Source organism: Mustela nivalis (assembly GCF_964662115.1).
Source record: "Mustela nivalis genome assembly, chromosome: 12".
Taxonomy (NCBI): Eukaryota; Metazoa; Chordata; class Mammalia; order Carnivora; family Mustelidae; genus Mustela; species Mustela nivalis.
Genome location: NC_139031.1, coordinates 49,430,959 through 49,503,047, shown reverse-complemented (window position 1 = coordinate 49,503,047; position 72,089 = coordinate 49,430,959). Strand labels below are relative to the sequence as shown.

At 37.8% G+C, this 72,089-nt stretch overlaps 2 pseudogenes across 2 annotated transcripts; both read right to left on the bottom strand.

The window, feature by feature from the left end:
- Nucleotides 1-22,701: 22,701 nt before the first annotated feature.
- Nucleotides 22,702-23,451, bottom strand: LOC309844985 (large ribosomal subunit protein uL4 pseudogene; annotated as a pseudogene). The gene has a single exon. The product of its transcript is annotated as a large ribosomal subunit protein uL4 pseudogene (transcript).
- Nucleotides 23,452-24,062: 611 nt separating this feature from the next.
- On the bottom strand, nt 24,063-63,584 carry LOC309844984 (large ribosomal subunit protein uL4 pseudogene; annotated as a pseudogene). The gene is made up of 3 exons: nt 63,455-63,584; nt 62,390-62,625; nt 24,063-24,592 (listed from the first exon to the last, which is right to left on the bottom strand). The product of its transcript is annotated as a large ribosomal subunit protein uL4 pseudogene (transcript).
- Nucleotides 63,585-72,089: the final 8,505 nt, after the last annotated feature.

Here is a 72,089-nt window from a genome sequence, read left to right as displayed (position 1 = left end):
GAAAGAGAAAAATTTTAAGTATCTCTTCAATGCCACAAAAGCAACAAGAAATTTATATATATATATATATATATATATATATATATATATATATATATATATATATATAAAGGCAATGAAAAGCCAAGCAGATATGTTCACTGCCCTATGGGCAGTTTGAGAATAATGCAGTATATAATAAGCTATAAGAAAAATAATAATGTATGTCACTACAAGAAAGGAAGGCAAGAGAAGAGTGATGAGGTTGAGGAATAGACATTTGAACCATTTTAGAGGAGGAGTAGGGTTTTATTTTTTTGGAATTTGAGAAGGAATTCCAGGCCAAGGAAATTAAGAGTAGATTTGGGAGAAGGCAAGAATCTGGCTGGAATATAGAACATTAATGGGGGGAGCTGAGAAATAGGCTTGGAAAAGTATTTTGGGGACAGATCTTAGAGGGTTCTGAGTTGTTCTAGACTATTATAATATTGTGAGCAGCTGAATCACACAGTTCTATTTACTTTTGAATAAAATAGCTAACCAGAAAGGGTGATTTGAGCAGGGAAATAAAGGGGGTGAGGAAGGAGTCAAGGACAGCACATTTCACTAAAGCAAATGATGTGAAGAAAATGTCCTGTTTTAGATCAAGTTACTGAAAAGAAGAGAATTAGGAGTATAAACTTTTTCTCAAAAGAAATTTGTGGGTGGTGTACCTAGGTGGTTCAGTTGGTTAACTGTTTGCCTTTCGCTCAAATCATGATCCCAGGGTCCTGGGATCAAGCCTCTTATACTTCTCCCTCTCCATCTCCCTCTGTCCCACTTCCCACTTGTGCTCACTTCTCTCCGTCAAATAAATGTTTAAAAAAAAATTTATGGGAAGCCTCTTGTCCATTTTGTAGTGTCAGTGCTATGTCATTTCAGGGTGTATTTAAATGTCAACATTTGTTAAATTCGTTTTAGCGTCTCTCTTTTAACTCAGCAAATGACATACTTTATCATTTCTTTGTTGTTGGTATAATCGTGTCTTCTGCCACTAAAACTACATATGGAAGCAGTTCTGGATTGGCCAGAGTAAGGACTTCTGAAAATTTCCTCCATAAAAGCAACAAGAACATTGGCCGGATATTTTCCAAATCAACTTTTTCAGAACTCTGGGAATTAATCAAGGACTTGGAACAATTTGAAGAACATATTTAAGGAAAAACATCTGAATTTTGGTAAGAATTGCAAGTTTTGTCGTGTTTTAACTTGCCCTATTCCTATCTCTCTGTCCCCAGCTTCACAATCATGTTAGCTGTGAAAACCAGTGGCTTAACAGCCAATGAAAATGGTAGAATGTTTTGAGCTCCTCAAAAAACGCCATTGCCAGAGAACTCACTATTTGACCAGTTTGGCAGCTCTCTGGGAAAGCCCCTTCTACAGGACTTGTCCTTACTTGACCTGACTCAGAATTTGTTCAATGGAAAAACTCTTCTCCTTTCCCAGGGCATTTGTTGAAAAAACTGTGGCAATTGTTTAACATTACAGCTGTCTAAGGTGGCAACACCTGTGAGGGAAAACAGTTTAATAGGAAAATCTGGGAATGATCTTCATAGGCTGCACTGAAAAGCTCTGATGAATTCTAGGGGTTCTAAAAGGCCATGGTCATGTTCAAGGCTCTCCACATGTCCTGCAAAGGTCCTGATCTTTCATCTCTGGTTGACCTTGAGGTTCTGGAAAACAGGATGTGGAGGCTAAGGCAGAGTTGTAAACTACTGGGTTGTTGAAGGTGTAGCTCTAAGATACAGCTTCTCAGCAAAGGTTGGGAGACTTAGTGGTTTCAGGCATTTTAAGGAAATGTCTGTCCAAGTATTAGCTGACCACTAAGCTAAGCTGAACTCAGAAAGAATATAGATTTCATAGAATTATTCCAGGAAAGTCATCAAGTAAACAACATCATCATTGTCAGTGAAACTCAGTAATAAACTGGATTGAGAGGAGAAAGTCTGGTTTCCAAAGTTGGAAATTGTTATATTTAAAATATCCGGTTTTGAGAGAAAACAAAAAAAGATGTGTGAAGAAACTGGAAAGTATGGTGCATATGCAAGAAAAAATAAACAATAAAATCTGTCTAAGAGCAAGCCTGGATGTTGGATTTAGTACACAAAGAGTTTATATCACCTATTCTAAATATGTTCAAAGAACTACAGGATACATATCTAAATAATTGAAGGAAGGGTGCCTGGGTGGCTGAGCTGGTTAAGCAATAGATTATCTGCTCTGCCCTGGCTGCCTCAGCCTTACCAGTGCAGGTCATGTCTAAAGGTCATCATGCTGAGGAAGTTCCTGAACTTCCTTTGGTGTTTGAAGATAAAGATGAAGGCTACAAGAAGACCAAGGCAGGGGAGTTGGGGTGGCTCAATTGGTTGAGCATCTGACTCTTGATTTTGACTCAGGTCATGATCGCAGGGTTGTGTGATCAAAACACATGCCAGGCTCTGTTCTGGGCATGGAGCCTGTTTAACATTCTATCTCTTCCTTTACTCAACCCCTCTCACTCTCTGAAAAAAAAAAATTAATAGAAAGCCTGATAACAATATCAATAAAGACAAATTGTAGGAAATAATTAAAAACTAGGGAGCTGAAAAGTACAATAACTGGAATGAAAAATTAGGCTCAAGAGCAGGTTTGAATTGACAAAAGATCAGTAAATTTAAATATAGGTGAATTGAGATAATCTTGAATGAGGAACAGAAAGAAAAAAGAATGAAGAAAACAAAAAAAATGAAGAGGTTTGTGGAGACACGTTCAAGAATACCAACAGCCTAGTGGGAGTCTAGAAAGAGAGATGAGAAAGGGGTTGAAAGTATATTTGAAGAAATAATGGCTGAGAATTTTCCAAATTTGATGAAAAACACGAATCTGCATATCTAAGAAGTTTAGAAAACTCCAAGTAAGGTAAACTTCAAGAGATCTACAACCAAACATGTCATAATCACACTACTAAAAGAGCTAAAGAGGGAATCTTGAACGTGGCAAGATTGATGACTCATTGAACACGAGGTATCCTCAGTAAGAGTAACAGCTGATTTTTCTTTAGAAATAATAAAGTCTAAAATAAAATAAACGTTAAAATTCAGTTGGATGACATATTCCAAGTGCTGAAAGAAAACCTGCTCAACCAAAAATTTTATATCTAGCAAAAATGGTGATATTAAGACATTGTAACATTAAGACATTCTCAGATACACAAAAAATTGAGGGATTTTATTGCTAGAATAACTGCCCTACATATATATATATATATACACACATACATACACATATATATAATATATGTATATAGTATACTATATACATATATACATATACATATATATACATATACTATGTATATGTATATATATATATATATAGGCTGAAATGAAAGCACACTAGATAGTAACTTCAATTCACACAGAAAAATAAAGATACTGGTAAGGGTAACTGTAGCACCAAGAACCATAAGATACCTGGGAATAAACCTAACCAAAGAGGTAAAGGATCTGTATTTGAGGATCTATAGAACACTCATGAAAGAAATTGAAGAAGACACAAAAAGATGGAAGACCATTCCATGCTCATGGATGAGAAGAATAAACATTGTTAAAATGTCTATACTGCCTAGACCAATCTATACTTTCAATGCCATCCCGATCAAAACTCCACCGGCATTTTTCAAAGAGCTGAAACAAACAATCCTTAAATTTGTATGGAACCAAAAGAGACCCTGAATTGCTAAGGAAATGTTGAAAAAGAAAAAACTGGGGACATCACGTTGCCTGATTTCAAGCTTTACTCCAAAGCTATGATCACCAAGACAACATGGTACTGACACAAAAACAGACACATAGACTAGTAGAAGAGTAGAGAGCCCAGATATGGACCCTCAACTCTATGGTCAACAATAAATGGTGCTGGGAAAATTGGACAGCTATGTATTGAAGAGTGAAACTTGGCCATTCTCTTACACCATACACAAAGATAAACTCAAAATGGATAAGTGACCTCAACATGAGGCAGGAATCTATCAAAATCCTACAGAAGAATATAGGCAGTAACCTCTTCAACACAGGCAGTAACCTCTCCGACACTGACCACAACAACTTCTTTCACATGTCTCCAAAGGCAAAGGAAACAAAAGTGAAAATGAACTTTTGGGACTTCATCAAGATCAAAAACTTCTGCACAGCAAAGGAAACAGTCAACAAAATAAAGAGGCAACCTATAGAATGGGAGAAGATATTCGCAAATGACACTACAGACAAAGGGCTGATATTCAAGATCTATAAAGAACTCCTCAATCTCAACACACACAAAACAGATAATCATGTCAAAAAATGGGCAGAAGACATGAACAGACACTTCTCCAAAGAAGACATATAAATGGCTAACAGACACATGAAAAAATGTTCATCATCCTTAGCCATCAGGGAAATTCAAATCAAAACCACACTGAGATACCTGAGATACCACCTTACACCAGTTAGAATGGCAAAAATTAATAAGACAGTAAACAACATGTGTTGGAGAGGATGTGGAGAAAGGGGAACCCTCTTACACTGTTGGTGGGAATGCAAATTGGTGCAGTCACTTTGGAAAACAGTGTGGAGATTCCTTAAGAAATTTAAAATAGAGCTTTCTTGTGACCCTGCAATGGCACTACTGGTATTTACCCCAAAGATACAGATGTAGTTTAAAAGAAGGGCCATCTGTGCTCCATTGTTTATAGCATCAATGGCCACAGTCACCAAACTGTGGAAAGAACCAAGATGCCCTTCAACAGATGAATAGATAAAGAAGAAATGGCCCATATATACAATGGAGTATTAGGCCTCCTTCAGACAGGTTGAATACCCAACTTTTGTATCAACATGGATGGGACTGGAGGAGATTATGTTGAGTGAAATAAGTCAAGCAGAGTGAGTCAATTATCATATGGTTTCACTTACTTGTGGAGCATAAAGAATAACACAGAGGACACTGGGAAATGGAGAGAAGAAGTAAGTTGGGGGAAATTGGATGGGGAAACAAACCATGAGAGACTGGACTCTGAGAAAAAAATGAGGGTTTTGGAGGGGAGGAGGTGGGAGGTTGGGTGAACCTGATGGTGGGAAGAAAAAAAGGGTAACTATGTAGGTAAATATAGACAACAGTATAAATATATTTTTATTTGTAACTCTTTTGAGTTAAAAGAAAACTGCATGAAGCATTAACTAATCATAAAACTATATTAAGGGGCTTACAGTGTGTAAAGTTACAATTTGTTGACAATTACAGCACAAAAGAGAGGAGAGCAAATGGAAGTATATTGTGGCAAAGTTTTTGTTTGCTCTTGAACATTGAAATTGTTGGTATTGAAATTAAGTGGTATTAACCCAAACCGGAAGGCTTTAAGTAAGATTTTAATTGTAATTACCTTAGGAACCATTAAGAAAATAAAAACTGTGGTAAAGGAGAAACAAGGGAATGGTATATTAGAAATATCTAACACTAAAGAAGACAATAATGAGGATACAGAGAGACAGGAAAGATACAAGATAACTGAAAGCAGAAAGCAAAATGAAAGATGTAAAATGCACCTAAGTTAACACATTAAATAAAAATGTATTAAGCTTTCCAAACAAAAGATAGAAACTAGAAGAGTATAATCAAAAATATTAAATTATGTACTATTTGTAAGAGACACAACTTAGAATCACTACCACAGAGCAGTGTTGACACCTTCAGATCAGCATAAGGAAATGCCTTTCTGTTAACATTGACAAAGCTGGAATTCAGATTGGGAGCACTTTCTGGGAACACTCTTGCCTGGAATGTAGAATCTAACAAGGTGACATCATTCTTGACAATAAAAAGGATCAGTTGGAAAATATTAAAATAGAGAATATGAATGCCTTTTGATACCTTATTTTGTGAGGCAAGAGCTGAGACATGTGTGCCCAGAGAACTCTTCCCAGATCTAGAACAAACTGTTACAGATGAGATTCTTGCAGGGAAGTACAATTCACTCCTCTACTCAGTGCAGCTTCTTAGCATAAAGGAAGATGCCGCAAACAACCATGTCTGAGTTCACAATTCTGTGGGGTCAGAGATTGTCAATCTTGAACTAGAGAGGATTCAAAACTTGTCAGAACACTGCAGTGAACTTAAGGTATTTTTAATTTTCTTAAGTTTTGGAGGAGGCATTGAATCACATGTATATCTCTCTTAATGGTGTGGCTTTTTTTTTTTTTTTTTTAAGTAGGCTCTGTGCCCAGTGTAGACCCCAGTGTGGGGCTTGAGCTCACAATCCTGAGACAAGACCTGAGTTGAGATCAAGAGTTGGACACTTAACCAACTGAGCTACCCAGGCACCCCAGTGGTGTGGCTTTTGATAGAATATAATGGGAATATTAAATTGGAGTTTTTTGTATCCAGCCCTCAGGGTCTCCACTGCTGTAGTAGAGCCTTACAACTCTATCCTCACCATCTGTGAACATCTATGACTTGTGCCATCATATACTTGTTGTAGAACACCCCTCTTATTCCTGCATAAATAGGTTGATAGGTCTTCCATTGCTGTTTCCCTTTGGATTGAAGGGCCCTTGAATATAGATGTAATAATCAAGTTCCAGACTGACAATGTACCTATCTGAGAATACATTTCCCCATGATAAACTTTGCCTTCATCATCTCTGCTGACAAAACCTATCATGAGTAGCTCTCTTTTAGATATACCACTGCATTCTTTAACTTCTCTAGCCAGCTAGTCAAGTGTGATTTTCTGCTTGGCAATTATATGGTTTGCTGCTTACTAATCAGAGGGAATGTGGTTCCTAGGGATGTGAATGCTGGAAATGCAGCCACAAAGTCAAAGAATTCTGTTCAGTTTGTAGATTGGTTTCCAGCTAGTTTCAACAACCATCCAGCCATGATGCCAGGAGGCAATGTGGCTGGAATGCAATGGGCTATCTGCTCACTGAGCAACACCATGGCAGTTGCGGAGGCCTGAGACCTACTGGACCACAATTTACTTAAAAAGGAAGTAAGATGTCAATCAATAATCTAACCTAATCTAATCTTATAGACTGAATAATAAAGTTGAAGGAGGGGTTTAAGAAATTTTAATCTAGTTAAGAAACCCAAAAGAGATGAACAAAGTAAAGCTAAAACAAGAAGAAGGAAGGAAATAATGAAGAAGGAAACAACATGTGTTGGAGGGGATGTGGAGAAAGGGGAACCCTCTTCCACTGTTGGTGGGAATGCAAGTTGGTGCAGCCACTTTGGAGAACAGTGTGGAGATTCCTCAAGAAATTAAAAATAGAACTTCCCTATAACCCTGCAACTGCACTCCTGGGTATTTACCCCAAAGATACAGATGTAGTGAAAAGAAGGGTCATCTGTACCCCAATGTTTATAGCAGCAATGGCCACGGTCGCCAAACTGTGGAAAGAACCAAGATGCCCTTCAATGGACAAATGGATAAGGAAGATGTGGTCCATATACACTATGGAGTATTATGTCTCCATCAGAAAGGATGGATACCCAACTTTTGTAGCAACATGGATGGGACTGGAAAGATGATGCAGAGAGAGTCAATTATCATATGGTTTCACTTATTTGTGGAGCATAACAAATAGCATGGAGGACATGGGGAGATAGAGAGGAGAAGGGAGTTGGAGGAAATTGGAAGGGGAGATGAACCATGAGAGACTATGGACTCTGAAAAACAATCTGAGGGTTTTGAAGGGGCAGGGGGTGGGAGGTCAGGGTACCAGGTGGTGGGTATTATAGAGGGCACGGATTGCATGGAGCACTGGGTGTGGTGCAAAAATAATGAATACTGTTATGCTGAAAATAAATAAGAAATAAATTTAACAAAAAAATCAGAAATGAAAATAACACAACAGGCCTTATAGAATTATAAAGGATTATAAGGGAATATTACTAACAACTATATGCCAACAAATCAGATAACCTAGCCAAAATCGACAAGTTCCTAGAAGGACACAAACCTGTGACACTGACACAAGAAGAAGCAGAAATTCTCAGTAAATCAATAATGAGGAAATAGAATTAGTGATTACAAAGATAGATGCGCCTGGGTGGCTTAGTCAGTTGAGTGTCCAACTCTTGATTTCAGCTCAGGTCATGATCTCAGGGTTGTGAGACTGAGCACTGCTTTGGCTCTGTGCTCAACAGGCATCTGCTTGAGATTCTCTCTCTCCTTCTCCCTCTGCTCTCTCTCTCTCTTACTCTCTCAAAGTGGATGAATGAATCTTAAAAAAAAAAAAAAAAGAATAGAAAGAAAGAAAGAAAAAAGAAAATTCTTACAAAAGAAAGGTCAGGCTAAGTTGACTTTATGGTGAATTGACCAAATGTTTAAAGAAGAGGTTTCAGGTTTTTTCCTTGTAATTGATTTCTAGTATCATTGCATTGTGGTTGGAGAGATGCTTGATACAATTTCAATTTTCTTAAATTTATTGAAGCTTGTTTTGTGATCTAAGGTGATCTATCTTGGAGAATGTTTCATGTGCACTTGAGACAAATATGTACTCTCTTTTTGAATGGAATGTTCTGTATGTATCTGTTAGGTCCATTTTGTCTAATGTGTTCTTAAATACACTGTTTCCTTGCTGATTTTCTGTGTGGGTGATCTATCCATTGATGTAAACGGAGTGTTAAAGTTTTGTACTAGTACTGTATTACCATCAGTTTCTCCCTTTATGTCTGTTAATATTTACTTTTAGGTATTTAGGTTCTTCTTTGTTGGGTACATAGATCTTTACAATTGTTATATTCTCTTACTGGATTGATCCCTTTAACAGTATGTAACACCTTAAGTCTCTTGCTAAAGTCTTTGTTTTAAAGTCTATTTTGGGGGTACCTGGATGGCTCAGTTGGTTAAGTGTCTGACTCTTGATTTTAGCTTGAGTCATGATCTCACTGTCTTGAGAATGAGCCCCACATGGGACTCTGTGCTCAGCATGGAGTCTGCTGGAGAGTCTCTCTCCCTCTCCTTCTGCACCTTCCTGATGCCCCCCTCCCACTCTCTCTCTCTCTCAAAATAAATAAATCTTTTAAAAAAAGTCTATTTTGGGGGCACCTGGGTGGCTCAGTGGGTTAAGCCTCTGCCTTCGGCTCAGGTCATGATCTCAGAGTCTTGGGATCGAGCTCCGCATAGGGCTCTCTGCTCAGTAGGGAGCCTGCTTCCTCCTCTCTCTCTGCCTGCCTCTCTGCCTGCTTGTGATCTCTCTCTGTCAAATAAATAAATAAAAATATTTTTAAAAAAGTCTATTTTGTCTGATAACTATTGCTATCCTGTTTTTATTTTTCTCTCTCCCGTTTGGATGAAATATGCTTTTTCATCCTTTCACTTTCAGTCTGTATGTCCTTAGGTCTGAAGTGAGATTCTTACAGGCAGCATATGGATGGGTCTTATACATTTTTTTTTCTTAAAAGTTTTATTTATTTATTTATTTGACAGAGATCGCAAGTAGGCAGAGAGGCAGGCGAAGAGAGAGGGGAAGCAGGCTCCCCGCTGAGCAGAGAGGGCTTGATCCCAGGACTCCAAGATCATGACCTGAGCTGAAGGCAGAGGCTTAACCCACTGAACCGCTCAGGTGCACTGGGTCTTGTACATTTTTAACTATTCTGCCACCCTGTGTCTTTTGATTAGAGCATTTATATCATTTACACTTAAAGTAATTACAAATGGATATGTTCTTACTGCCATTTTGTTAATTGTTTTCTGGTGGTTTTGTAGGTCTTTTCTGTTCCTTTCTTCTCTTGCTCTCTTCCCCCAGGTTTGATGGCTTTTTTTAACGTTATGGTTGACTTGTTTACCCTTTATTTTTCATTTATATATTGCAGGTTTTGATTTGTGGTTACCATGAAGTTCATATGTAACATCCTAAGTACACAGCAGTCTATATTAAATTGATGGTTGCTTAAATTTGAACACATTCTAAAAGCATTTTTAATTTCCCTTTCACATTTTATGTATGTATTGTCAGAGTTTACATCTTTTTACTTTGTGAATCCATTAGCTAATATTTTAGGTATAACTTATTTAATACTTCTGTCTTTTAACCGTCATATAAGGATTAATCTACTACTACCTTTACCATGTTTGCTTTTACCCATTAGATTTTTTTCTTTCATAATTTTATTCTAGTTAGGCCCTTTTCTTTTTCACCTAAAGAATTCTTTTTAGCCCCAGTAGCTCACTTGTCCATTTGACTTGATGGATAAACATTAGTAGTTTTCCTGCTTCATGGATTAGATATTTGGTTGCCTGCTATACTGCTGAGGTATGAAAGGTCCAGGAGAAATAAAACATGGTCCAAATAAATATCAGATTCTTCTCTGTGCTCTTGGATACAAGGTATTGTAAAGAAAGCTTCAGGGTGCAACCCAATAAAACATCAAAGAAATCTCATTTATTCTGCAGTGTGCCTCACGACATGAGGAAAAATAATGTGACATATGGTACTTAACCTTATATGTTCCAGATTGCAGCATGGGAAGGACTTTAAGCATAATAATGTGGAGAAGGGTCACACTAAAGGAGGGAGATTTTCTGCCTCTGTGTATGCTCCCTAGAAGACAAAGAGCTTAAGAATATTTTCTAAATGAAAACTGTAGTTGTTGAGCTGGATTTTTAATATCTTCAATAAAAAATTGTTTTCCAAGTATGCAAAGATGCAGAAGACCTCCAAAACAAAACATAATGATCATATGTATACTTAACTCTCAACTGAAAAAATAAAAATAAAGTATTATCAGTGTAAGTAAAAAAATAATAATGATTCTCTTTAACATTTTTATAAGGCTAGTTTAGTGGTGATGAATTCCTTTAATACATGTTATTCAGAAAACTCTTTATCTTCCTAATTTGAATGGTAATCTTCCTGGGTAAAGTATTCTTGGTGGTAGGTTTTTTTCCTTTCAGCATTTTGAACATATCAGGCCACTCTCTTCTGGCCTGCACAGTTTCTGCTGAAAAATTATATTATAGGCTTATATGGTTTCCCTTATATGTGAGTAGTTGCTTTTCTTTTGATGCTTTTTACAGTTCTCTCCTTATCTTTAATCTTTGTCATTTTAATTATTATGTGTCTTGATGTGGATCTCTTTGGTCTCATCTTATTTGGGGTTCTTTGTGGTTTCAGGATGTGGATATCTGTTTTTTACCCTCAGATTAAGGAAGTCTTCAGCTATTATTTCTTCAAATAAGTTTTCTTCTCCTTTCTCTTTTCCTTCTGGGATGCCTATAATGTGAATGTTATTATTCTTAATGATGCCACAGATTTCCCTCAACTCATTCTCATGTTTTATTACTTTTTCTTGTTGCTGTTCAGCTTTGTTTCTTTCCGTTATCCCATCTACCACATCACTGATCCATTCTGCATCCTCTACTCTGCTTTTGAGTCCCTCTAGTGTATTTTTTCTTTATAGTTATTGAATTCTTCAGCTCTTACTGGTTCTTTCTTTCTTTCCTTTTTTTTTTAAAGATTTTATTTATTTATTTGACAGAGAGGTAGACAGAGAGAGAGGTAGACAGGTAGACAGAGAGCCAGGCAGATGGAGACAGAGGGGGGAAGCAGGCTCCCTGCTGAGCAAAGAGCCTGATGCAGTGCTTGATTCCAGGACCCTGAGATCATGACCTGAGGCTTAACCCACTGAGCCACTCAGGTGCCCCACACTGATTCTTTTGCCTTTCTTTCTTTCTTTTACTTTTTCTTTCTTTCTCTCAAAAAAAATTTTTTATCTCTTTGTTGACATTCTCATTGAGTTCATCCACTGTTTTCTAAAATCCAGTGAGTATCTTTATGACCACTACTTTGAATTTTTTATCAGGCATATTTCTTATCTCCATTTCATTTAGCTCTTTTACTGTTGATTTTGTCTTGTTCTTTAATTTGGGGCATAGTCCTTTGTCTCCTCATTTTGTCTAACTGTCTGTGTTTGTTGTATGTATTAGAAAGGTCAGCTACATTTCCTGGTCTTGAAAGTAGTGGCTTTGTGTAGAAGAGGTGTTGTGGTACCTTACTGTGCAATTTACCCCAGCTACCAGAATCAAGCAATCCAGGGGTGTCCCCTCTGTGGGCTCTGTGGACCCTCCTGTTGTGTCTAAGCCATGACTTTTTAAAGCCCAGCTGGCTTCAGTGGCCTGCTTTGTCTGTTGTAGGTACACTGAACATGGTTTGTTTCCTGTACTGTTGAATGGCCTGGCTGCTGCAGATTCATTGGTACAGGAGACCAGCAGGTAGCATAGCCATCTATAGTTAGCATTTCTGCCATGGCTGTAGGCCCACAGAAAGAAATGGATTGCTCCCTGCATAGCCAGCTAAGAGGCCTGTCTGCAGGAACAGGGTATATTGATGTGTAGTTATCTCCTCTATCTCCTCAGGGGAGGGGTCACTTTGGAGTGGCACTGGTACTGGCTGAGGCTTCCTGCTGCATGTGGTAGAGTAGGAAGCACTTTGGAGAACTGCTTGCTAAGGTGGGTACATTGGGGTGGGGCCACAGGGGAACAACGGGGCAGGGTATGAGATGCTAAGAGAGATGGAGAGTATTGTCCCTGGCTCCTGCAAATGTCTGGCTATCTAGGCTTGGGGAAAGGAGGAGAAATGGTGCCCTCTAGCACTTTTGCTCCTGCAGAAATATGCAGGTGTTTGCCCCTCTGGCATGCTCTCTGATACTAATAAATTTCCTTTATGTATACTCCAGGTGCTGCTTTTGTGCTGTGTCTTGGACTGAATTATTCAGTACATTGGCTGTTAAATGCAGGGACTTGGTTTCCTATTGCCCTCCAGCTCTCCTGGAGTCAGGCCCACTGATTTTTAAATCTCACAGAGTTAAGCCCTGCTAGTTTTTAAAGCTATATATTATGAGGACTTGTCTTCCCAGTGCAGTTCTCAGTGCTGGGGATACCTCCTATGGGGTCTGATACTCTTGCTTCTCTTTGCTTGTGTTGTCCCTGCCATTTGTGGTTGGTAACTCTGGGGGTTGGTTCCTAATAGCATCTCTGCCTCTCCTACCCTTTTTAGTGTGGCATTTTCTCTGCAACTAGCTATGGAAAGCCTGAAGTGCCAGCCTTCAGGTCATTTCCAGAGTTAATTGCATAAAGGTAGCTGTTACCTTGGTGTGTCTTTTGGACAAGGTAAGCTCAGGATCATACCTATGAACAACTGGGATTTATCTCAAAAACACAAAGCAGTTTTAATGTTTAAAAATTGATCAATATAATATACCGTATTAACAAAATAAAGGCAAAACCTGATGATCATGTTAATAAATACAGAAAAAGCATTTGACAAAATTCAGCAAACTTTCATGATAAAAAAAAAAACAACAACAACACTCTACGAACTAAGAATAGTAAGGAACATCCTCAACTTGATAAACAATATTTATAGATAGCACACAATTTACATTATACTTAATGGTAAAACACTATGGATGCTTTCCAGTAATAAGACAGAGATGTCCACTTCTGCTACTTCTATTCAACATTGGACTATTTTGTTCTAGCCAGGGCAATTAGACAAGAGAAAAGATATAAAAGGCATACAGATTGAAAAAGGAAGATGTAAAACTGTCCCTATTTGCCGATGATATGATCTTGTACATAGATAGTCTTAAAAATGGACTTAGATTTATCTTTTAAAAATCTTGAAAACGAGGGGCGCCTGGGAGGCTCAGTGGGTTAAAGCCTCTGCCTTCAGCTCAGATCATGATCGCAGGATCCTGGGATCAAGCCCCATATCAGGCTCACTGCTCAGTGGGGAGTCTGCTTTCTCCTCTCTGCTTGCCTCTTTGCCTACTTGTGATCTCTGTCAAATAAATAAAGTCTTAAAACAACAACAACAACAAAACAAACCTTGAAAATGATAATTTAAGTCCATTGAAAAACTTTTAGAACTAATAAGTTCAGCATGGTTACAGATACAAGATCTATTACACAAAAATAAATTACATTTTTATACACTAGAAATTTCTATAACTGAAAATGAACCTAAGAAAACAATTCCATTTATAAAACATCAGAAAGAATAAAATAAGGAATAAACATAACAAAAGAATTGTAAGACTTGCACACTAAAACTACAAAACATTGATGAAAGAAAGCAAAGAAGACCAAAATAAAGTCAAAGTAATGATAATGGATTAGAAGACAATATTGGCAAGTTGGTAATACTCCCCAATCATCTAAAGATTTAACACAACCTCTATCAAAATCTGTGCATCTGTTTTTACAGAAATTGACAAGCTGGTCCTAAAATTCGTATGGAAATAAAATGGGCCCAGAATAACCAAAACAAATAAAGAACAATCTAATTTTTTTTTAGAAACACACTCTTAATTTAAAAACATACTGTAAAGCAATAGTAATCAAGATGGTGTGGTGCTGGCATAAGGGTGGACATACAGATCCATGAAATAGGATTGAGAGTTTCTATTACAAATTTCATAATGGTCAGTTGATTTTTGACAAGTGTATCAGGACAATTCAGTAAGAGAAGAAATCTTTTCAACAAATGATCGCCGAGACAACTGGTATATGTAAAAGAATGAAGTGTACTTCTATCTCACATTACATGCAAAAATGAACTAAAAATGGTTCACAGACTGAATGTAAAGCTATAAAACTTTAAAACTATAAAATTCTTGGAAGAAAACATAGGTGTAAATCTCTGACTATGGGTTAGACAAAGTTTTCTGAAATAGGATGTCCAAAGCACAAATTAGAGAAGAAAAATTAGATATATTGGAATTTATTAAATTACAAATTTTTGTGCTTCAAAGGACACTATTCAGAAATAGGAGAAGTAGTTTCAATTCCTATATTTGCTAGAGGACTTGTATTTAGTATAAAGAACTCTTATAACTCAATAATAAAAAAACAAACCAATTTAAAAATGGGCAAAGGACCTGAATAGACATTTCTCCAAAGAAGTTATGAAAATGGCCAATAAGCAAATGAGAAAATAGTCAATATCATTAGTTATTAGAGAAATGGAAATCAAACTACAATGAGATACTACTTCATACCCACAGGATGGCTGGAATTGAAGTCAAATGATAACTGTTGGGGAGGACTGGTAGGAACTGGTAATGCTGGTGGAAATGTATAATGGCACAGCTGCTTTGAGAAACAGTTTGACAATTCCTCTAAATGTTACACATGAAGTTACTTTATACCTGGCAAAATAACTCTAGCTAATTACCTAATAGTCATGAAAAGTTATGTTCACACAAAAACCTCATACATGAACATTCATGGCAGCATATTTATAAAAGCCAAAAAGTGGAAACAACCAAAGTTTCCATCTACTGATGAAAAGATAAACATAATGTTATATAGGAGGAGTCAAGATGGCGGAGAAGTAGCAGGCTGAGACTACTTCAGCTAGCCGGAGATCAGCTAGATAGCTTATCTAAAGATTGCAAACACCTGCAAATCCATCGGCAGATCGAAGAGAAGAAGAACAGCAATTCTGGAAAGAGAAAAACAACCAGTTTCTGAAAGGTAGGACTGGTGGAGAAGTGAATCCAAAGCAACAGGGAGATAGACCCCGGGGGGAGGGGCCGGCTCCCGGCAAGCAGCAGAGCAACCGCGCACAAAATCAGGACTTTTAAAAGTCTGTTCCACTGAGGGACATCGCTCCAGAGGCTAAACCGGAGTGAAGCCCACGCGGGGTCAGCGTGGCCTCAGGTCCCGCAGGGTCACAGAAGGATCGGGGATGTCTGAGTGTCGCAGAGCTTGCGGGTATTGGAACGGGAAAGCCGGCTACAGAGACAGAGCTGACAGTAAGCTCACAGCTTGGTGTAACCTTGAACCGGTCGCAGGCTCAGTGAGCTCGGAGCGCAGCCGGAGGTCAGGCAGATGGGAGTAACTGGCGCTGTTCTCTGAGGGCGCACTGAGGAGTGGGGCCCTAGGCTCTTGGCTCCTCTGGGCCGGAGACCAGGAGGCCGCCATTTGTATTCCCATCCTCTGGAACTCTACGGAAAGCGCTCAGGGAACAAAAGCTCCTGAAAGCAAACCCGAGTGGAATACTCACCCCGGCCCCGGGTAAGGGCAGTGTAACTCCGCCTGGGGCAGACACTTGAGAATCACTACAACAGGCCCCTCCCCCAGAAGATCAACAAGGAATCCAGCCGAGACCAAGTTCACCTACCAAAGAGTGCGGTTTCAATACCAAGGAGAGCAGCAGAATTCCAGAGGAGGAGAAAGCCAAGCACGGAACTCATGGCTTTTTCCCTGTGATTTTTTTTTAGTCTTGCAGTTAATAATTTTTTTTTTCATTTTTTGTTTTTTTTCTCGCCTTCTGGTAAATTTTTTTAACTTTTATCTTTTTCTATTTTAACGTTTTTTAACCAGTTTATCTAATATATATATATATTTTCTTTTTTATATTTTTCTTATTTTTTTTAAATTCTTTTCTTTTTTTTCTTTTTTCTTTTTCTTCCTTTCTTCCTTTTTGAACCTCTTTTTATCCCCTTTCTCCCCCCTCACGATTTGGGATCTCTTCAAATTTGGTTAAAGCATATTTTCCTGGGGTTGTTGCCACCCTTTTAGTATTTTACTTGCTCCTTCATATACTCTTATCTGGACAAAATGACAAGAAGGAAAAATTCACCACAAAAAAAAAGAACAAGAGGCAGTACCGAAGGCTAGGAACCTAATCAATACAGACATTGGTAATATGTCAGATCTAGAGTTCAGAATGACAATTCTCAAGGTTCTAGCCAGACTCGAAAAAGGCATGGAAGATATTAGAGAAACCCTCTCGAGAGATATAAAAGCCCTTTCTGGAGAAATAAAAGAACTAAAATCTAACCAAGTTGAAATCAAAAAAGCTATTAATGAGGTGCAATCAAAAATGGAGGCTCTCACTGCTAGGATAAATGAGGCAGAAGAAAGAATTAGTGATATAGAAGACCAAATGACAGAGAATAAAGAAGCTGAGCAAAAGAGGGACAAACAGCTACTGGACCACGAGGGGAGAATTTGAGAGATAAGTGACACCATAAGACGAAACAACATTAGAATAATTGGGATTCCAGAAGAAGAAGAAAGAGAGAGGGGAGCAGAAGGTATACTGGAGAGAATCATTGGGGAGAATTTCCCCAATATGGCAAAGGGAACGAGCATCAAAATTCAGGAGGTTCAGAGAACGCCCCTCAAAATCAATAAGAATAGGCCCACACCCCGTCACCTAATAGTAAAATTTACAAGTCTCGGTGACAAAGAGAAAATCCTGAAAGCAGCCCGGGAAAAGAAGTCTGTAACATACAATGGTAAAAATATTAGATTGGCAGCTGACTTATCCACAGAGACCTGGCAGGCCAGAAAGAGCTGGCATGATATTTTCAGAGCACTAAACGAGAAAAACATGCAGCCAAGAATACTATATCCAGCTAGGCTATCATTGAAAATAGAAGGAGATATTAAAAGCTTCCAGGACAAACAAAAACTGAAAGAATTTGCAAACACCAAACCAGCTCTACAGGAAATATTGAAAGGGGTCCTCTAAGCAAAGAGAGAGCCTACAAGTGGTAGATCAGAAAGGAACAGAGACCATATACAGTAACAGTCACCTTACAGGCAATACAATGGCACTAAATTCATATCTCTCAATAGTTACCCTGAATGTTAATGGGCTAAATGCCCCTGTCAAAAGACACAGGGTATCAGAATGGATAAAAAACCAAAACCCATCTATATGTTGCCTCCAAGAAACTCATTTTAAGCCCGAAGACACTTCCAGATTTAAAGTGAGGGGGTGGAAAAGAATTTACCATGCTAATGGACATCAGAAGAAAGCAGGAGTGGAAATCCTTATATCAGATCAATTAGATTTTAAGCCAAAGCCTATAATAAGAGATGAGGAAAGACACTATATCATAACCAAAGGGTCTGTCCAACAAGAAGATCTAACAATTTTAAATATCTATGCCCCCAATGTGGGAGAAGCCAACTATATAAACCAATTAATAACAAAATCAAAGAAACACATCAACAATAATACAATAATAGTAGGGGACTTTAACACTCCCCTCACTGAAATGGACAGATCATCCAACCAAAAGATCAGCAAGGAAATAAAGGCCTTAAACGACACACTGGACCAGATGGACATCACAGATATATTCAGAATATTTTATCCCAAAGCAACAGAATACACATTCTTCTCTAGTGCACATGGAACATTCTCCAGAATAGATCACATCCTCGGTCCTAAATCAGGACTCAACCGGTATCAAAAGATTCGGATCATTCCCTGCATATTTTCAGACCACAATGCTCTAAAGCTAGAACTCAATCACAAAAGGAAGTTTGAAAAGAACCCAAATACATGGAGACTAAACAGCATCCTTCTAAAGAATGAATGGGTCAACTGGGAAATTAAAGAAGAATTGAAAAAAATCATGGAAACAAATGATAATGAAAATACAAAGATTCAAAATCTGTGGGACACAACAAAGGTAGTCCTGAGAGGAAAATATATAGCAGTACAAGCCTTTCTCAAGAAACAAGAAAGGTCTCAGGTACACAACATAACCCTACACCTAAAGGAGCTGGAGAAAGAACAAGAAAGAAACCCTAAGCCCAGCAGGAGAAGAGAAATCATAAAGATCAGAGCAGAAATCAATGAAATAGAAACCAAAAAAAACAATAGAACAAATCAACGAAAATAGGAGCTGGTCCTTTGAAAGAATTAATAAAATTGATAAACCCCTGGCCCGACTTATCAAAGAGAAAAGAGAAAGGACCCAAATAAATAAAATCATGAACAAAAGAGGAGAGATCACAACTAACACCAAAGAAATACAAACTATTATAAGAACATACTATGAGCAACTCTACGCCAATAAATTTGATAATCTGGAAGAAATGGATGCATTCCTAGAAACATATAAACTACCCCAACTGAACCAGGAAGAAATAGAAAGCCTGAACAGACCCATAACCAGGAAGGAGATTGAAACAGTCATTAAAAATCTCCAAACAAACAAAAGCCCAGGGCCAGACGGCTTCCCGGGGGAATTCTACCAAACATTTAAAGAAGAACTAATTCCTATTCTCCTGAAACTGTTCCAAAAAATAGAAATGGAAGGAAAACTTCCAAACTCATTTTATGAGGCCAGCATCACTTTGATCCCAAAACCAGACAAGGATCCCATCAAAAAAGAGAGCTATAGACCGGTATCCTTAATGAACACAGATGCGAAAATCCTCACCAAAATACTAGCCAATAGGATTCAACAGTACATTAAAAGGATTATTCACCACGACCAAGTGGGATTTATTCCAGGGCTGCAAGGTTGGTTCAACATCCGCAAATCAGTCAATGTGATACAACACATCAATAAAAGAAAGAACAAGAACCATATGATACTCTCAATAGATGCTGAAAAAGCATTTGACAAAGTACAGCATCCCTTCCTGATCAAAACTCTTCAAAGTGTAGGGATAGAGGGCACATACCTCAATATCATCAAAGCCATCTATGAAAAACCCACCGCAAATATCATTCTCAATGGAGAAAAACTGAAAACTTTACCGCTAAGGTCAGGAACACGGCAGGGATGTCCATTATCACCACTGCTATTCAACATAGTACTAGAGGTCCTAGCCTCAGCAATCAGACAACAAAAGGAAATTAAAGGCATCCAAATCGGCAAAGAAGAAGTCAAATTATCACTCTTCGCAGATGATATGATACTATATGTGGATAACCCAAGACTCCACTCCAAAACTGCTAGAACTTATACAGGAATTCAGTAAAGTGTCAGGATATAAAATCAATGCACAGAAATCAGTTGCATTTCTCTACACCAACAGCAAAACAGAAGAAAGAGAAATTAAGGAGTCCATCCCATTTACTATTGCACCCAAAAGCATAAGATACCTAGGAATAAACCTAACCAAAGAGACACAGAATCTATACTCAGAAAACTATAAAGTACTCATGAAAGAAATTGAAGAAGACACAAAGAAATGGAAAAATGTTCCATGCTCCTGGATTGGAAGAATAAATATTGTGAAAATGTCTATGCTACCTAAAGCAATCTACACATTTAATGCAATTCCTATCAAAGTACCATCCATCTTTTTCAAAGAAATGGAACAAATAATTCTAAAATTTATATGGAACCAGAAAAGACCTCGAATAGCCAAAGGGATATTGAAAAAGAAAGCCAACGTTGGTGGCATCACAATTCCGGACTTCAAGCTCTATTACAAAGCTGTCATCATCAAGACAGCATGGTACTGGCACAAAAACAGACACATAGATCAATGGAACAGAATAGAGAGCCCAGAAATAGATCCTCAACTCTACAGTCAACTAATCTTCGACAAAGCAGGAAAGAATGTCCAATGGAAAAAAGACAGCCTCTTCAATATATGGTGCTGGGAAAATTGGACAGCCACATGCAGAAAAATGAAATTGGACCATTTCCTTACACCACACACAAAAATAGACTCAAAATGGATGAAGGACCTCAATGTGCGAAAGGAATCCATCAAAATCCTTGAGGAGAACACAGGCAGCAACCTCTTCGACCTCAGCCGCAGCAACATCTTCCTAGGAACAACGCCAAAGGCAAGGGAAGCAAGGGAAAAAATGAACTATTGGGATTTCATCAAGCTCAAAAGCTTTTGCACAGCAAAGGAAACAGTTAACAAAATCAAAAGTCAACTGACAGAATGGGAGAAGATATTTGCAAACGACATATCAGACAAAGGACTAGTGTCCAGAATCTATAAAGAACTTAGCAAACTCAACACCCAAAGAACAAATAATCCAATCAAGAAATGGGCAGAGGACATGAACAGACATTTCTGCAAAGAAGACATCCAGATGGCCAACAGACACATGAAAAAGTGCTCCATATCACTCGGCATCAGGGAAATACAAATCAAAACCACAATGAGATATCACCTTACACCAGTCAGAATGGCTAAAATCAACAAGTCAGGAAATGACAGATGCTGGCGAGGATGCGAAGAAAGGGGAACCCTCCTACACTGTTGGTGGGAATGCAAGCTGGTGCAGCCACTCTGGAAAACAGCATGGAGGTTCCTCAAAATGTTGAAAATAGAACTGCCCTATGACCCAGCAATTGCAGTACTAGGTATTTACCCTAAAGATACAAACGTAGTGATCCAAAGGGGCACGTGCACCCGAATGTTTATAGCAGCAATGTCCACAATAGCCAAACTATGGAAAGAACCTAGATGTCCATCAACAGATGAATGGATCAAGAAGATGTGGTATATATACACAATGGAATACTATGCAGCCATCAAAAGAAATGAAATCTTGCCATTTGCGACAACATGGATGGAACTAGAGCGTATCATGCTTAGCGAAATAAGTCAAGCAGAGAAAGACAACTATCATATGATCTCCCTGATATGAGGAAGTGGTGATGCAACATGGGGGCTTAAGTTGGTAGGAGAAGAATAAATGAAACAAGATGGGATTGGGAGGGAGCCAAACCATAAGTGACTCTTAATCTCACAAAACAAACTGAGGGTTGCTGGGGGGAGGGGGTTTGGGAGAAGGGGGTGGGATTATGGACATTGGGGAGGGTATGTGCTTTGGTGAGTGCTGTGAAGTGTGTAAACCTGGTGATTCACAGACCTGTACCCCTGGGGATAAAAATATATGTTTATAAAAAATAAAAAATTAACAAACAAACAAACAAACAAAAAAACCATAATGTTATATATCCATATGATGGAATGTTACTTGGCAACAAAAAGGAATGAAATACTAAAACATGCCACATTATGGATGAACCCTAAAACATTTCACTAAGTGTAATGTCGGAAGTCAGTCACAAAACACTATATACGATATGATTTCATTTATCTGAACATTTCATATCTGGGTATTATGGAATGTCCAGAATAGATAAATTTATCATGACAGAAAGTAGTTTAGAGATTGCCTGGGGATGGTGAGTAGTAGGGACAGGATGTGATTTCTGATGGGTGTGGGTGTCCTTTTTGGTGTGATGGTAGTGTTCTCTAATTAGATAGTGGTGATGGTTTCACAACTCAATATATGAAAACCACTGAATTATTCACTTTTAAGTTTTAATTCAACTTAAAATTCAACTCGATTTGGAGAAGTTAAATTTTGTGTTGTGTGAATTATACCTCAAAAAACTATCCTATAAGAAAACAGATGATTGTATGTGATTCATGCAGACTGTATTTGAGTGTCTCCTGATTGTCAGGCATCTTAATAGACCCATGTGCGTGACTCACCTAAAATCTTTCTCCTGGTTTGTAATTTCCATCGTAAATCTGCGTGAGAATCATCTGGTTATCTTTTTTAAAAAATGAAAGTTTCCCAGTATCCATACCCAGATATTCTGTTTCAGTGTATCAGAGATGGACTCAAGAATCTATGTTTATAACAAGTTCCCTTAAGTATTTCTGATGGATCTGAGGACTACATTTAAAAACAGTGTTCTGGAAGAAAGAAGTCTCAGTTTTACCAGACACATTTTAATTTATTTCCTTCTCATTTTCTTATATGGAATTTTAGTTTCTGAATTGAATGTGTATAGATTAAAATAAAAACATTAAAAAAATTTTTTTTTCATGTTTCTCACTGCCTTTGATCAGGTCTTTATTCAAAATTAGCTGCCCATAATGATTTGACATTTATGGAGTAAGCAAATTAAAGTTTATGCAGCAGGCTTCTTTTCTTCTTTGGTGGTTTCTTTTTTCTTTTCTTCTGTAGGCTTCTTCTCAGCTGCTGGTTTCTTGGTAGCTGCAGCCTTTTTTCCCACCAAATGTTTCTTCTGCTTCTGGACATGAACAGCCTTCTTTCCTTTCTTTGCTCCCACGGCTTCTTACCTGGATCCCCCTTCTCATCTGATTCAGCTTGTTATCTGTCTGAAACTTAGGATTCTTGGCCAGGTGAATATGGTGTTCTAGTGCATGGTCTTTGCACGTGGGTTTAGCGTCAACATGATTGTCAGGTTTTTCAGTGGATTCTTCTTTAGGACTCTACGATGACTCTTCTTGAATGGTGCTCAGAGGGCTTTTTGGATCTCTGGGCTTTTCAAAGTTCTGCTAACGTCTGCAATAAGCATCTTGTGCATGGGAAGGTTGTAGTTACTCTTGAGGGAGGCAGCCTTATGCCCAGTGCCATACAGATGTCTAACTTGAGGAAAGCTCTTTTAGCCCAAACTCAGAAAATTTCTGCATGCCCACCAGGAGCAAGCTCCAAAATGTCTGGCTTGCTTTTATTAAGTGGATTAATTCCAGGGATGTTTCTGAAGGCCTTGTTGATACCATTGCCTTCATTATAGACAAAGCACAGTCTCCTTTGCTGAGTATGAAGACGTTCTCATTTTGCCCTTGTCAGCTCTCATTTGCAGAGAGGCATAGAACTTTTTGATATTATTCCAGGCTTTAAGTTCTCCTCTTCTCTCCCCTTCCCCTTCCCTTCCCTTCTTCCTTTCTCTCTCTTTCCTTCTTTCTTCCTCCCTTCCTCCTTCCCTCCCTCCCTTCCTTCCCTCCCTACCCCCTTCCCTTCCACCCTTCCTCCATTCTTCCCTTTCTCCCTCCCTCCCTTCCTTCCTTGTAGTTTAACAAAAGCTTATTTCTCATTCCTATAAAGTCCATCACAGGACTGTGGGATTCTAAAGAACAGCTGCTCTCCTGTAGGGGGCTCAGCATTCCAAACTGAGTTTCTGATCTCTTTTTCTATATGGGCTTCCATGACCAAGGCAGGAAAAACATCGAAGTCTTGCACCAACAAACAAAGGCTTCAGCCCAGCAGGTTTTTAATTTCTTAAGAAGCAAAACAGCCTCCTTGGTCTTCTTCTTCTTTGTCTTTTTTTTTTTTTTTGAGACTTATTTATTTTAGAGAGAGAAAAAGAATGAGCATGAGCACACATGTGTGGAGAGCAGAAGGGACAGAGGAATAGGGAGAGAGAGAGAATCTTAAGCAGACTCCCTGCTGAGTGTGGAGCCCAACATGAGGCCCCATCCCACAATCCTGAGATCATGACTTGAGCTGAAATCAAGAGTCGGATGCTCAACTGAGACACCCAGACATCCCTTCCTTAGTCTTCTTGTAGCCTTCAACTTTATCTTCAACCATCAAAGGAAGTTCAGGAACTTCCTCAGTATGATGACCTTTAGATACAACTTATGCTGGTAAGGCTGAGGCAGCCAGACCAGAGCAGATGATCTATTGCCTGTGTTGTGTTCACTCTGCGGCGCTAATGGCTCCAGGTTTTGGTTGGTGCAAATGTGCAGCCGCCACAACACGTATTTCCCAAAACACCCTGACCAGAACACTGAATCCTATTGCCTTGAACTCTAGGAATTCAAGCCATGGTTCTGCCAGTAAAGACTCAGCCCTGGTTTGATGACTGGCTAATTCCCTGACATCATAGGGCTATATGTTGTTTGGCACAAGTTGGGGAACAAAGTTCACAATATCAGGTCATACGGGAGCCCCTAACCCAGCAGGCAAAGTAACATATTTGCCAGATGACTCCCCATTTTTGAGTATATTGATATCAATAGACGAGCATATGGGGCAGAGAGGAGAGGACCATGCTGCTTTCAGTCCTGTGGCTCCTTTAGGGAAAAAAAGAAAACAAAAATGTTTTAGGATATCTATTACATTTATGAAGAAGTAGTTTATTTCTTAGTTCTGAGTGGATTGAAGAAATAGCAAACAAAGAGACTGACAGATTAGAATATATAAAAATAAACACAATGAAAATGGTAAAGGACAGTAGCTGATGAGAAAAACTTGCCTGAGTTTAGGATATAGTGGGTTAATAGTTATAACACACAAAGTAATTATTCAAGTTTATAAGAAAATTATTAAGATTACAGTAGATGAATACAGAAATATGTGAAAAATTTTTAAAAATAAAAGTGCAAATTAACCTCTGGATTATATTTTTATGCTTAGTAAAGCAGCAAAATATTGAAATGGCTCGGTCCCAGGGTTGTGGTTAAATTGGTGTTGGTTTTAATTTATGAAAGCAGTGTGAAGTTGGTATAAAGTAGTTTGATGATGTCTCATGAGCCATAAAAAATGATTATCTCCTTTGATCCCAGTGGTATCAGTCTTAAAAAATTTGTCTTTGAAACATGTTTTAACAGAAACAAAAATAAGCATTTGTAGATATTAAATTGGAAGTTGAATAAATGTGGAACAAGTGACTCCTTTAATAATTCATTGTCAATATCATAGACTGTTACACAAGCATGAATTATGAAGACATACATTATGCTCATTTACACAAGGAAACGCTACCTAAAAATGTGTTTGTGCTATAAATGACAGTGATGGAACATTTTAAAAATCCTTAAATTTTTTCAACATTTTTTTATGAAAATTTCCCAACACACAGCAAAGATCAGAGAATTTTCTAATGAATATCCATATAATATCACTTAAATTCTCCCACTAACATATTGTTATACTTTGCCATAATATTTTAAAATTTATTTTCCGTGAAAAATTTAAAACTTCCTTCAATTATCAAGAATGATAGTTTCTTGAGATGCTTATTTTTGATTAACAGAGGCATAGCATAACTTCTAAATTTCCATGAAAAGGTTTAGAATAGTTTTCTGTAAGTTTGTGTATGGCCACCAGGTGTAGCTCTGGACTCACAACATCCTGGAAAAAGCATCTGCAAGAAAGGGTTTTATGGAAAGTAACTTCCAAATGCAAACAGACTTATCAGGTAAGGGTACAGTAAATCTCTTTTTCATTAAGATCTAAAATAATTTAGATTATATATTTATTTTATTGTTCAGAAAGTCTTTGCCACAATTTCTTTTGCCTGGAACCTGACTTTCTGACTCCTCGGCGTCTAGATCAAAAAGTTTTGGGTTATGCTGCAAGTATGTTTATATTATCACCTTTTAAAAATGATTATTTAAGAAGGTTAAAATTAGTTATGGAAATGGAAATGTTCTTTTTTTTTTGTGCAATGAAAACTTATCACAACTCTAATTTTTCTTTCATGTGATTTATGTTTTTATCTCTTCAAATATAAACTCCATGAAGTTTGGTACTATACCTAGCACAGTGACAGGGATTCACTGAATATTTTTTAAATAAATATACGTAAAGAATGATCAAAACATTTTTCTGAAGGCTGTTTTATAGGAATTAGTATATCTATTTTTTAAGAAGCGTGATTATTCCATTTTTAATTTCTTTTCATAAAGGATAAAAAGATTAGCTTTAAATATTCTTCATAGTTTAAAAGTGGCTCCTAGATAAAAATATTTTCCTGTTTTTAATGGAAAAAGGAATATTGTTATTTTTATTTTTTTTTTTATTTTTTTTTTTAAATTTTATTTATTTATTTGACAGAGAGAGATTACAGTAGACAGAGAGGCAGGCAGAGAGAGAGAGAGGGAAGCAGGCTCCCTGCTGAGCAGAGAGCCCGATGCAGGACTCGATCCCAGGACCCTGAGATCATGACCTGAGCTGAAGGCAGCGGCTTAACCCACTGAGCCACCCAGGTGCCCCGAATATTGTTATTTTTAAAAGATAGTAGAGCCTGTGTTGAAATCCACTTTAACTAAAAATACCCTGCTTTTTCTTCCACTTAAAGGAATCCTCAATTTCTCTCTATGTTAGAATCATCAACTATCAATTTGTTTCTACATACTAGAGAATAAAATCATTGAGGCAAGAATCTAATAGTATAGTCAAATAAATTAAACTATCTACTGGAATAACCAGGGGGAGGGATATTTCAATTTAAAGTCTTTTTTTTTTTTTTTTAAGGAGAGAATATTTTATAAGCTGTCTACAAAATACAGTTCTTTTTTTTTTTCATAAAGGGAAGCTATTCAGAATAAAAGGTGTTGGGAGAATTTTAGTGTAAGTAGAGATGTCTTTCTCAAAGAATTTAATGTCATAATTTAGAATTTTTGACAGTAAGGTGGAAAGATTCATGGAGAATAAACATTACACTTGTTTTTGGAAGGACTTTTGTTTTACAGAAAGAAGGGATATTTCAAAGAGTCATTTTATATTCATATAGCCTAAAGGGCTGGAACTTTGAAGACTTTTACTGTTCTTCATTTCCTTGAAAGGTAAGTAATGTCTATATTGCATACCTGTCTTGCATACCTTCTTTCCCTTCTTTGTCTTCTCTCTACGTTTTCCTCTCTTTTCTCCTCACACTTTTTTTTTTTTTTTTTTAAACCATTACTAGTTTGTTTAGAGAAAGATTAGTTACTGCCCAGGGAAATTTTACAACAGATATTCGGGTAATATAAAATATTTCTTGAACAACTTTATACTAAGGTACAGACTTAGATCATTATCATCATGTTTTTGTAACTGTCTAAAAATATTATACAGATTAATATTTTTTAAAAGATTTTATTTATTTGAGAGAAAGAGAGTGAGAGAGAGCATGAGAGGGGAGAAGGTTAGAGGGAGAAGCAGACTCCCCATGGAACTGGGAGCCCGATGCGGGACTTGATCCTGGAACTCTGGCATCATGACCTGAGCTGAAGGCAGTTGCTTAACCAACTGAGCCACCCAGGTGCTCTGGATTAATATTTTAACATTTATTTGCTTTTACTTGAACATCATTATTCATTCTTCTCTAACATCAGCTCCACTTATGATAATCAGCTGATAACTACAAATTACAATTGCTATGACAAAATGTATATGAAAAATGTCAGTATAATTTTGATCATCACTATTGTACTTGTCTGAATCATGGGTTGCATCATCTTCTGCAATCTGATTTATGATTCAGTAGCTTTTATTTCTACTATATCTTTTCAGTCCCCACATAAGCTTCAGTCATAGCAGATAATTATGTGATTACAATTTGCCATAGTTGGAAAACCTGGATAATTTCTTTTGGACATTTTGTCATAGCAATTGTAAACTTATAGTTATTAGGGGTTGTTAAAAGCTCTTCTTGAGTCTCCTGGGCCTTGATTTGCCTTCAGCTCAAATAGTCCATATGCCAAAGCAGCACATTCTGGGATGGCCTGCCTGAACCCCATCAATATAATTAAGTAAACCTTCAGGCTCTGATATAACAATTGATTTTAAAATAGCCTTTAGTTGTTGGTTTGATCTGCTGCTTTCAAATTTTACCTCCTTTTGCATTGAAAATTTGTACAGTTTGGAAATGTTATTTTGTTTCATAATGAAAGCCTGTGTGTGATCAATTACCACAGTGTATAAGGTGGGGTGGGTGGTAGGCATTATGTCTACATTATCTCATTTAATCCTCACAATGAGAGTATAAATAATACTCTTTTACAGAGGAGGAAGGAAAGTGAGGCATAAAATGCTAGGTTCTTGGCAAAGATCACATTTATCATTGTTGAACTTATGCATGGGGCACCAAGATAGATGCTGAAGACACTAAGAGGTACGACTCTTTATTCTAGAAAGTCTTCAGAATGGTTGTTGAGACAAGGCATTATCTGCGAAAAAAAGAAAAGAGATAAGAATTGTTTTTTTAAGTACCATTAACTTAACAGTAGTATCTCCTAGGAGAAGTGAATCAGTCTTGGGGTCAGCAAAGCTGCCTGAGACTCTATTCTAGAGACCAAAATGAAGGCATCTCCACTAATTTTGCATGAGTCTGTTTACTGCCTTTACATTATTTTTTTAAAAAACTATTTTATTTATTTATTTGACAGACAGAGATCACAAGTAGGCAGAGAGGCAGGCAGAGCAGGGGAAGCAGGCTCCCTGCCAAGCAGAGAGCCCAATGCAGGGCTTGATCCAGGACCCTGAGATCATGACCTGAGCTGAAGGCAGAGTCTTTACCCGCTGAGCCACCCAGGTGCCCCTACTGCCCTTACAGTCTTGAGAGTTAAAATTGATTTCCCCTTATTTTCTTGAAATAGAAGGATAACTTCTTTGTGGGAAATAAAATGTTTTTATGTAATAAGCTGTATGCTAGTTCACTACTTTGGTAAACTAGAAGCTTGTTAGTTTCAGGTGCAGAGATTTTCTTGAAGGATTCACTATACATGTAAAGAAATTTTTAATTTCTGTGCAAGTTTAATTTTTAGTCAAATTACTTTATTGTAGGAGATACATTCCCTTTGATGAAAACAGTTTGTAACTGAAGTTCATTTTTCAGGCTAAAGCCATTGCCAGGGACCATCTATGTAGAACAAATAAATAAGGTAATATGGAATACAAAACTGTCAGTTCTGGTTTGAGTAAGAGATTAAAGTGAGTTTGTTAACTGTCTCACCAGACATTGGGGGAAATGTCTCTCAATTTTAGGGAAATCTGGCACAGGCTAAATAGCTTTTGCTTTCATTCTTTATTATCAGTGTTTGAGAGAAAGGAAACAGAAGGATCACATGTAGACAGACTAGAAAGAAGGGTTACCTACCTCAGTGCTCCAAAACTTTTTGTGTTCTTTATACACTTTTGAAGAGTAGAAATTAGAGTAGTCCATTTGAGGGATTTAGAAGATGACTGTCTTTTTTTTTTTCTTAAAAAAATGTAGGAAATAGAAAATGCATTTCATAGTTATTGAATTCTTCACTGTTACTGTTTAATGCTGTTGACTCTTTTGACTACGTTCTCCTGCATACACAGAGGTATTCAGTTCTTAATGTTCTACTAAATCAGGAAGATTTTTGGGGGGACTGGCCAGATGCTCCATCATGTGTCTTACTTATTTATTGATTGATTGATTGGGCTTGTGCAAAAACTGTATTAAATTAATTAATTTAATTAACATATAATGTATTACTTGTTTCAGAGGTAAAGGTCAGTGATTCATCAGTCTTACACAATTCATCATGTGTCTTATAACTAATTTATGGCAAGTTGTATCTTCTCTGTATCTAATCTTTCACGTAGCCTATAATATAAGTCTAAGACACATGTATCAGTGTATATCTTTATATTCTTATTTGTAACAAAAATAAAATCTGTATGTATGAAGGGTTTGTGGTACAAGGTAAGCCTACATAGCAAAGGGTGAGAGACCGACTGGGGCTGGGATAGAAAAGACAACTTGCCTCTAGGAATAAAAAATTGGGAACTTCGAAGATTATGGCAGTCTAGAAGTTGAGAATCAACTCCTAGGTAGAAAACTTTTGACAGTTTTAGGATTCTGGTTGAATTGACAAAGGAAAATTTGATAATTTATGTATTGCTTTTTAAAAATTAGTGAGAGGTATTAAACTATACCTTAGATTTTTTGTGCTTCTTAAAGTTATGTTTTTTCATAATGTTTATTTTTTATTATGAAATGTAGAATAGAAATAAGAAGAAATAGAAAGGGCACCTGGGTAGCTCAGTCAGTTAAGTGTCTGACTCTTGATTTCTCTGTGGGTCATGATCTTAGGGTCTTGGGATCAAGCCCTGCATTGGGCTCTAGGCATGGAGCCTGCTTGAGATTCTCCCTCCCCGTGTTTGAGTGCTCTCTATCTCTCAAAAATAAAAATAAGTGGAAATATAACACCACATTTCAACCACTTAAAAATAATTTTTAAAATTTTAGTGTTTTCCATTCTATTTTTTTTCTGCAGAGGTTAAAAAAATGTGTTATTTTAATGTTACACATAGAATCATAACTTTTTCATATTAATATAGTTTGCATAAACCTTTAAAAGTGGCTTTAGAAAGTATTCTTTTTAAGTAAATATATCATAGGTCACTTAATTTCATGATTTTTTTTCAGTTCATTCTGGGAGGTAGGAGGAGATAGGGTTAAATTAGGTGAACTTTAATTAGAAGGTAGAACAGAAGTCTAATTCTAAAATATTAAGTTAATGATTAAAATTACCCAAGTTAGAAGAAACTTAAAGATCAAGGTCCAGCACAGATTAATAAAAACGATAATGCTATCTTCTGGCTCCATGGCCAATTGTTCAGTAGATCATGGCATTCTTTTCCATGAAACCGGGCTCTCTTGCCATCACAGACTAGAGATTTAAGATACTTATTTTCTAGGTGAAAGCCAAAGATCTGAAGTTACAGACTGTAACAACCAGGTCTAATTTGTCACAGAGAAAATACAAAAGATCCAGGAACAAGGAGTAAAAAAAGAGACAAGTAGCATCAGAAATCAGAACATAGGAATTTGAACTGCGGGTAAAAGTAATTTTCTTAATGATGGTCTTGTACTTATTTGCTACATGTATTTTTCCTAAACGTATTCAAGAAGTCTGCATTATGGTACAATGTTAAAGGGAAAATAATAAGGTTGTGTGTTAGAATAATAGTAATTTTTTTTCTTTTTCTTGTTTCTAAATTTTCTATAGTGTGATTATATTTACTGTTATAATTAAAGTAACTTAAAAGGTATTCAAATAATTTAAAGACTATCAATTATCATAATGAATTCTAACCAAAAATTTCTTTGTAGATAATATGTGTTTCATATATATCTGAATTAGCGCTGGACTTGGGCCAAACTGCTCCATTACTATGTATGCTTTTGATGCCAGTTTGAATGTGTATTTTCCTCCCACACCATCAAACAGTTCTCTGACACCAGCGGAAGTGTCATACAATTCAACTTATTTCTGATACTGTCTTTCTAGAGATGGTGTCAGATTCCACAGGTTAATGGCTCAGTTCTACAAACTGCCCCTACTTCAGATGCCAATCATAAGGCCAGGTTGTTACCTTGCTTCTGACCAGTGGACTATATATTAGAGGTCCTCAAGTTCCCTTTCTTAGGTTTGATTGATTTGTTCAGGAACTCAGGAAACTAGTTTCCTTAATAGATCACCAGTTCACTGTAAAAGGATATAACTGAGGAAGAGCCATAGGAAAGAGATGCGTGGGATGAGGTGTGTGGGAAAGTATGTGGTCATGGAGCTTCCACGCTCTGTCTAAATATACCACTCTCCTCAAATCTCCACATGTTCACCAACCCAGAAGCTCTCCATACCCAGTCCCTAGGTATGATTGATAAATTATTGGCCATTGACTATCAATTCAACCTCCAGTTCCTCTTCCCTCCTGGGAGGTCAGGGTGGGTGGGATTGAAGGTTCTAACTATGGTTCACCTGGCTTTTTAAAATTCACCATGTTAACATAAACTCTGGTGTGTTTGAAAGAGTTTTGTTAGGATATCAAATCCCTGTTATGGTTCTTATTACTTCAGAGAATTCAAGGATTTTAGGAACTCTGTGACAGAAACAGGGACAAAGACCAAATGTATGTAATTCTTATTGTAAATGACAATATTTCACTATGCAAGTCACCTTTTTCTATCTGGGTTTCTACTTTCTCTTCAGTAAAATTGAGATAAAATGGTATCTACCTCTTGAGCCTATTGAAGAGATTATGATAATGTCTTTGAAAGTGCTTGGTAATGTGCTTCACAGATGTAAGCTATTGTGGAAGTTTTAGGATGATATAAAGCTAAAGCAAGTTCTTTCAAGTTTTGAAAAATGTTTAAAAATAAAAAGTAAAAGTTAAATAAATGTTATAATCAAGGAAGACAGACTTTTTCTCATCCCCCACCAGTTTTTTGTTTTGTTTTAAGGGATTTTGTTTATTTATTTGAGACAGAGAGAACGAGGGGGGGCGGTAGGGACAGAGGGAAAGGGAGTTATTCCTAGCCTGGGTCTCCTGAAGCATGATGGCTCCTGGGGGCATGTCATTCAAGGTGGTACTTAGGTAGGGCATAGGCAGTGTTAAAAAATTTGCAGTGAAAAAATTTTTTTTGCATTGAGCCTAAGGCCCTAGCCTGCAGGCTAGAGTGAGCATATCCTCAGGAGAACTCATGGGCAGAGCACACTGCTAACAGGTTAGATAGATAGTGTCTGCGCAGCACTGCCTCCTGTAGGTGGTTCTGTGTTTATGCTGAAGGGCAGGAGAGGAAAATGGTGTCTGCCAGCTTCTTTGTTCTCAGACAAGTCCCCCCACACCCTCTGAAATGCTTATAAAAAGATATTCCTCTTGTTTGCCCAGGTTATGCAAACTGTCAGTTCTACATTGCCTCTCTGTGGGCTCTTGTCTCTGTAAGGATGGGGACTGAGCTATTCCTCATCCTCCTTGCTTGTCTGCTGTTGAGTCAGCAGACTTTAAAGCCCCAGGCTCTGAGGAGTCCTGCTAATTATACAAACTCATGGAATTCATCCCCTCTGGTTTTCAAGAACAGACAATGTGGTTTTTTTTTTTAAATCCCTGTGTGGGTTCCCTGGTGCTTTTCCCTATTTGTACCTGCAGTCCTATCTTTCCTATGGGTAGCTCCCAACCATTGTTTCTACCCTTCATAACTTTTTCCAGTGTGGCTTCTTCTCTACGTTTAGTTGTGGTTTGTTCTGATAGTCTTCCAGTGGCTTTCCAGTTTATTGAGTTGGATGGGAGTGATATCTAGTTCTAAAAATGGATTGGAGTGAGTTTAGGGTCTTCCTATTCCACCATCTTTCTGGCACCCCCCAGGTGTATCTACTCTGGGTCCTTTGATTAGGGCATTTAGACCATTTATATTTAAAGTAAATATTGATTGTAACGTACTTTTGTTACTGGTTTTATGATTGTTTTGTAGGTCTTCTCTGTTCCTTCTTTTGTACTTTTTCCTGGTGATTGATGGCTCTCTGTGTGTGTTATGCTTGGGTTTCTTTCTCTTTATTTCTTATGTATCTTTTGTAGGTTTTTGGTTTGTGGTTACCATGAGGTTCATATATAGCATCTTGAGTATATAGCACTCTATATTAAGTTGATGGTCACTCAAGTTTGAACACATTTTAAAATAATTTCTCTTTCACTCCCCTCTCTGCATTTTATATGTATATTGTCATATTTTATACTTTTTATTTATAATTTTCTTACTTCTAATTATGGCCTTTCTTTTCTACTTAAAGAAGTCCCTTTAACATTTCTTATAAGGCTGGTTTAGTGGTGTAGAATTCCTTTAAGTTGTTTGTCTGGAAACTATCTCTCTTTCAGATCTGGGTACAATATTCTTGGTTGTAGGTTATTTTCCCTTTCAGTTCTTTGAGTATGTAATATCATGCCCTTTTTACCTGCAAAGTTTCTGTTGAAAAAAATCAGGTTATAGCCTGTGGGACTTCCTTTATATGTAACTACTCGCTTCTTTTTGGCTGCTTTTAAATTTCTTTTTATCTTTAATTTTTACCATTGTAACTATTATGTATCTTTATTTAGATCTCCTTGTGTTCATCTTCTTTGGGTCTCTTTGTGCTTTTCTGGACCAGGATGTCTGTTTCCTTCTCCAGGTTAGGGAAATTTTCAGCTATTCTTTCTTTCCTTTCTTTTCTTTTTCTTTCTTTCTTTCTTTCTTTCTTTCTTTCTTTCTTTCTTTCTTTCTTTCTTTCTCATTCCTTCCATCCTGCCTTCCTTCCTCTCTTTCTCTTCCTTCCTTCCTTCCTTCCTTTTCTTTCCTTCTTTCAAAGCTTTAATTTAGAATAGTTTTAGATTTACAGAGAAGTTATAAATATACTATAGAGGATTTCTAAATACCCTATTCCCAGTTTCTCCTATTATTAACATCTTATGTTACTATGGTACGTATATCACAACTAATGAACTAATATTGATACAGTATTTTTGTTTTATAAGATTTATTTATTTGTTTTAGAGACAGAGCTCAAGTGGAGGGAGGAGCAGAGGGAGAGGGAATCTTAAGCCGACTCTGCAAAAAACAGATCCCGATGGATCCCACGACTCTGAGATCATGACCAGAATGGAAATCAGGTAAGAATCTTAATCAACTGAGCCATGCAGGTGCCCTTTTTCATAACTTTTAACTGTGCATTAAATATTAAAAATTGTGCTACATGGAGGAATAGTCTAGTCTAGTTATTCTCAATCTTTAAAAAAAAGATTTTTTTCAATATAATTGACATACAATGTTACATTAGTTTTGGGTGTATAACATATTGATTCAGTATCTCTATAAATAAAGCTATGCTCACCACAAGTGTATCAGCTATTATTTTTTTCAAATAATTTTTCTGACCCTTTTACTCTCTCTTTTTCCAGAGCCCCTATAATGTGTTATTATGCTTGATGTTGTCCTAAAGGTCTGTTAACTTTTCCTCATTTTTTTTTTTTTTTTTTTTTTTTAAAGATTTTATTTATTTATTTGACAGAGAGAGAAATCACAAGTAGGCAGAGAGTCAGGCAGAGAGAGAGAGAGAAGCAGGCTCCCGCTGAGCAAAGAGCCCGATGCGGGGCTCGATCCCAGGACACCGAGATCATGACCTGAGCCGAAGGCAGCGGCTTAATCCACTGAGCCACCCAGGCGCCCCATCCTCATTTTTTTTTTAATCCTTTTTCTTTTTGTTGTTTAACTTGGGTGCTTTCTAGTACCTTGTCTTCTAGGTTGCTGATCTGTTCTTCTGCATCCTTTAATTTGCTGTTGATTCCCCCCAGTGTACTTTTTATTTCATTTATTGTATTCTTCAATTTTGATTGGTTCTTTTAATATTTCCTTTGTTGAAATTCTCCACTCTTCTCTAAAGTCTGGTGGGGGGCTTTATGAACAATACTTTGAACTCTTTACAGTAAGATCGCATATCCTCATTTTGTTTAGTCCTCCCCCTCCCCGCCCAGGTTTTGTCTTATTCTTTCATTTGGAGCATATTCCTCTGTCCCTTCCTTTGGTTTGACTTTCTGTGCTTGTTTCTATGAATTAGGTGAAACAGTTGCCTTTCCCTTCTCTTGAAGGAGTGGTCTCTTGAAGCTCCCTCTCTTAAAGGAGTGGTCTTATATAGGAATGTCCCCATATAGACTTTGTGTACCTGGTGGCTCTGGCTGGCTAGCCGGAGCTGGGGTAGGTGTGGGCTGAGGTACTCTGTGGAGGTGATATCTTGGTGGGATGGGTGGAACTCAAGTGGGTCAGCTGGGGGTGTTGTGGAATACTTTTGCACCTGGGCTGCCTTGATGAGATTGACTTTACTGTAATGGGGGTTTCCTGGTACACACATCAAGTATATATACACATATACTTGATGAGATTGACTTTACTGTAGTGGGGGTTTCCTGGTATACACCATTTTGGGTCACCCTTGGTGGACAGCTAAAGCTGGGGTGGGCATTAGTAGGTGAGGGACACCTTTGAGGGACTGCTGGACCTAATGTGGAATAGGAATCTGGGGGTCACTGAGGTGGCAGGCCAACTGGAGCGCAGTGACCATGTTCTTATCTGTACTATTAAAGTGGAAGGGGAATGTAAACCATGGTGTTGCCAGCAGCTATGACTGACCCTGAAGACAAGTCCAACATTTCCCCACCATTTGGTGAATGCTCTAGGGTAAGTAGATGGGTTTCTTTTACTTAAAGTCTAGGTACCCTATAAATGGTTTTTAATGTTGTGCCCTAGGTCAGGTGAATCTGTGTTTGGGCTCTCAGTGTGATCCTTTCCTACTGCAGTGCCTAGTATTTCTGGGACAGTTCTTGATGTTACCATGTCTGTCTCTCCTGATGTGTACTCATTGTCCTATGGAGGATGTTCACTCAGCCCTCAATTCTTCTTCAGGAGGAATTATTGTATATGTAGGTGTAGCTTTAGTACATCCATGAAAGGGGCTAATTTCAGGGGTCTTCCTATGCCACCACTTGGTCCAGGCTCTTCATTGAAATTTTTAGTAGGTCTTTATGTATTAGAGAAATTTTCCCTTTGTTTATGATAGTTGGTAATGTTTTATAGTAAGTACAACAAAAAGGCTGTTTTGTTTTGTGCCCTCAAAGTTACTCACACATCCCAGGACTTGGGTATCTCTTACAATCTATGTTGTTCTTCTCCCCACCCTACCCAAGTATTGATTCAACATCTCTCAGATGTTGCAGCAACAGGTAAGATTATTTCCTCATTGTAGGTAAATGTATTGTGACCACAGCATTATACAAACCTGATGTTCAATTTGCATTGAATTGAGAGGGGAAGGCAGGGAGTGATCTTAATTCATCACATCCTTACACTCTCCACCAATCTGTGCTGTAATACTACTTAGAATTGCAAAATGGATATCGGTGCAGTAGGAAATAGCCATTGGACTTTCAGACCATCAGTCTTTTCTAGACTCTAGCTTTTAGAGGGAGTAGAAGTATTTCATAATTGATTTCTGATAGTGATAACTTCGCAAACATTGAGGGTGAAAGCCAACTCATAGTGCCAAAGCCTATTTTATGAATATTCTTTCTTTAGAATTCTTGTCACCCTTGAACCATTCTTTTTAAAATGTTATCTTTTTTCTTCTATTCTTCTCTCTGTCTTGTCTTCCCTTCCCTTCTCCTCCCTTCCTTTTCCTTCCCTTTCCTTTCTCTCTCTTCTCCCTTTTTCTTCTTCTGTATCTGCCTATCTCTATCTCTAATGAAGACTAGGGAGAAATGATAAAATTCAAACAGAGTATTTGTTATGGAAGAAAAATTTACACATTTTAAAGACTGTGTTAAAAGGCAACAACATATGGAATATTTTGTTTCTTGACCCTTTGAAAATTACTTCACTCAAGAGGTTTCAGTAGCCTTGTTATGACAAACTGAAATACGAAACTACACTTAAAATATAAAGAGTATGGAGAAAAAGATAATTTGTCATATAGTAGAAAAGTCTAACTGCTTCTTTTAAACACCTTTACTTTTTATTGTTTTTACTTTTACTATTTTTTATTTTTAATATTTAATTATGAAAAATATCAATCATGGAATAAAGTTGCATTTTATAGAAAACAGCAATATACCCAACTCTAAATTTTGTAATTGTCATGTTACCATACTTGCTTTATCTATCCATCCATTTTGTTTTTCGATATATTTCAAAGTAATTGTTTAAAAATACTTTTGCTTTGAATTCATGGGAGTGACTAGAGAATTTGTAGTCTATAATGTTAAATATCTTCTTTTTATTTCTTCACATTTACTCCCTACCTTTTTGCTCTTTACTCTGTGTCATGGAAGTTAACCACATCAGTGGGCTTCCTTAGCCTCTGGTTTTTGGTTAGGTACAGATTATGGAAAGTGAGCGTTGGTGGTATAGTGATGAGCATAGCTGCCTTCCAGATTATGGAAAGTGCTGGTAGGAATCAGAGGAAGGGTAGAATATAAGGTTGGGTTATTTAATCTTCCAGTCTCCCTCCATTCATGATTGCTGGTAAGTACCTATATTCTTCAGCCTGAAGGCCTTGATTGTTGATTGTTTTTCTTTTTTTAAAGTTTTTTTTTAATTAATTATTTTTATTAACATATAATGTATTATTTGCCCCAGGGGTATGGGTCTGTGAATCGTTAAGCTTACACATTTCATAGCACTCATGGTATCACATATCCTCCCCAATGTCCATAACCCAATCACCCTCTCCATAACCCCCTTCCCCCAGCAACCCTCAGTTTGTTTTGTGAGATTAGGAATCTCTTATGGTTTGTCTCCCTCCCGATCCCATCTTGTTTCATTTTTTCCTTCCCTACCCCCCAAATCCCCACCCTGCCTCTCATTCCTCATATTGGAGAGATGGTATGATAATTCTCTGATTGACTTATTTCACTCAGCATAATACCCTCTAATTCCATCCACATCATTGCAAATGGCAAGATTTCATTTCTTTTGATCACTGCATATTATTCCATTGTGTGTGTGTGTATATATATATATATATATATATATATATATATATATATATATCACATCTTCTTTAACCATTCATCTGTTGATGGACATCTAGGCTCTTTCCATAGTTTGGTTATTGTGAACTTTGTTGCTATGAACATTTGGGTGCATGTGCCCCTTCAGATTCCCTACATTTGTATCTTTAGTGTAAATACCCAGTAGTGCAATTGCTGGGTCATATGTAGCTCTATTTTCAACTTTTTAAGAACCTCCATGCTGTTTTCCAAAGTGGCTGCACCAGATTGCATTCCCACTAGGAGTGTAGGAGGGTTCCCCTTTCTCCGCATCCTCCCCACCATCTGTCGTTTCCTGACTTGTTTATTTCAGCCATTCTGACTGGCGTGAAGTGGTATCTCTTTGTGGTTTTGATTTGTATTTTTCTGATACCAAGTGATGTGGAACAATTTTCATGTGTCTGTTGGCCATCTGGATGCCTTGTCTTCTTTGCAAAAATGTCTGTTCATGTCCTCTGCCCATTCCTTTATTGGATTATTTGTTCTTTGGGTGTTGAATTTGATAAGTTCTTTATAGATTTTGGATACTAGCCCTTTATCTGATATGTCATTTGTGAATATCTTCTCCCATTCTGTCAGTTGTCTTTTGGTTTTGTTAACTGTTTCCTTTGCTGTGCAAAAGCATTTGATCTTGATGAAGTCCCAATAGTTCATTTTTGCCCTTGCTTCTCTTGCCTTTAGTGATGTTTCTAGGAAGAAATTGTTGCTGCTGAGGTCGAAGAGGTTGCTGCCTGTGTTCTCCTCAAGGATTTTGATGGATTCCTTTCTCATATTGAGGTCTTTCATCCATTTTGAATCTGTTTTTGTGTGTGGTGTAAGGAAATGGTCCAGTTTCATTCTTCTGCATGTGGCTGTCCAATTTTCCCAACACCATTTGTTGAAGAGGCTGACTTTTTTCCATTGGACATTCTTTCCTGTTTTGTTGAAGATTAGTTGACCATAGAGTTGAGGGTCTGTTTCTGGGCTCTTTATTCTCTTCCATTGATGTATGTGTCTGTTTTTGAGCCAGTACCACACTGTCTTAATGATGACAGCTTTATAATAGAGCTTGAAGTCTGGAATTGTGATGCCATCAACTTTAGCTTTCTTTTTCAACATTCTTCTGGTTATTCAAGGTCTTTTCTGGTTCCATATAAATTTTAGGATTATTTGTTCCATCTCTTTGAAAAAAATGGATGGTATTTTGATAGAGATTGCATTAAATGTGTAGATTGCTTTAGGTAGCATAGACATTTTCACAATATTTGTTCTTCTAATCCATGAGCATTTTTCCATTTTTTTGTGTCTTCCTCAATTTATTTCATGAGTAATTTATAGTTTTCTGAGTATAGATTCTTTGCTTCTTTGGTTAGGTTTATTCCTAGTATCTTATGGTTTGGGGTGCAATTGTAAGTAAAATGGACTCCTTAATTTCTCTTTCCTCTGCCTTGTTCTTTGTGCGTAGAAATGTAACAATTTCTGTGCATTGATTTTTATATCCTGACACTTTACTGAATTCCTGTACAAGTTCTAGCAGATTTGGAGTGGAGTCTTTTGGGTTTTCCATATAAAGTATCATATCAGCTGCAGAGAGTGAGAGTTTGACTTCTTCTTTGCTGATTCGGATGCCTTTAATTACTTTTTGTTGTCTGATTGCTGAGGCTAGGACTTCTAGTACTATGTTGGATAGCAGTAATGATAGTGGACATCTCTGCCATGTTCCTGACCTTAGGGGAAAAGCTCTCAGTTTTTCCCCATTGAGAATGATATCCACTGTGGGTTTTTCATAGATGGCTTTGATTATATTGAGGTATGTACCCTCTATTCCAACACTTTGAAGAGTTTTGATCAAGAAAGGAAGCTGTACTTTGCCGAATGCTTTTTCAGCCACTATTGAGAGTATCATATGGTTCTTGTTCTTTCTTTTATTAATGTATTATATCATATTGATTGATTTGTGGATATTGAACCAATCTTGCAACCAGGATTAAACCCCACTTGGTCATGGTGAATAATCCTTTTAATGTGCTGTTGGATTCTATTGGCTAGTGTTTTGGTGAGAATTTTTGCATCTGTGTTCCTCAAGGATATTGATTTTTAATTCCCCATTTTGATGGGGTCTTTGGTTTTGGGATCAAGGTAATGTTGGCTTCATAAAATGAAATTTTCCTCCCATTTCTATTTTTTGGAGCAGTTTCAGGAGAATAGGTATTAATTCTTCTTTAAATGTTTGGTAGAATTTCTTTGGGAAGCCATCTGGCCCTGGGCTCTTGGGAAATTTTTGATGACCACTTTAATCTCCTTACTAGTCATAGGTCTGTTGAGGTTTTCTATTTCTTCCTGGTTCAGTTGTGGCAGTTTATACGTCTCTAGGAATGCATCCATTTCTTCCAGATTGTCAAATTTGCTGGCATATTATTGCTCATAATATGTTCTTTTGACTGTTTATATTTCTTTGGTGTTGGTTGTAATCTCTCCTCTTTCATTCATGATTTTATTAATTTGGGTTTTTTCTCTTTTCTTTTTGATAAGTCTGGCCAGGGGTTTATCAGTCTTATTAATTCTTTCAAAGAATGAACTCCTACTTTCGTTGATCTGTTCTACTATTCTTTTGGTTTCTATTTCATTGATTTCTGCTCTAATCTTTGTTATTTCTCTTCTCCTGCTGGGTTTAGGCTTTCTTTGCTGTTCTTTCTCCAGCTGCTTTAGGTGTAGGGTTATGTCGTATATTTGAGACCTTTCTTGTGTCTTGAGAAAGGTTTGTCTCAGTGTACACATTTCTCTCAGGACTGCCTTTGCTGTGTCCCACAGATTTTAAATACTTGTGTTTCCATTTTCATTTGTTTCCATGAATTTTTTAAAATTCTTTTTTCATTTCCTGGTTGACCCATTCATTCTTTAGTAGGAAGCTCTTTACTCTCCATGTATTTGAGTTCTTTCCACCTTTCCTCTTGTGATTGAGTTCTAGCTTCAGAGCATTGTGGTCTGAAAATATGCATGGAATGATCCCAATCTTTTGGTACCTGTTGAAACCTGATTTGTGACCCAGAATTTGATCTATTCTGGAGAATGTTCCATGTGTACTAGAGAAGAATGTGCTTTAGGATGGAATGTTCTAATTATATCTGTGATGTCCATCTGGTCCAGCTTGTCATTTAAGCCCTTTATTTCCTTGTTGATCTCTTGCTTGGATGATCTGTCCATTTCGGGGGAGGTGTTAAAGTCCCCTACTATTATTGTATTATTGTTGATGTATTTCTTTGATTTTGTTATTAATTGGTTTATATAGTTGGCTGCTCCCATGTTAGGAGCATAGATATTTAAAATTGCTAAATCTTCTTGTTGAACAAAGTCTTTAAATATGATATAGTGTCCTTCCTCATCTCTTATTATAGACTTTGACTTAAAATCTAATTGATTTGATATAAGGATTGCCACCCTAGCTTTTTTTTTTATGTCCATTAGCATGGTACATTGTTTTCCACCCCCTCACTTTAAATCTGGAGGTGTCTTTGGGTCTAAAATGAGTTTCTTGTAGGCAGCATATTGATTTTTTTTTCTTTTTTATCCATTCTGATACCCTGTGTCTTTTGATTGGGACATTTAGACCATTAACATTCAGGGTAACTATTGAGAGATATGAATTTAGTGCTATTATATTGCCTGTAAGATGATTGTTACTGTATATTGTCTCTATTCCTTTCTCTACTACTTTTATTGTCTCTATTCCTTTCTCTACTACTTTTAGTCCCTCTCTTTGCTGAGAGAACCCCTTTCAATATTTCTGGTAGAGCTGGTTTGGTGTTTGCAAATTCTTTTAATTTTTATTTGTCCTGGAAACTTTTTATCTCTTCTATTTTCAATGCTAGCCTAGCTGAAGATAGTATTCTTGGCTGCATATTTTTCTCATTTAGTGCTCTGAATACATCATGGCAGTCTTTTTTTTGCCGGCTAGGTTTCTGTGGATAAGGTAATCTCATATTCCGACCATTGTATGTTACAGACTTCTTGTTCCAACGTGCTTTCAGGATTTTCCTTTGTCACTAAGAGTTGTAAGTTTTACTATTAGATGATGTAGTGTGGACATATTTTTATTGATTTTGAGGGGGGTTCTCTGCACCTGGGTTTTGATGCTTGTTCCCTTTGCCATATTAGGGAAATTCTCTACTATAATTTGCTCCAGTATACCTTCTGCCCCTTTCTCTCTTTCTTCTTCTGGAATCCCAATTATTCTAGTATTGTTTTGTCTTATGGTATCACTTATCTCTTGAATTCTCCCCTCATGGTCTAGTCATTGTTTGTCTCTCTTTTGCTCAGCTTCTTTATTCTCTGTCATTCGGTCTTCTTTATCACTAATTCTCTCTTCTGCCTCATTTATCCTTGCAGAAAGAGCCTCCATTTTTTATTGCACCTCATTGATAGCTCTTTTGATTTCAGTGTGGTTAGATTTTTGTTCTTTTATTTCTCCAGAAGGGGTTTTTCTAGTCTCTTGCATGCCTTGACAATCGTCATTCTGAACTCTAGTTCTGACATATTACCAATGTTCATATTGATTAGGTCGGTAACTGTTGGTACTGCCTCTTGTTCTTTTTTTTTTTTTTTTTTTTTGTGGCGAGTTTTTCTGCATTGTCATTTTATCCAGATAAGAATATATGAACAAGAGGGATGCCTGGGTGGCTCAGTTGGTTGGACGACTGCCTTTGGCTCAGGTCATGATTCTGGAGTCCCGGGATCGAGTCCCACATCGGGCTCCCAGCTCCACGGAGAGTCTGCTTCTCCCTCTGACCTTCTCCTCGCTCATGCTCTCTCTCACTGTCTCTCTCTCAAATAAATAAATAAAATCTTAAAAAAAAAAAACAGAATATATGAACAAGAGAATAAAATACCAAAAGGGTGGCAAAGACCCCAGAAAAATGTGTGCTAACCAAATCAGAAGAGACCCAAAACCGAGGGGAGAAGATAAATAAAAATAAAAAATAAAAAATATATATATATATATTAGACTGATGAATAGAACAGAGCCACCCACTTTATTTTGAGTGTATTCTGGTCTTTTTGAAGATACTACCTCCCAAAATTTTAAAGAAGGACATACTTATATATATACACACAAAAATAAGGGTAAACATGATAAAGGGATGGAATATGACTGTAAAGATGAAAATTTAAAAAGATTCTAAAAAAGGAATTGATAAGATAAGTAGGTTGGAAAAAGAAAAAAAAAAAAAAGAGGAGCGAATGTGCTTAGGGTTGAGACTAGAACAAAGCCCTGTGCTAGATTTAGGATATATTTTGATCTATTAGAAGAAGTTGTATTCCAAAATTTTAAAGAAAAAAATCCTATATGTTTACAAAAAATAAGTTTAAATAAAATGAAGATGTAAAATACGACTATAACAATGAAGGTTTAAAAAGATTTTTTTTTTAAAGAAAGGTATTGTTAAGATAAACTAGTTAAAAAACATTAAAAGAGGAAAGAGAAAAAGTTAGAAAAAATAGAATAAGGAAAAAATAAAATTAAAAAAGTTTTAACTTTGCAAGACCAAAGGATCTATGGGGAATAAGCCCTGAATCCTATGCGTTGGTTTCCCCTAGTTCTGGAGTTCCCGCAGTTCTCATTGATTGGTGATCTTGATCTTGGCTGGATGTTCTTGCTGACCTTCTGGGGGAGGGGCCTGTTGCAGTGAGTCTCTAATGTCTTTGCCTGAGGTGGAATTGTGCTACCTTTGCCAAGGACCAGGCTAAGTAATCTGCTCGGGTTCACTATTGGGAGCTTTTGTTTCCTGAATGCTTTCCCTACCACTTTGGAGGACAGGAATGAAATGGCAGCCTCCCAATCTCTGGCCCAGAGGAGCTGAGAGTTTGGGGTCCCACTCCTTAGTGCACTCTCAGAGAAAAGCAGTCAGTCACTTCTGTCTCATTGGTATCTAGCCATGCTCTGTGCTCACTCGGCCTATGACCAAGCATTTCTATCTCTGGTGCACAGCCCTGTTTGGAGTCTCCAAACCCAGCAGATTCCTGTAGCATGTTCCAGCACCACTTCTCCTGGAGGAGGAAGGAGGGGTTCTTTCTGGGTCTGCCACTTGTGGGGTCCCTGCTTGAAGAGCAGTGGTCTGACTGTGACTTGGATCATGGTTTAAGGTAACCCCAATCTGAAACCTCACTCCTTTGCTCTGTGTCTGTAGTCGGCTTTTCTACTCTGATACATGGAACCTCTGCCATACTCAGATATCCCCGGTCTTTCTGTGACTCCGTGGGATCCAAGACCACACTGTCCCCGTGAGGACTTCACCCCTGTTTAGCCTCTGGAATGATGTCCCCCAGAGGTGCAGACTTCTAAAAGTCTGATTTTGTGCTCTGCTGCTCCAGCACTTGCTGGGAGCTGGCCCTTCCCCACAAGGTCTATCTTCTCATTGCTTCAGATTCACTTCTCTGCATGTCCTACCTTTCAGAAAGTGGTTGATTTTCTGTTCCTAGAGTTGCTGCTCTTCTTCTCTTCAATCTCCTTTTGAGTTTGTAGGTGTTTGGAATGGTTTGATAACTATCTAGCTGAACTTCTGGGACCTGATGTCATTTCAGTCTGCTTCTCCTCCACCATCTTGGCTGACCCTTGACTATTGATTTGACTTCTTAATTAGTTCTTTAATTAAACTCTCTTCAAATTATCCTAATTCTAGTGTTTCATCTGTTTCCTGCTGGGACCGTGACAAAGGGCCTTACTTTGGGTTGGGTCATCCAGAATGCCTCTACAAAGTAGATTGTATTTTATATAGGTCTCTAAGAATAGGGTTAAGGTGGATAGAAGTGGGAAGTGTTTGGAAGAATGGAATGATAGGAACAATATTATAGTATGGAGAAGTGGTGAAAACCACTTTGATTAAAGTAAAAGGTTTGTGAAGGAAGATTATTAATTGGAATCAGATTATGCATGACCTTGAATATGAGGCTAGGAAGCTGTTCTTTACTCTGTAATCTTTGAGGTACCATATAAGAAGAGTAGCAACATGGTCAAATAAAGTATTTTCTGATCTTTAACCTGGTCTTGAGTAGATTGGAATGGAGACATTCTAGAGGTAGGGAAAAGACTCTAGAGGGAGCAGTTGAGACTTGAGGTGATTAAGATCTAAATTATGATGATATAATGGAAATGAAAGGAAAGGAACCCATTCCAAAGCACAGAATGAGAGATCCTGGTGCCTGATTGTTGGAGAGGGAAGAATCAAAGACGGCTCACTTAGGAAAACAGTGATACTGTGGAGAGAAACAGTAAGATAATGTAAAAAAAAAAAAAGTAAGATAATGAGGAAATGATTTTAAGGGGGCCATAGTCTCACCTTTAGGCCAGCTAAACATGTATTGTTTGAACAATGGAATGGAATGGAATAGAAATGACTAGCAGGCAGAGAGAAAGGCTGAACTTGAGTATGGATAGAGAAATGAGAGCTGAAGAGCTGGTCCTGGGGGTCATCTACTTAGAAAAGGGAGGCAGAGAGAGAAACATTATTTATTGCATGCTTACCATGTTCTAGACTCTAATCTATTAACTTACTCAGTAAAGTATATTTTACTGTCCCATTATATAGATGAGGAGATGGGGTCTCAGAGAAGTTAAATAAATTTGCTCTGGAGCTAATTAGCAGATCTTGGGCTTAAACTGAGGTCCAAATCTTCCACATCCAATATCTCTTTATCAGAGATAGAATTAAAGCTATGAGCATAGATAAAAGCTCTCAAAGACAGTGTAGAGCAAGAAGATTAGTAGATTAACAACAACCGATGGAGGGTTAGCCAGGACTCTTTTGGTTGCAAACTAACAAACCAAATTGAAGTAGTTTGAACAACTAAGTAGATTTTATTGGATTATTAAACAACTGTGGGGAGGGCAAGAGGTCACAGAGAGATTAAGGGAGAGAATGATAGGAAAGAACACTGGTTTACTGATTAGGATGTTGTTTTCATCTTTTGAGATTTGATGAACTCTCACTAGCAAAAAGGTTACATGCCAAACCTTAAAACTTCAGATGCAGTTGGGGTTTCATAGTCTCCAACTCAACTCTAGGTTTAAGGGCACACTTTATGTAGAGCTGAAGGAACAGAATGAGATTTCATAAGAATAAGGGCATACAGTGTGCTGGATAATTTTATGTCAACTTCACTAGGCCATGGTATCCAGATCTCTGATCAAACATTATTCTAAGAGATTTCTGTGAAGGTATTTTAAGATAAGATTGACATATAATCAGTAGACTTTAAAGAATGCAGATTACTCTCTGCAATATTGGTGGGCCTCACCTACTTAAGGTCTTAATTAAAAAAACAAAAACAAAAACAAAACACTGACCATCCTCAGAAGAAGGAGAATTCTGTTAGCCAATTGCCTTCAAACTCAAACTGCAGCATCAACTTCTTCCCTGAGTCACCAACCTGCCAGACTACCTTACAGATTTTGGATTTGCCAACCTCCATAATCATGTGAGCCAGTTCCTTAAAATCTCTCTCTCCTGTATGTGTACACACACACACACACACACACACACACACACACGTGTATATATGTAAATATTTATTATTTCTATATCTCTGAAAAACAATGACTGATATAGAAAGTGTATGGGGAAACATGAGGATATCATTTGTAGGTTGGTCTTTTGAGAAGTTTAATAGTGAAAGGAAAGAGAAAAACAGACTTATCACAAAAGGGGAAATGTTATTTTTAGGAGTATGCTAAGGAAGAGAGAGATAAATACACTACAGAATCTGATTAACTTTGGCATACACTTGTACTGATATGAGGGTAAGTGCTGGGTTTGTTGAATAAGAGGCTGAGGAATCTCAATGTTAAAGGATCTTATCAACAGAGGAGGATGTGTGATCACTAGAGATGTCTATAAAGATGAAAGGATGAGCAAACCATTACCTTAGGAAGTTTGGAAGTGGGCCAGATAGTAGGTCTGGGGAGTCATGGTGATGGCATGTATTACTTGGGGTCTAGATCTGGCTACCATACCACAGACCAAAATCACAATGATTTAAACAGGACAAAAGTTTGTTCTCTCTTACATAACAGTCTCAACGTAAATAGCTTAGGGGTGGCATGGCAGTTACGCGGTGTTAGAGACTCAACTCTTGCTGCTTAGCCATCCCTAGGTTAATATTGTTCATTAGCACATTCAAAGATGGTTCACTACCCCATGTCCATGTCCGAGGACGAAGGAGAAAAATAAAGGGAAGAGTATAACCTTTCCTTTTAAGATGATGTTTCAGAAGTTGTACAATTAACTACCATTCACTGGGCCATACCTAGATACAAGGGAAACTGAGATTGTGTTCTTTTCTTAGTAATTGTGCCCAGCTAAAACTGAGTAATCTATTAATAAAGTAGGAAAGAGTGGATGCAGGAGGATAACTGACAGTATTTCCCATGAGGTGGCAAACAGTAGCAGCAGTGATTTGATGAGGATGATATACAAAAATGACTTTTGTACAAAGAAATCAGATATTTGTGACAACTACATGACTCCAAAATGGTGTGAAGAATGAGCATGCGACCAACTCCCTTCTCTCACCCTTTCTAACATTAAGTTAGATAACATGGAACCTCCATAGATAATGGAAGTGAGAAATGATAGTATCTTCATGGATAACCAGGAAGGAAGTAGGAAAGATAGTCAGATGAATACTTATGAATGAATACCAATAAGACATAAATCCCATTCTTCTCCCAAAAAAGTTTCCAAAGGGAATTTAAAAATTTGTGGTCATAATTTTAAGAGTGGTCATGAGAAAGTGACATAAATTATGTAAATCATAAAATGTAAGTCATGGCACACATATCAGAATGGATACAATAAAAGAGACAATCACAAGTGTTCGCAGAGACAGTAGACAGAGAAACTGGAACCTTCATACATTGATGGTAGGTATGTTAAATGATGCAGCTGCCTTGGAAAATAGTTTGGCAGTTTCTAAAAAGCTTCAAGAGAGTTATCATATAACCCAAAAGAGGTATATACCCCAAAGAGATAAAAACCCATATCCATATAAAAACTTGTACAGTATGTTCATGCTAACATTATTCATAATAGCTAAAAAGTAGAACAACCAAATGTCCATCAACTTATTAATGGGTAAATAATATGTGGTATATCTGTATAATGAAATATAATTTGGTAATTTGTTTTAAAAAAGAAATAAATTATTGATACATGCTACAATATAGACTAAACTTAAAAACATACTAAGTGAAAGAAACCAGGTACAAAAGACCACATATTGCATGATTCCATCAATGTTAACTATCTGGAATAGATGAATTCATAGAGACAGAAAGTAGATTAGTGGTTGCCAGGGATGGAGTTGTGAGAAAATGGGGGGTGACAGATGATCCATATGGAGTTTTTTTTTGGAATGATGAGATTGTTCTAAAATGGCTGTGGTGATGGTTGCACAGGTCTGTGAATATGTTAAAAACTATTGAATTATATACTTTAAATGGGCAAACTTTATGGTATATATAAATTTTGTATCAATATAGATGTTAAAAGTAACTCATGGTTCAGCTATTTGTAAATATTTTCATTAAGATAAAAACTAAAGGAGAAGAAGATACTGTGAGCACAGGTTACCAGTGAACCAAGGTACTCTTGGTATAAGGATTGTTATAAAAAATAATTTTAGGGGTGCCTGGGTGGCTCAGAGGGTTGAGCCTCTGCCTTCAGCTCAGGTCATGGTCTCAGGGTCCTGGGATCGAGCCCGTTTGCATGGGGCTTTCTGCTCAGCAAGAGTCCAAGAATCCTGCTTCCTCTTCTCTCTCTGTCTGCCTCTCTGCCTACTTGTGATCTCTCTCTGTGTGTTAAATAAATAAAAATCTTAAAAAAAAAGATAATAATTTTTAAAAAGGTAAAATCATGGTTCTCATACAGATTTAAAAATGAACATATGTTAAAGATTTTATTTAAGTCATTCATTAAAGGAAACAGGGAGATGTTATAAGCATTTCAAAAGAGGATTAAGAGGGCACCTGGGTGGCTAAGTTGGTTAAGTATCTGCTTTTGGCTCAGGTCATGATTCTAGGGTCCTGGGATTGAATCCCAAACTGGGTTCCCCGGTCAGTAGGGAGTTTCCTTCTTCCTTTCCTCTCTGCCTGTCCCTCCTGCTCCTTTTCCCTGCCTCTCTCTCTCTCTCAAATAATAAATAAAAAAATCTTAAAAAAAAAAGAGAATTAAATTTATACAGAGTTGTAAAACAAAGATAATGACTAGGGCTAGAATCAGATAACCTGGCAGAGTTTTCTGTATGTAGAAAGTGTTCAAGGACGAAAGGCTAGAATCATATGACATAGAGGGATATCTTTGAGACTGCATAGTTCTCTTTTGAAACACATTTTTTTTCTCACCAAATGTTTGCCTCAAGTAGGCTACAAAGTGGACAGAAGCTTAGAGTAGAATGAGGGTGAGAAGGAGTGAAAGTGGAAAGGATAAAAGCATTCAACAGTTTGTGCCCAGAGAAGTAGGCCTGACAGGAATGATGGGGACATATACTAGAGATAAGAGAAAGGTAAATTTATTGAGACAGGAGGCAGTAGCTAGAGGAGTAGAAGGACACATGAAAGGGAAGGGAAGGGTCAGCTAGGTGAAGGAAAGAACTTAAATAGATGGATTTTGACATATGACTTGATCAGATGGATGTTGCCACAGAGATAGTCTAGGCTTGGTCCCTGCTTTAGTTTTTAAAAGTCTAAAAAATTAATAAATTAATTATAAATTAATTTATTAATTAATTTAGAGAGAGAGAGCATGTATGAGTGGTTGGGAGAGTGGAAGAAAGGGCAGTGGGGAGAGGGAGGGCAGGAGGAGAGAGAAAGAGGATCTTAAGCAGACTGCACACCTAGCCTGGAGCTGGATGCAAGATTCCATCTCATGACCCTGAGAGCATGACCTGAGCCAAAATCAAGAGTCGTACACTTTACTCATGTAAACCTGGGTTCAACCCAGGCTCCCCTAGATTCCTGCTTGTAAAATGCAAGACTCAGTCATTGCTCAAGAAGTGCTTTAAAAACAATGACCAATTTTTCAAGTGACCAATTTGCCCATTAAGTAGTTTGCTGACATCAATTTGCCAGATGATTAGTTTGCTAGGTAATCAATTTACCAATTTGTTTCAGTTTTGCTGTAACATTGGCAAATTGCTCATTCAGTGAATTGATTTTCAGTGACTTGATCTACTTCCAGATTCTGATTCCATAGGCAAACCAGTTTGCCGAAGTTGAGCTACCTTTTGTAAGCCACACTCTACATTCATTAATTAATTCGTTCATTCACTGGCAATTTCTTAAGTACCTACTATGTGTCTGGCATTATTTGAGAGAATTTTCTGCCGAGAGCTGTGGAAGAAAATGCTTTCATCCACTGTATATAATATATAATTGACAAAGATATCTTAATTTCATAAAAATGTTTTTATCAAATATCAGAAAATTATAAGGTTGTACCTAAAATAGAAGTCTAAATGGACAATATTAAGACATGGGAAACTGGTTAAAAACCCAACAAAAATTTAGGAAGTGTTTTCTCTAATCTGCATTGTGCTAAGTAGGACTTTACGAGGGTAACAAATGAATTACAGGAAGAACCCTAGGAAAGAATATGTTGGGTTTTTAAAATTCATGTGTAGTTTGCTTGACACAGGTCTCCCTTTCATGGCATAGAAATCATGTTATGAACAGGGATTAAGTTCTTGGGTTGGCTCATAGCCCTTTAATCCTCAGTGTAGCAGTGAGCATGGCAAAAGAGGCAGTGTGTGTGATATAGTATTAAAAATAAGGACTTTGGAATCTGTTAAGACCTGAATTTGAGTAATTGGGTAACCCTGGGCAAATTACTTAAATTCTTAGAATCTCATCTGTAACATGAGAATGATAATGTCTACCCAAAGTGATTGGTGATTAAGTGAGATAATGTAATACAAAAGTCTTTCTCCAGGTAGTCTTTATCTTTTCATATGTATATAAACACATTCCCTTCCCTTTTTTTCTTTTTCTTAAAAAGAACAGAATAACCATAATTTGGTATTCTAGTGATTGGTTCCTTGACTACTTATGTTATGGTGCCCTCAGGAACAGTTTACTTATATAGTGTATTTCTTCTACATTAAATGGTCTGAGATTGTTCTTTATGTTTTTATCATTTAGATGCCTGACATTCACTGTAAAGCATCATTTCAGGCTGTTATTAGTGTCTAGTTCTAACTTTGTAAGGTACTACTCTTAATATTCTGGGGAGAGAACCCAGAGGACTTTATTCATTAGTATTGCTTGTAAGCCAAACAAAGGGCCAAAACACAATCTCCGGGGATTTACAGGTTTATCATGAAGAATACATGTTTTTTGTTATTTCTGTAGAAACTCCTTTACCTGTAGTTTTACCCAAGTTACAGATCAAGAACAAAGCTACACTCCAGAGCCAAAACATATCATCTCTGTTTTTCTTCAACAGAGATATGATGGCAACAGTGATTGTGCAGTCACTACATGACTTATCAGTCTTCAGCATGTTTGCATCTAGTTTTGAGATTGTACATGAATATTATTAGTCTCATGTTTCTCAAGTGCAAAACAGAAAGAATTTTGACAGTGGTAGTTTAAACAGGCATGTGATTAGGATGGAAATGAAAGCAAAGAAGAAAAATAATGGAATGGCAAGAAAGTGGGCACATGGGAAGAATTCTTTAATAGGATTAATTCTGAAGGCCCATGAACAAATTCTACAAATGTTATACCATGCAATGGAATAAATTAGGTGAGTGTTGCATGTATAAAATGACTTAACAGGAAGGTATTCACTGCAACTTTGTTTATAATGGAAAAAGCCTGCAAACAACCCAATTGTACAACACAAAAGGAGTGGGTAAATAATTATTATATATCCATGCAATGGAAAACTATGAGAATCTGAAAAAATGAGAATACTATTTATGTACTGATATTGAATGGCTTCAGATTAAGTTAAAATCAAGATGCAGAAGAGCATTTATAGATACTATCATTTCTGTAAGGAAAAGTAAAAAATATACTATTTTAAAAAATATAATATTTTAAATATACTATTTTAATATATTTAGTGTAGACTATCACTTTAAGAATATTTATGATATTACATCTGATACCACAGAAATACAAAGGATTATAAGATACTACTGTGAACAACTATATGCCAAGAAACTGAATAACCTAGTAGAAATGGAAACATTTTTAGAAATATACAATCTACTAAGATTGAATCAGAAAGAATGGAAAATCTGAATAGATCAATTGCTGGTAAAGAGCTTGATTCAGGAAAAAAAAAAGAAAAAAAGAAAAAAAAAAAACACAGCAAAGAAAAGCCTGGGACCAGGGGCACCTTGTTGGCTCAATTAGTACAGCATGTGACTCTTTTTTTTTTTTTTAAATATTTAATTTATTTATTTGACAGACAGTGTGAGAGGGAACACAAGCAGAGGGAGTGGAGGGGGGAAGCAGGCTTCCCGCCGAGCAGGGAGCCCGATGCGGGGGCTCGATCCCAGGACTCTAGGATCACAACCCGAGCCAAAGGCAGATGCCCAACTACTGAGCCACCCAGGCGCCCCAGTACAGCATGTGACTCTTGGTCTTGGGGTTGTAAATTTGAGCCCCACATTGGGTGGAGAGATTATTTAAAATATAAAATCTTAAAAAAAAAAAAAAGGGTGGGGGGAAAAAAGAGAAAAACCTGGGACCAGATGGCTCCACAGGTGAATTTTACCAAACATTTAGGAGACTCAATAACCAGTCCTTCCCAAATTCTTCCAAAAAAAATCAAAGAGGAGGGAACACTCCCCAATTTTTTTTTTTTAATTTTTGTTTATTTGACAGAGTGTGTGCATGAGAGAGAGAGCGAGCGAGCAAGCAGAAGGAGATGCAGAGAGAGGGAGAAGCAGGCTCCCCAAAGAGCAGATAGCCTGATCCTAGGACCCTGGGATCATGACTTGAGCTGAAGGCAGACACTTAACCGACTGAGCCACGCAAGTCTCCCCCATCCCCAAATCTCCTTTTATGAGATCAGCATTACACTGATATCAAAGCCAGACTAAAGACACTACAAGAAAAGAAAACCGTAGGCCAATATCCTGATGCAAAGATTCTCGAAACAAAACAAACAAATTGAGTTCAGTAGCACATTAAAAGGATCATTCACTAGGATTAAGTGCGATTTATCCCTGGAATGAAAAGAAACTTCAACATATGCAAATCAATAAATGTGATATATCACATTAATAGAGTAAAAGAAAAACAATGTGATCAGACACAGGACAAGCAGTTGACAAAATTCAATATCTGCTCATGATAAAATTAGGTATTAGAAGGAACATATCTCAACATAATAAAGAGAAATGAGAAGCCCATAGCTAACATCATACTCAATGGTGAAAGTCTAAAAACTTTTCTTCTAACAACAGGAACAAGACAAGGGTATCCATTCTCATCACTCCTATTCAATATAGTACTGGAACTCCTAACCAGATCCACCAGGCAAGAAAAAGGAATAAAAAGGAGCAGAACTGGAAAGTAAGAGTATATTGTTTTTATTTGCAGATGATGTGATATCTATAGAAAATCTTACAGGCTTTATCAAAAACTGTTAGTTCTAATCAATGAATTCAGTAAAGTTGCAGGATACACAAGTAACATACAGAAGTCAGTTTTGTTCCTATACAATAACAATGAATTATCTGAAAAAGAAGATGATCACATTTAAAATAAAATATCATCAAAAAATACTTCGGAATAAATTTCACCAAGGAGATGAAAGCCCTCTACACTGAAAACTATAAAATATTGATGAAAGAAATTGAAGAAGAAACAAATAAATGGAAAGATATTCTATGTTCATGAATTGGAAGAATTAATATTATTAAAATGTCCATACTACCCCAACCTACCTATAAATTAAGATTCCAAATGGTAATTTTTACAAAAGTAGAAAAACAATCCTAAAATCTATAGGAACCACAGAAGACCCCATACAGACCAGCAAGGCTGAGGTGGGCGGGGATGGAAAGAAACTAAGCCAGAGGCATTATATTTCCTGATTTCAAACTATATCATAAATCTGTAATAATCAAAACAGTATGGTACCAGTACAAAAACAGACACATAGACCAATGAAATAAAATCAAGAGCCCATATGTAAACTTAATGCATATATGTTCAACTAATATTTGACAAGGGAGCCAAGAGTATTCAATGGAAAAAGACAATCTCTTTAATAAATGGTACTGGGAAATTTAGATATTCATATGTAAAAGAATGAAACCAGACTCTTATTTTACAGTTCTCACAAAAATTAAGTCAAAATAAATTAAAAAATTAACTGCAAGACCTGAAAACATAACATTCCAAAAGAAAACATGAGACAAACTCCTTGACATGCATATTGGCAATGGTTTTTTTTGGTTATGACACCTGAAGGGCAAGCAACAAAAGCAAAAGCAAACAAGTGGAGCTATATCACTCTGAAAAGCTCCAGAGCAAAAGAAATAGTAAGATGAAAATGCACCCTTCAGAACAGGAGAAAATCTTTGCAAATCATTATCTGATAAGGGGTTAATATACAAAATGTATAAAGAACTCATACCACTCATTAGCTAAAAGACCAAATAATCCAAAGTTTCGAGGAGGAAGTAAAATGGATCTTGAGGGGGTGAATAGGAATTATCCAGAAGGATGAGGAGAGTATGAAATGAGGAAAAACTGCATTTCTGGGGAGTAGAGAATATGATATAAAATATATTTTGTTTGTCTAGGATATGTTTTGGAGAGTGGTATAGTATACATGGTCAGGGGTAAGAATGAAAAAGTAGATTGGAGCTTTGTGATGAGACTCATACACTTGGGAGTTTGGAGTTTATCCTCCTGCTTTATGTCTGTTCTGATTTCCCCTCATGATGTTGAAAACTATGAGAGTGGGTTTTTAATGGATGGTTCAAAAGCCAGTGGAGGTGTTTCAGGGAAAGGGAGAGTTAGTGTTGTCTGTTGGAAAGATCACATTGGCAGTGGGATAGAGGGTACACTGTGAACAAATGCAGCAGATGAGGTAAGGAATGGTAGGAGAATTAGAAAAGGGTGAGGGAGTTCCTAGGATATGTAGGGTGTCTTAGTCTGCTTAGGTCACTGTCACAAAATACCGTAGACTGGGTGGCTCAAACCGAAATTTATTTTCTCACAGTTTTGGAGACCAGCAGTCCATGATCAAGATTCTTGCCAATGGGGTTTCGTGTCTACTTTCATGTCCACTTTCTGGTTTGCAGATGGCTGTGTTGTCACTGTGTGTTCATCTGACATCATTTTTGTGCACCGTTAGTTGGGAGAACTCTCTGGTATCTCTTCTTCTTCTTCTTCTTCTTTTGTTTTTTAAATTTATTTATTTATTAGAAAGAGAGAATGAGAGCATGTAAGTGAGCAGGGGAGGGTCAGAGGGAGAGGGAGAATCTCAGACTCTCAGAATCTCGGACTCTGCCTGAGCACAGATCCAATGAAGGGCTCCATTTTACTACACTTAGATCAAGACCTGAGCCAAAATCAAGAGTTGGTTGCTTAACCAACTGAATCACCCAGGCATATCTCTTCTTATGAGATACCAATCCTTTTGGATCAGGGCTCCACCTTTATGGCTTCATTTATTCTTAATTACATCTGTAAAGTTCATATCTGCAAATACAATTACATTAGGATTGGTACTTCAACATAGGAATTTTGGGGGAACACAATTCAGTCCATAGACTAGACTTTTTTTTTTTTTTTTTTTTTTTAAATCCCTCAGTGCCTATGATGGTACCTGTTCTTCCTGTTCAGAGTGTAGAGGAACAAACACAAGTTTAGCAATCTACCAGAACTGGGTGTTTATCACTTACCAACTGAGTGACTTTAAGTTACTGATTTATTTAAATTCTCTCAGTTCTTTTACCTGTAAAGTGAAGATAATACTACATTTCACAAGGTTGTGAGAATTTTTTTAGACAGTGTATGTGGAGACTTTTGGTGCTTGTTCAGATGGGTGCCATGAAAGGGTATTTTTGCATATTGGTATATAGTTAGCCTGCTGATTTATAATCTCTTTTTCTGTCATTGATTTCATGGTTTCCCCTTGTAACTGCAGCCACTATCTACCAGCAAAAAGGGAATAACTGTAGGATTCAGTGCAAAAGAGTAAATCTGCTTTTTTCCCTATGTGATTTCACAGAAGACACTACTTTGAACTGGGAGCTGGGCTGCCTATATGCACATGAGTATGGCTTATGTGAACTTTGTCTCTTCAAATATTTAATCTTCAACTGTTCATTATTTTGTGGTCACCATTCTTGCTAACCTAGTTCTCTAATATTTATGAGATGTTTTAAGTAAACATTAGAACATAATACAGTGCAATGCACTGCTAATAGAAAACAGCAGGGGGAAAGAGAGAAGTCCTTTTAACTTTTATTACCAATCTACCTCTATTAAAATTCCCAAATGAGATTAAGGTTATCTGGGAGAAGCACAGAGAGGAAACTGAGCTAGCAACATGAACATTCTATACAGAAGGTCTTCAACTGGGGCTTTCTGTTCTTTGAGAAGTCTGTGGGTACATCTTTTTTTGACTGCAGTCATACATTTGCAAAATTCAAGATAGAAAACACAGTGCATGTAAATAAGAGCAGCTTATCAGCCCCAGTCTTTTTAAAAACTGAGGAGTTATATGGTTTTAGTGGTTTGTTGTTTATAAATATACTAGACTTGAATGTAAGCATTTACTAACTCTTAAGGAGCATTTTTTTATGTTAGTGGAACTAGGTATTTTTTCAAGTACAGAGTACCCTCTGAAAGAGGCTCAATTTGGTTTCTTTTCTTTCTTTCTTTCTTTCTTTCTTTCTTTCTTTCTTTCTTTCTTTCTTTCTTTCTTTCTTTCTTTCTTTCTTTCTTTCTCTTTTCACTAACTAAGGTGAGTGCAGATTGCCTCAAGTAAGACTCTGGGTGCTTTAATCACAAACCTGGCATCGCATGTAGGGGAGGGGAAATGGAGGACAATTGCTTCCCAGGTGGATGATGTGGTCTTGAATGAAAACAAGTACTGTTTTCATTTGTGTGTTTCTGTTCAATCTGTGTCAGAGTTTGGTAAGGAGAGGCCACAATAGGGACCCTCAAATTAAAAAGTAATGTTTAAGGTGGCTACTTCTATGAGAATCTTAGCATAGCAGAACAGGAGAGGGACCTGAGGATCACTCAGTCTAGCTCCTTCCCTGTTAGGAGCAAGGAGGTGAAGTGACCTGATCAAAGCCCATTATAATTTGTTATAGAGCCAGTGTTAGGATCTTAAAAAAATTTTTTTTTTATTTTTTATTAACATATAATGTATTATTAGCCCCAGGGGTACACGTCTATGAATCTCCAGGTTTACACACTTCACAGCACTCACCATGGCACATACCCTCCCCAATGTTCATAACCCAATCATCCTCTCCCAGATCCACTACTCTTGAAGGATTTTTCCCTGAAATATGTCTTGCCGCTAGGAATCAATCCTATCCTTTCCTTTAATTTCCTCTTCTTTCCTTTTTTTTTCTTTTCTTTTCTTTTTCCTTCCCTTCCCTTTTCTTTCTCTCCCCTTCCCTCCCTTACCCTCCCCTCCCCTCCTTCTCCCCCTCTCCTCTCTTCTTTTCTTTTTTCTTTTCCTTCCATACCCTCTCCTTTCTTTCTCTTACTTAAAACAATCTAAATATTTAGAATGTATCTCCTGAAAACTTTTTGTTTGCCCTCTATTGGGTAAATTATAAAAGACTGTTGCTATTATGGATGGAATATTTGTGTCCTCCTATCCCCAGTCCATACACGGAAAGCCTAACCCCCAGTGTGATAGTATTTGGAGGTGGGGCCTTTGGGAAGTAATTAGGTTTAGATGAAGTCATGAAAATGAGCCACTCCAGGATGGGATTAGTGTCCTTATGAGAAGAAAAATAATTCTTTTTCTTTCTCTTCTGCCTTGTGAGGACAGAGCTAGAGGTAGCCATTTGAAGACCAGGATGAGATCCCTTACTGGTAAACTGAATTGAGGGACATCTTGATCTTGGACTAAGATCTTCCAGAACTGTGAGAAATCCCTGTTGTTTAAGTCACTCAGTTTAAGGTATTTTTGTTATGGCAGCCTGAACAGACTAAGGCAGTAGCCAATCAACTACTGGCGTATTAGGAATAAGCACTATAATTAAAAAAAAAAAGATTTTATTATTCACTTGAGAGTGAGAGCAAGCAAGTGAGAGAGTACGTGCAAAGAGGAAGAGGGATAAGCAGATTCCCCACTGAGCAGAGAGCCTGAGGTGGGGCATAAGCCCAGGACCCCAAAATCATGATCTGAGCCAAAAGCAGACATTTAACAGACTGAGCCACCCAGGTGTTCCATAAACACTATAATTTTTAAAAGTAAAAATAAATAAATAAATAAAACTGTCCTGACCTTTCCTTTTTAAAAAAATAACTTTTATGTTTTATGAAGGGTTGAATTCAACCAATCATTAATTCATTCATTCATTCAGTAATTTCTTTTGAATACTTGTACACCAAGATTGGAGTGAAGAATACTTGGCTGGGACTCTAGAGTCTAATGGAAGAGGCATGTCTGTAAATATACAAGTACTCCTGCAGGGCAGGGCTCACATCTGTTTTGCTCACCATTTTATCCATATCGTCTAGTGAGGACAGAGGGCATTATTTTTAAATGGCTTCAGAGACAAGGTGATATTTAATTGGCTTTAATCACTCAAGTAGCCTTGTCTGGAAGTAAAAATATAGAAAGAATCTGAATATGAATTTTCATCTGATTTCAAGTTCTTTATTTGACATTGATTTTATTTATTTACTTATTTTAGAGAAAGAGTGGGGTGGGGAAGGGCAGAGAGAGAGGGAGGGAGAATCTCGAGCAGACTCCCTGCTGATCATGGAGTCAAAAGTGGGGCTTGATGTCATGACCCTGAGATTATAACCTAGTGGAAACCAAGAGTTGGACGCCTAACTGACTGTGCTACACAGGTGCCCCTTGACATTGATTTTACCTGTTTACTGTGTGTCATACCCAATGGCCATATAGTAAGCTGCATTTTCAACTGAAGTCCAAGGACCAAAAAATGGAACTGAAAACTGAGCTCTTTACTCTGAAAGTCAAAAGAAGCCACTGATACTTTGATCAGAAAGAATAGAGAATAAATTAAAAAACACACACACAAAACTTTTCCATTTATCTTTATTTCATTCATTTACATTTATTGCCTCATTTAATACAACTCTGAAAAGGAGATATTGTTATTTCCATTTTAGAGATGAGAAAAATGAGACTTAGAATGATAGAATAATTTGTCCAAATTTGCATATCTATTAAATGGTAGAACCAGGATTTAAATCCAGTTGTTTCAGACTCCCAAGTCCAGCAGCCTCCAAGTCCAGCAGCCTCTGCTTCCTACTACATCTCCTTACCAGTGGGGTTTGATGCAATCCTTATGCAGTCAGTAAATCCCTGTCATCTTACTATCTGCCATGTTTCCAAACTCTTAAAATCTGGGCTTTAATCAGCTCAGTGGAAACTCAAGAAATGTTATATTCAAATTTCCCTTAACTCACTGGAAATCCATTTGGGATGAAGCTTACATTGTATGTTTGTCAATGTGACTCATCTGAGTAAAGGAGAGGAAGTTGGGGAATGGGTGATAGGAGAAAGAGGGGAAGAGAGAAAGAGAGCAAATATTTGTTAGGGAATGACTGGAAGGAGAATGAAATTTTCAGGGAGGCACCACTGGTTTTAGATGGGAAATGGCTGGGAAATAAGGGCCAATAACAAACAATGGGTATTGCAAAGCTGAATAGAGTTTAGTATTATATTTAATGATGAAAGTTTTGAGGTTAGTGTTGCATATGAAGATACTTTCAGTTTAATCTCATGGAGCTCTGAACACCATGGCAGACCTGTTGGAAGGGGCCTGGCCGGAGAAAGGATTTACTGGGTTGGATTAGAAGTTCTAAGAATTTCCTTATTTTTTCCTCTGCCACATTCCTTCATAAACAACCAGAAGATCAATTTCTGTCCATTAATAATGATTATGTGTTCTCTATTTGTGGACTTTTATAAGGGCACATTTGACTGTGTTGTATTCTAAAAATTACTCATCACGGTAGAATTTAGGCTTTATGATAGGCTAGTCCAAGTCAACACAGCTACAACCTTAAAATCATATTACATGCACAACTCCCATTATGTTGTGGGCAAAGATGGTCCTACCTGTGTTTTGGGATAACTGGTTCTGGGGAAAATGGTGGGTTGCAGTGAGGTTTTTTTGTGCTGTCACCTACCTATGGTCCATTCTCTGTGAGAGGTAGGAAAGTGAAATAGATAAAAGCATACAGGAAAAGAGACAAGAATACAACTGCATGTCCCCTGAGAAGCAGTCATTAGTACAGGGAGAGTCACTTAGAGTGTAAGTAAGGAGTGAGAAATGCAGGCCACATGCAGGACTTGGGCAGAGAGACAGCACACAAAAGATTTCTATTCACTCTAGTTCATAGGCGGATCTGACAGCCCAGGCTCATTTTCTCAGGGCCTTGACTGTTGAGAAGGATATATTTCACTTTCTATGTCAGAAGCATTCCTAGAAATATGAGAACGTTCCTTTGTAACTGTCATCAGCGGGGAGATGAGAAGCTACAACCTGTAGAGGACCTCCTTTCAGTGTCAGGAGAGCTCTGCAACTGTGGCATGACTTTCTTCTCCATCCACATCATAAACACCTGAATGAGAAAAATTGTAATCTTTTTTTTTCCCTAGCTCATTTTGACAGGCTCTTCAGGGTTTGGGTGGAGAACACTTATATTTTGCTGAGGTTACAGGAATAGTGATTAATTATACCTCAGGGCACTGCATCTGTTTTTACCAGCAATACTACACCCCTGATGTCTTGTATATATTTCCTGTCTGTGCACACATGCGTGTGGGTGTGTGTGTGCATGTATGCATGTATAACTTTCTCTCAACTTGCTTCCTGGAATGTTGCTGACACCTCTTATCTGAATTTCTCAGTCTGACTCGTGACTCTTCCTTTTGACAGACACTAGGTTGAGGTTTTCTTTAATTGGCAGTTCTTTATCAGTAGACAGAATATTAGAAATGAACTGGGAGATAGGCTATCCCTGTTACACTGTTAGTTCAGATAATCTTATCTGCATCCAGCCCCTGGTATTCACTGCTTCCAAGAAGCATAAATTGATCTTGCTGCCTTTTTACCCCCCACCGTAAATAAAATCCTTTCCCTCTGTGATCACCAGCTCCTGGAAAATGGCAACTATGACTGAATCCAACAGCCTTTGATGTTGCAACCACAGGAGAAAAGGAATTGATGAGGTCTGCTTGGGCTACTGATTTTTTTCTTCTTCAACTTCTAATAGGTCTAAGTGAGTATTTGGTAAAACCACATGGATTTTGAAAAGGACCTTAGAGGAATAGAGTGGGAGCCAAAGAGGCATTGAAAATGTCCAATTTAGCTTCCCTGTTGATTGGGTCTTTAGCTTAAGATACCTTCTTGCAGCCACCTGAGTTTGCAGGAGGACTCTGTCACAAAGCTCTGCCTCAGTCTCTTGGCAAATCCACCCTGGGAAATGCTCCTTGACGCAGCAGCAGTGGAAGTGCTGCCCCTTTTCATCCTCAGGACACAAGACAGCAGAAGGCAGAGATTTGACAAGGGGAGGGTGTTCTTACATTTCTCTCCTGGCTTGTTGACTTCTGGCACACCCCTTTGGCCTGGACATAGATTCTAGCTCTGCAAGCAATGCTGGTCTCACTCTGGGCCTGGCAGTGTTTGGGGAGTGTCGTGTTGCCAGCTGCAGCTTTGCATTCAAACTCAGAGGAGCGGAGAGCATCGATGCAGGTGGATGTTCTTTGTCTACATCTGATTATGGAGATGGATACCTTGCAGGCCTTTCTCTTGAGCACAACTGAATTGTGAACACCAGAGCTCTGTTCACCAGGGGCTGCTTAGTTGAGCTGTTTGCACTGAAGACTTGAGAGCTTTGCTTCTCTGTAATTTCCCAGGCTCCATTTGTAGCCCGATGCCTCCTGATTTTAGATCAGTATTTTCAGGGCCTTTAAAATTTCGAAGGAGATTGAGATTGGACTGTATGAACTTTTTCTCTAAGGTACCTCACTCCATGCGTGTCTCCATGTTTCTGGCTGCTCGTTATTCTTTCTCTTTACTATGTGTCTCTCCCTCCCTCCCTATCTTCTGATTTGAGTTTCTCTATTATCTTCTTCATATTAAGAGGAAAAGTTTTTATTTTGTAACATGTAAAAGTGGAAAGAAATATTTTAAAAAATGCATAATTCCATCCTCAAATAATGACCATGTCCATCCTGAATCTTTTTGCTAGCTAGTCTAGATATTAAATTCATAAAAATATGCATGTCAAATACCTGCAAGCAAAGACAACTTTATAACCAAGGGAGATAGTGAGTGCAGTGGATAATGTAGATCGATCTGTGTATGAAACATAACCTCTTTGAGCCTCAATGATTTCATGAGTAAAGTAGGAATGATAAAATGTGGGTTTGGGGAGTATTAAATGTTATAGTAAAAATCATAGGACAAATGCTCAACAAATGGTTTAATGTTAACATAATTTAAAAAGTAAGAAAGTGTTTTGGAACTGTTGAATGAACTGCGTTGGAGATATGGAGGGCTGGAGTGAGGGAGAGAACGGAGGAAGAAGCCAGTTGGGCAGAGGAGTTCTCAGATCATATCTGGATTCCACTCAGATGGAGGCTCACTTTGCTGCTGCACAGATCCTAAGTGGATCCTTGAAGGCTGCTTCCTTTGGGAAATCTCCCCTGCCAGTTCTTCCCGTGCGTAGCAAGGAATCCTTTCCCCGCCTCTGCAGCACATTGTAGCTTTATTCATCGATTTATCACATTAAAAAGCCATTTAAAAATTGATATCTAGATTCCTCACATGCCTGTAAATTTGTCTAGGTTAGGAACAACATCACACTTACCTTTGTGTCCTCGGGTGCCCAACTCCCTGATTGTTAGATGGGAGGATGGATGGATATGTTCATGTGTAATGCACATTATCATCAGTGCAAGTAAAGTTTTGTGGACTCAGAATGCTTGGGAACAGTGGGAATACGTGCATGAGTTTCTTTTTTGCAGGGGTAGGGTGGTACTGTGGTACAGCAGAAAAAAAGAAGGACAAACTCAGAATAGAGAGATGCTATGTCCTGATTACATGAATTTTCTGTACATTTAAAGTACACACAAAAATCCCTTTTGGTTTCAGCTCTCATTCTATATTTCTGAAAATCTACAGGGATTCAATGTGTCTTAAACTTTTCCATTGAAAAAAACACCAAGACAAAGGAGAGTGGTCACCAGTCTAGTCGGAGAAAATGGGGGCTGGAGTCAGAACCTGAACCTGCTTACAACAAGATCATACTTTTTGTTTTTCATTTAATCTTTACAATTAATGAACACTTTGCATTGGACATTATAATATATCTTTGTTTTTATACCAAATTATGTTTAAAGCTACTTCCCATTGGTTAAAAGCAAAAATTCAACTAAGTAAATTCAAAGATTTAATCTGCTTTATTTATTCATGGATTCATGAATCAGGCAACATACTGTTGAAAAATATTGGAGTGTTCCAAGGAGCTGTACAAAATAGAAAGCTTTTATAGGTGAAATGGGGCAGGGCAAATAAGTTACTAGCAAAAGAAAAGAAAGGATTGTTTTAGGCAAGGCCACCTTCTCTTGGAGGAAAGGACAAGGAGTGTTATATAGATGACTTCACTAGTGTGGATAAGGAAATTCTAGACTGAATGGTTTAAAATTATCCTCATGGGAAAGGCTGAAACTGCAATGAGATTAGGTATTAAGTCTTGGTGCTTAACATAACTGATTCCATTTTGGAGTTTGTTTCTTTTAACTGTTCCTCCCTTTTAATCAAACTCTCAGCCTAACAGAGGTGTGATCAAAATTAAAGGAATTAGGGCTACTCTCAGTTACTGATCTGTATTTCCTGAAGTTTTTGTTAAATAACAAAACTTCAACTGGGTACAGTTTAAAGATCTAATTGGCTTATTTAAACAATTCATATATTGCACAGCATTCCACCTAGCAAGCAGAAGAGAGCTCCAAAGGGTTTTAGAAAGGGAAAGGTTTTTAAAGGCAGACCAAGGAAGTCATGAACAGAAAAAGTCCTGAGAAGTCACCTTCCTTTGGGGAAAAAAGGTCATCTTTGGGGGATGGAAAGGGCCCATGAGACAGATTACTGACCAGAAAATTCCTGACTGCCTATTAAGATAATATTTCTGGGGGATGTTGAAACTGTAATTAAGTTCAGTATTTAGCTTCATTTTGGTGATGTGGCCTAGCACAAGTGACTCCATTTGGGGCCTATTGTTTTCTGTTCAATGCTTTGATCTCATTTTTTTTTTTTTTTCTGAATCACTGTGGTATTTAGAGATCACAACTTTATGCCCACATTTTTTTTAGTTGATCATTCCCTTTGTTCCTTTCTTGATGTTCCATTTCTCAGGGTGATCATTTGCATGGTGGTTAGGGGATCTCAACATGCATTTAAAGCTTTTGGGAGAATGCAGTGTATCTGGGAGATTACTATGATAACTATAAGCAAGACAATTCCTGCTTTTTTGGGGGACTGTGATGCTGGAGGGGTGAGGTTCCAGCCAGACTAATGGATGTTGGGTCTCCTTGTCCTCCTCCCTTTTGACTTTTCCCCTAAGCCCCTCAATAAAATGGTTTGATCCTAAAAAAAAAAAAAAAAAGGAAAAAAAAAACAAACAATTCCTGATATTTGAGTGTACTTCAGAGCCATGGCCCCCAAACCAATCAAAGAAAGACCCATGAATGGAGTCACCCTTTAAGCCAGAGGGCTTGCTCAGTGATATTATGTAACTTCATTTCAGTTTCCCCTGAAGTATTAATCCAGATACAGGAGGTGGTGTTGGTCATAGCAGAGAGACCTCCTTGCTCAGCTAAGAGACAATACTGTTAGCAAGAACAGCTTGGGCCAGAGAATCTAGGGACCTTTGTTGGGTACCTTATTTCCTACAATGGAATCTGCAATGTCTCCAAGAGTTAAGGAGAAATTTCTGATCATATTCTCAATCGCATTTACTCTTAAGCCAGGGATCAGTCAGGTTTTTAACACATATGGGAAAAAGAATATCCTAACCTGAAATAAAAGGCACCCTAAATGACTTATAAGGATGGGTACTGCTGGTGAAATCTCTTGGACCTGGTGGCAAATCTGATCTAGATAATCATGGGAATATAAGGGTGCAGATGTGCTAAGATGTATGTAGACAAATGTGTCTAGCTGGGCAAATACTTCTGAGGGAGCAATTGTAGTTTTCAATGACATTGGGAGTAGAAGAGAAGTTGGTCATAGGGAGGACCAGAGGACTTCTTACCTCATGACCAATTCAGCATCTGAAAGGTTACCCCCTTTAGGAATGGCCTGGAAGATACAGACAAGGGCATTATCTTTCTAGGCCAGGGGTAGGGTAAAAAAAATTTAAATTAAAAAAAAAAAGGAGAAAGGATTTCATGGTGAGTTACTGTATAAAGTTTTGATTTGAACCAGCATTTTTTTTTAAGAAAGTTTTTTTTAAGGTTTAAAAAAATTTTTTTTTAATTTGTCAGAGAATGAGAAATAGAGAGCACAAGCAGGGGACGCAGCAGACACAGAGAGAAGCGGGTTCCCCAATGAGCAAGGAGCCTGATGTGGGACTCCTTGATCCCAGGACCCTGGGATCATGACCTGCACTGAAGGCAGATGCTTAGCTGACTGAGCCACCCAGGTGTCCCTTAATCCAGTGTCTTGGAAGTTGTCTACTTTGATGTCAGCTCCTTCTCTTCCTCATCAACTTGATTTGTAGGTCTTCAGTGTCTGTATAGGACCAGATGTCAGTGGAGTCTTCTTTAGCTGTGAGATGGTGTATCCAAGGTTCAATGTCTTCTAGTTTTACAGCAGTGTTAGTGGCCATGAATACTTGGTAAATTCCCTTCCAGTAGAACTCAAGAGCTGTCTTCCTCTGGTGATACTTCAAGATTACCCAGTTACCAGGCTCTAAACTGTGATCAACAGGATCCTTTGAATTGGGATCTAGGAAAACTTCTTCAATCTAGTGGTGATATGATTAAATATAAGGGATTGAAGACTTATAGTAGCTGGTCATACTGGCGTGAGACAGCAAGGGATTAGCAGAAGGTTGTATACCAAAAGACAGACATTGGTCTGCCAGTAACCATCTTATGTGGAGTGAGCTTATGTTTCCCAAAGGGGGTACTGTTAACAGTCAGCAAAACCAAAGGCTATACCTTAGGTCAGGGGAGTCTGGTGATTTTGGCAAGTTTAGACATTTTAAGTTGGAGGATCCTATTCTCTCAATCTTGACTGATGATTGAGGTTGTTAGGGACATTGATTATTCCAAGAAGTTTGCAAGGTTTTCATTAAGACTCATATGATTTACCCAGTCAAGTGGGAGTTTTGACCACTAGAGACTGTGGAATGTACACCCCAAATGGGAAACATACTTTCTAACAGTTACTTTACCAGTGGGAGGGCATCAGGTTTGAGGCAGGGGAAGCCCAACCCATCCAGAAAACAGATGTACAATAAGAAAAACATATTGATAATCCATACTAAATAGTAGTTGAATGAAGTTCAGTTGCAGGTTTCAAAGGGTCCAGAGGGAGGAGGTCTGAGGTCTTGGAGGACAAAAATCGTTTTTCCAGAACTGTGAACCTAGCAGTAAACTGTTTTTGCAATTTTATAGAAATCTCCCTACCAAAGTCAATTCATAATTTGAGTCCCGTTAAATATACTATGATAAGTGAAGGGAAGCAAAAACTGAAAACTAGGATTTGCTGGGGAGCTGGGAGGAACCAAGCAGCTGTTTTAGGTTTCCCATAGCCCTGATCATTTGTTTAATTTAACAATTTTTGCCCATTTTAATCACTCTGATTTAGGAGCAGACTGTTGCCATGTGACAAGGACATCAGGATGACAAAAATCTGGCAAAGGAAGGACCATATTTTGCAGAAGCAGAATGGACACAAAACCACATGGGCTACAATCTTTATAGATTCTGGTGCTGTTGCCTTTGCATGAAGGTCAGCTAGGGCGCTTCTCTAATATTCACATTTAGTCCTTTTTGTGTCAGCCTCAATTTCAATGACAGCAATTTCAGAAGGTAAGAGACTAGCACTAAGATCATTTACTTGTTGCCCATTTTTAATTAGGGTCCCAGGGGATATAAGAAAACCCCTTTGTTTCCATAATATCCCCCAATCATGGATGACTCCAAGGACATACCAATTATCAGGATAATATATTAAATATTAATGGTTTGTCCTTCTGATAACTGGCATGCACTAGTTAAGGGTATGGAGATCTGCTTGTTGGGAAGATTTAGCTGAAGGGAAGTGTTCCCTCTTGAGTAGGTCACATTGAGTAGAAATAGCAAAACCAGCTTAAAAATTCCTTTATTCCACAGTATGACTCATCAACAAACAAGATTAGGGCAGGATTAATTAAAGGGGTATCTCATAATGGAATGCTATTACCTCGTAGTCTTGGGACTTGCTTGCATCAGGCAGAGGTAATAACATAGCAGGATGAAGGACATTGCAACGTTTAAGATGGAGATTAGGTGATGAAAACAGAAAGATCATGGAGGAAGTTAGTCTACTTGCAGAGAAATGGTGAGTCAGTTCAGAGTTAAGACTTTAGACAGCCAGTGGAGTTTGCAAATAAATGTCATTTCCTAGGGTCAGATCTGCTGAGGCTTCTACTAACTTTGCAGCTGTGGCTATAGCCTTAAGACAGCCAGGATGGGCATGAGCAGCTGAATCAAGTTGTGTGCTATAATGGGCAAAAGGCCTGTTTTATTACCATTATTTGTGTGAGCATATCCTGGGTTTGATTATCCCTTTCATGTACAAAGGTTAAAGGTTTTGAATAGTTAGGTGGCCCTAAGCCTGGCTGTTCTTGCAGTGTTTGTTTTAGTCTCCTAAAATCCTGTTCATGTTTGTCTTCTCAAAAAAAGTACTCAGGGATGAATAACTTATTAAAGTTCATACAGTGGGGAAGCTAATAGAGAAAAATTAGCAACCTATAATAACCAAATAAACCTAGAAATCCAAAATCTCTCACTTAGTTGTGGGTCTAGGAAATTCCTGGATTAGCTTTATTCTTTTTGGAGACAGCTGAATTCCTTCAGCATTTAGATCATGACCTAGGTAATGGACAGTATCTAGAGATAGTTGTAATTTTTCTTCAGAGACTTTGTGTCCCTTTTTAGCTGTGGCAACAAATCAATGGAACCTATTACGGATGCCTCTTTGGTACCTGAGCACAGCAAAAGATCATCTAGGTATGGTAAAAGACCAGGCCCCATCTCTGAGGGAACTGGATGAAGGTTATTTAAATCTTGGTGAAGTACTTGAGAGAAGTAAGAAGGGACTTCAGGGAACTCTTGAGGCATAACTGTCCATGTATAATTGGTCCAAGGAAAGGCAAATAAAAACTGACTGTTGGGGTCTATAGGGAAGCTAAAAAAGGCTGAACAGAGGTCTATGACAGTGAACTACTTTAAATCTGGTGTCACTTGTGACAGAGGGTACTCTGGTTTGGAGGAATTGGAAATGGGGAATAATTACCTTCTTAACAGCTCTCAAATCCTAGACAAATCACCATCCCTATACATTATGTTTCTGGACCAGCAAGATTAGTGTGTTGCGGAGACCAGTACAGGGAATGATTGGCCCCTGGGTAATTAGACCTTCTTCTGTGGTATGAGGCCTTGTCTGGCCTCAGGTTTTACTGGATACTGAGGTAATTAAGGGAGAGGTTTAGTATTATCTATTCAAATCTTTATAGGTGCCATAGTTTCTATTCTTCTATTGTCATATTACAAGCAGCGCATGGTTTTCAGGTACCTCAATTAAGTTAGGGGACTTTTGCTGGAATTCTTCCTCTTCTGTGTCAAGGACAAACTAAGGAACATAAAAGATCAGGTCCAGATGGTCAGGAAATTCTGAGGTGAGATATCCACTGGAGGCAAAATGTTTTAGCCCTTTTAATTATCTAATAGGCTGGTTGGGGCTGTAACACATAGCCAAAAGGAATGTTTTTCAGTAGAAGGTCTGAGAGTCATTTGTACTGGGTTGAGATAAAAATTTTCTCTGAACTTTCTCAGATACCCCTACTATTGAAATCTTCTTAGTCTGAGGGGTTTGTTGTCCTATGAGGTTAGTGTTTAAAGTAGAAAGTATAGGTCTGTCATCAAGTAAAATTTGGAAAGATTTCGTATTAATTTTATTTTTAGTTTTCTTTTGACGTTTTAATAAAATTGCTGGTAATAGTTTACCAGAGAACCCCTTGGAGACCTGTTAACTGTGGGAGGGACCCAAATGGGGGCTTGCTTTTTGGATGTTAAATAAGAGGGCATTTGAGAAGAATTTGCATAACACCTTTGAGGACAATCTTTATTTCAGTGTCCAGTTGATTATAGCCCATACTTACTTTTTTTTTAAGGGTATACATTTTTTAAAATTAAATTTTTTTTCAGTGTTCCAAAATTCATTGTTTATGTACCACATCCAATGCTCCATGCAATGAGTGCCCTCCTTAATACCCACCAGTAGGTTCACCCAACCTCCTACCTCCCTCCCCTCCAAAACACCCTTAGTTTTTTTCTCAGAGTCCACAGTCTCTCATGGTTTGTCTCCCCCTCCGATTTTCCCCAACTCACTTCTCCTCTCCATCTCCCAATGTCCTCCATGTTATTCCTTATGCTCCACAAGTAAGTGAAACTGTATGATAATTGACTCTCTCTGCTTGACTTATTTCACTCAGCATAATCTCCTCCAGTCCTGTCCATGTTGATACAAAAGTTGGGTATTCATCTTCTCTGATGGAAGCATAATACTCCATTGTATATGTGGACCATACCTTCTTTATCCATTCATCCTTTGACGGGCATCTTGGTTCTTTCCACAGTTTGGTGACTGTGGCCATTGCTGCTATGAACATTGGGGTACAGATAGCCCTTCTTTTCATTGCATCAGTATCTTTGGAGTAAATACCCAGTGGTACAATTGCAGGGTCATAGGGTAGCTCTATTTTAAATTTCTTAAGGAATCTCCACACTGTTTTCCAAATTGGCTGTACCAACTTGCATTCCCACCAAGAGTGTAAGAGGGTTTCCCTTTCTCCACATCCTCTCCAACACTTGTTGTTTATTGTTTCGTTGATTTTGGCCATTCTGATGGGTGTAAGGTAGTATCTCAATGTGGTTTTGATTTGGATCTCCCTGATAGTAGCCCATACTATCATCTTTAGATCAGTGATTTGATGATGGACCCCTAGGGGGTACAATGTGGGAGGCCCAGGTGTTGTTTTGAGTCTCTGGTTTTGGAGCTCTTGTAGCTGTAAAGCTAATAGGTGGGAAGATTTTTGTGATCCTGCTTCAGAGTCCTCTCAAAATGCTTAGCTATAGTCATGAATTCAGTTACGCTGGTGGCCTTCCATCTATCTTCTACCTTTTTATCAATCTACTAGTCTCAGGAGATAATCTGTTTACAAAGAGGGCAGCTCAGCAGCCTGGATGACCTTATTAATTGTATGGAACCCTAAATATCATAGAAAAAGGGCTTCCAAATGGGCTTCAAAGTCTGCCACAGATTCATCTATTTTTTGTTTGCAAGTTTGTATACTAGACCAATCAGTGTAGGCAGGGAAGATTCTAGGAGTGGCTTGTAAAAGTTCAGTTGGTATTTTGTGAGCTTTTCTGAGTCCCTAAGATGTTGAAGACAGAGGATCTTGAATATCATCCTTGTGGTTTTGCCGTCTTCCTGCCTCCAGTTTTGAGCTTCACCAGGGGCTACCAACCTGTGTACAGGCTGATAAAGATCTGGCTGCCAGGGTCATAGCTCCTGATAATGACTCTAAACTCTTCAGAAAACCTTCAGTCTTCCACCCTAGGTTTAGGAAATCTTTAACTATGGCCCTTAGCTTAGTCTTTGACCAAGGGTTGAAGGAGACTGAGGAAGTTTGTCTGCAACCTTGGGTAATTTTATTTTAAAAGATGACTGCCTATATGGGGATTAAGGAGTACACTTGTCCTGATGAGCACTGGGTGTTTTATGGAATTGCTGATTCACTATCTTGTATACCTGAAACTAATATAACACTGAATGGTAATTCTACCAGGATTTAAAATTAAGTTAAAAAAAAAAGGGGGGGGCGCCTGGATGGCTCAGTGGGTTAAGCCGCTGCCTTCAGCTCAGGTCATGATCTCAGGGTCCTGGGATCGAGTCCCGCATCGGGCTCTCTGCTCAGCGGGGAGCCTGCTTCCCTCTCTCTCTCTCTCT